This window comes from Zosterops lateralis, assembly GCF_965231275.1.
Source record: "Zosterops lateralis genome assembly, chromosome: 13".
NCBI lineage: Eukaryota > Metazoa > Chordata > Aves > Passeriformes > Zosteropidae > Zosterops > Zosterops lateralis.
Window position 1 is genome coordinate 1,458,221 of NC_139773.1, and position 71,113 is coordinate 1,529,333.

Here is a 71,113-nt window from a genome sequence, read left to right on the forward strand (position 1 = left end):
GCCAATCTGGGCTTATCTGCCTCAGAGGTGTCACTGTGGCTGGGTGGGCCAGAGGGGTCACTGTGATGCCACCCTCTTGGTGGCAACTGGGAAGATTGGAAGCACCTGCTGCTTCAGTAAGTATTATAAAACCTTTAGTGCCTATATTGACACCATTTGCAAGGATGTTTTGTGCTTCCAGCCCTGGAAGCCCAGTGGCCAATTTAACCCTCATTGCTCCCCTTTTCTTGTGGAAATGAGATGGTCCTTAAGGTCTCTTTCAACCCAACCCAAGCCATTCCATGATTCTGTGAGGCAACACAGACCTTCCGGACCTGATCCAAGTCCCAGAGCTGAGCAAAAGCAGATGTTGCTGTAACCAGGCCCCATGGTGATGGGTACACAGGTGCTAGGCAAGGGCAGACAGTGTGTCACAGCCTGTGCCTGCTCTCTGCCTCAGTCTATGCCTGTGTTTATAGACCTATGGAATTCCATTTTCAGACAAGGTCTCCTGTGAGCCTGGAAGCTGAATTCCCTTGTATGTGCCTGAGGGTGCTTGAGAGTCTGGCTGCCAGTGATCAGGTCCTGAATGACAGGCAGGTGGAGAGCAGTGCTGGAGCTGCTCCAGGCACCAGTTGCTAGAGGCACCCAAGTGGGTGCTGCCAGTGGATGTGTCACATCCCTGCCCATGAGGACAGCTGGGCAGAGCACAGGAGCCAGCTTGTCCCCTATAGGAGAGGAGACACTGGTACTGCTGCAAAGGCTGGCAAAAGATCTTTTCCCCATGTAAGAAGCAGTAGGCAAAGCCTCTGGCCCCACTGACTCCCAGTGTGGAGGCCACGGGCAGGGCCAACCTTGCAATGGGGCAGGAAAGCACAGCCCTTTCTGCTCCATACTGCTTATAGACATCAGTGTCACAGCCCTGCTCCACAGGCTTTGGGGATGGGCAGGGGAACTGACTATAAAACCAGGAAAAATGGTGAGACTCCTCTTAGTGCAAAGCAAGGCACTGCAGGAGGTGTCTTTGGTGTCAGTAGGAGACTCGCCCTGGGCTGGGACTGCAGCTGCTTTTGGCAAGGCATCTGGGAGGTGCCTCTGAGGCAAGAAAACCAGCACTTGCCAGGTACAGAACTGGACAGATCAAGAAGTCAAGATTTTGCATTCCAACTATCTATAGGAAATAGGGTTTTTTTATTATTTCAAGTTTTCATAAAAAACCATAATTATTGAAATCAAAGTTATAGAAGAAAGTTTGTAACTTTTTTATTGATTTTATTTCTTTTTTCTTTCTTCCCCCCCCCCCCCCCCCCCCATTGTTTTTACCCTCTCAGAGTTATATCTGACACCAGAGTCCATCAGACAAAGTCCTTACAAACACAAGAGTCCTGAAGACATCGGCTGAATGTTTTCCTGGTATAAAGAAGAAGAGGAGGAGGAGGTGGTGACAGTGCAGGCGCAGTGGGTTTGGACAGGGGCAGAGGGCACGGTGGAAGGAGAGAGGTCGGTATGTTTGTAGCAATGTTTGTTAATTATTTTTTATTTGTTCATTTGTTCTTTTCTTTAAAAAAAAACAAAACAACACCATTATTATTTGCAAATTGTTGCCTGGTTAAATCATTTTCATATTGAACTTGCGTGGCGCGTCGGCAGAGCTGATGCCCGCGTCGGACTTCCGTGGCACGTACTCAATTTCAATATTGTGCTTGGTGTTGCCTTTCCCACGGCTCCAGAGGAAGAGGAGCACCAGACAGAAGAGCACAACGCCCAGGAAGGAGATGAAGCCCATGGTGGTGGCGATGATGAGAGTCTTGATGTCAAAGGGGAAAGGCACGGTGGCGCGCGTGCTGTTGGCATCGCTCTCGTTGGGCTGGTTGGAGATGAACGCGAAGGTCTTGTTGGGCTGGTGGGGCCAGTCTGGGGAGTAGCTGCGCACGTGCAGGTGGGCCAGCATGGTGTCGTTGCCACCCGCATTGCTGGCGATGCATAGGTAGGTGCCGTTGTCCTGGATCTGGGCATAGCGCACCTCCAGCGTGCCGTCAGGGAAGACAGTGAGCCGCCCATTGGTTTTGGTAGAGATGAGGTGCTTCCGGGGAGACAGCCACATGATGGTGGGTGGCGGGTCCCCATCTGCCCGGCAGACAAAATGCACCGTGTGGCCTTCGTCCACAAAGATCTGCTGAGGTTTGCGGTCCCGTATCCGTGCTCGGCGGCAGGTGAAGTAGTTGGGCAGGAGGACGTCAGGGAAGTCCTTGAACTCCTTACCCTGGACGAACTCGGGGGTGGAGCAGGTGGGCTGCTGCTTGTTGAAGTTCAACCTCCATCGTCGCCGGAAAACCCAGAGCAGCCGACAGTCGCAGGCTAAGGGGTTGTTGTCGAGGATGAGCGTCTCCAGGTTGCCCACCGAGTGGAAAGCTGACTCCTCCAGGGTGGTCAGCAGGTTCCCTGACACGTTCAGGATGCGCAGGTAATTGAGGCCACGGAAGGCAAAGGGCTCGACCGTGGTGAGCTGCCCTCCCACCAGCTGGATCTCCTGGAGCCTGAGCAGGTCATGGAGCATTGAGCCCTCGATGGTGACGATGGGGTTGTAGGACAGGTTCAGGAACCGGAGGTAAACCAAGTGCCTCACTGACACATACGGGATGGACGTCAGGTTGCAGTGGGTGATGGACAAGGAGGTCAGATTCAACCCATAGAGGCAGTTGGATGTCATAGTATCCAGGTAGGGCCAGTGGGAGATCTCGAGGACCTTGAGCCTGTACAGCCTCTTGAAAGAGTAATCCCGGATGGTGTTGATGTTCAGATGGCGCAGCCGCAGCACGATCAAGCCGTGAAGGTGAGACAGGGCCTCCGTGGGGATGGAGGTTAGGTTGCATTTCTCCAGGGTCAGCTGCTCCAGGCTGTTGAGGCCACTGAAAGCCCGGTGGGAGATGTAGACAAGGTCGTTGTCCCCCACCTCCAAAGACTTCAGGTTGTACAAGTCCTGGAACATGTAGTCTAGGAGGATCACAATTTTGTTCTCACTAATGTCTAGCTTGGTAAGGTTGCTGAGTCCAGTAAACACCCCCAAAGGGATCAGCTTGAGTCTGTTACTCCTGAGCCCCAGCGTCCTGAGGTTGAAGAGGTTGTTGAAAGCCCCAGGTTCAATGGCACTGATAATGTTCTCGTTTAGCTCCAGCTCCTCCAGGTGAGGATAGTTGGCAAATTCATCCTGGTTGAGTGTCTTGATGCGGTTCTTGCCCAAGTCCAGCAGCTTGGTCTCGGTGGGGATCCCCTCTGGCACGACCATGAATCGCTTGCGGTGGCACAGGACGGCGCGCTCCTGGGCAGAGCACTCGCAGCGTGGCGGGCAGCCTGTGGCGGAGCCGGACAGGATGGATCCCAGCATCAGGAGGAGAATCGGCTGCCAGCAGGCCAGGATTGGGCTGCGCATACTCGCCTCCCCAGCTACCATCCTATCTCTCACCTGCAGGTGACAGCGGGAGAGAAAGAGCAAGGGGCACGTGAGCAAAGAATGGGCACAGCCAGGACAAAAGCTGTGGTGTCCTGGCAGAGTTGACAGTAAGGCAAAAGGCACCACCTATGCACAGCAGAGGGGTAATTTTCCATCTGAAATCCAGCCCTTTGGCTTCAAGACCCTCTTTCCTCCCCATTCCCTGATTTTCCACTTGACTGAACGTGCACAGAATTTTGAGTGGAAGGCCTTGAGGAATCTGTGTCAGACAGCTTTCTCTGCTTCTTAAAAAAATAATTTAATATGAAACACATCTATCTACATCCTATTTTAAGCTCTTGAAATTATTCCATTCCCTGTAGATGGAGCCTGAATATAAAGGCTGCTTTGCAAACAGAGGAGCTGAGCACAGGATGAAGCATCTGAGGGAACCCCACTTGGGGTGAAGAACACTGACAGCTCAGTGGGAGCCAGCTCCCTCCCTGTGTGCTCCCCCGTGCCCCAGCTGCTCTCAGTGTTTCTCCAGGGCCAGTTCCTTGCCTCCCACCATGCCAGCCTGCAAGGGCAGACCCAAACCATTCCCCCTCAGAAACAGCAACTGGGCAGACACTGCCTACAGAGCAAGCTGCAGCCTCAGGTCAGGTCCAGGGCGTCTCTGGGATAATGAGCCTGGTGTCAACTGGGAAAGACCCAGCCTCCTGCTGATGTCTCTGGGGAGGGCTAGGAGACCTCCCTGGCAGCTCAGGGCTGGCTTGTGCCCCAGCCCAGAGCCATCCCAGCCCAGCAGAAGCAGATGCTCCCTGTCACACTGCCTTTGTTGCATTTATTTCCTTGTTCAGGCTGTTACGAGGAATCAAATCATATCAATATTGCAAATTAGATCTCCAGCTACTCCAGCCCGTGTTTATATCTATTGTTATGTTACTCTCTGCACTGCTCCCACTAATGCTATTTATGGCTATCACCGAACACACCCAATCCATTACTTCCATTGGCTCCGTTTGTATCCATCACTGTGTATCCTGTCCATTACTTTCCCTGCTCTAGCACTATTTATGGGGTTGGTATGCATTCTGCACATTCCTGCCATTATGTCTGCTCATATTCATCATTTCATACAGATATATGACCCAAGGATCACTTTTGTTCCCAAAAAATTATTCAAAAAATTTTTGTAAGATACAAGGATGGGAGATGATGGACTGGCTATAAAAATGTCCACCAGCACCATCTTGGAAACCACCAGCCTCGGCACAGTTGGTGATGGGCTGTGAGTGTCCCCACGGGAACCCTCTGTGGTTTCCTCCGATTTCACTGTCCTCTTCCGCCTCCCCCTTTCCCTGCACTCCCTGCCATGGGGCTGCTCAATGGGGATCAAACTGAACACATCACTCCAAAGTGAAGGGGTGCAGGGATGGACCTCTCCTGCCAGTGATTGATGCTGAGCTCCCTCACGTCCAGCCATCACGTCCTAGTCCAATGGAAACATTTCCAGTGAGAGTGCCTGGGCCCTGGCCAGGCTGCAAAGAGCCATTTGCTGGGTATTTACAATCCATCATCTCCCATATCATCACCTCCCTGGTGCTGGGCAGCAGTACAGATACCACCACTGCCATGCTGCTGGGGTGGGGTTGGGACTGGGGCTGGTGCCCTGGAGCCAGGCTGGCCCCTGGTTGGCATGGCTCAGGTTGCATATGGATTTGTTCCATCGTGCCCATGCCACCCCTCCCCATGGCCAGGAACCTCTTGGGCACTGCTCTCCCACCACATGCTTGTTACTAAGCACTGGCTTGCCTGCAGCCTTTTTTCTCAGAAACCAATTCCTGCTCCTCACAGCCGTGCTGAGAAAGCCATCAAAGACAGAAAAACACGGCATGCAAAACAAAATACAGTCTGAGGGGCTTAATTATAGCAGGACTGAAAACACTCAGCTCATTAAGAGTGCCAGGCACCAGCCTTTATTGTGTGCTGGGCTGAAAGCTCCACTGTGCCTGCATGTGCTGCCCTGTTCTGGTCCCTGCTGGGCATAGGGAGGGGGCAGAGCAACTTCCCCCAAGTTCAATCCTGCCTCTTGACCAGCAGGAATGAGACTGCACCTCCAGCACCTCTGGTCCAGTGCTGTCATCCCCACTGCAGCTTTGGCAGAGCCAGAGCTGTGCAGTATCGATGAGTAAAATATGGGCAAAGAAGCAATAGGTGAATGGAGCAGAATCTGTGTGGCGTTACCGATGAGCACAGCCCAGAATTAAAGTCTAGATACACCTCACACGTTATTAATTCTCAGCTAAATTTAAATCCATGATAAATACAATCCCTGACAAAAACATCCGTAATCTTAATAGCCAGAGTCACAGAGGAGCTTTGGAAGAAAGACAATAAATAAGCTGGAAAATTCTGAGCTAGGATGAGCTTTAAATCACTTCTGGCTCCCATTTACCTCTGTCTGATTCAGAGAGAAATAGTTGTGCCTCAAGGTGATGTGGATATTAAGAGATGCCCTTCTAAAAATTACTCGAACTGTGATTTTTGTGTGAGCTGTGGGCCAGCAATGCATGCATGGCTTTACAGCCCCTGTGCAACTGCTACCTGCAGGAAGAGCTTTCCACAAAGCCCTCCTGGATCTACCCTGAGGAAGACCCTGAAACCTGCCTGAGCCTCCCTCCAGGGTGCTGGCCATGGTCCGGCAGGAGCTGCCTGGCAGGAGCAGAGGATGGGGCCGTGGCCATGATGCACGGCCCAGCCCAGGAGAGCTGCAGCCCTTGGCATGAGCATGGTTCTCCTTTGTCAATCACAAAAAAAAAAAAAAAAAAAAAAAAAAAAAAAAAAAAAAAAAAAAAAAGAGACCAAAAAAAGCAGCAGCTTTTTTTGCCGCACCAGCCACCAGACTCGCTGCATTTAGGCAATGAGCAAACCCAGTGCAAGCCAAAGCAAAACTCCTGCTCAGAGCCATGGCAGCCACTGACCCCTGTCCTCACCACCTGCTGCCCAGGGCTGAGGCTCTGAAGCACAGTCCCTTCCTGTGGGAAGGTGTCGGCCTCGGCCCAAGAGGCGCAGATGGACGCACCGGAGCACTGCCTTGGTGCTAAATGCAGCAGGACCTGCCCAGTGCCTCTGCCTGTGCTCAGTGCTGGGAGGGGAGAGGCCATTCTGGGCCTGTGCCTGGAAGTGCAGCTTGGGGCCAGACTGAAGCACTCATGTAGGTGGGGTTTGCTCCAGTGTGACAGGCACAGGCTGCCCTGTGGGAGGTGTGGGAGGAACAAACCCAGGAAAGCCAAACTTGGGTGTTGACCCAAAAGGGAGCCCAGGCTCTGCCCCTGCGTGTGCTCCTGAGGATGCCCAAAGGGGTAGGCAGCAGCCGGCCATGCCCACCACTGTCACTGCTGTCCCTGGGCTGTCCCCTGCTCCCCACCCCATCGAGCAGAGAGTGATCTGCTGTGCTGACAGCGAGCGAGCAGGAGGCAAAAATCCCTGAGTCAGCTCTAAGCCCACCTGGCAGCCATAAATTACAGGGCGGGAGATGTTCACCCTTGAACCAGATGCTTCTGAGAGCATCAAGCGACAACAGGCAATTTAGGACAAAGCAAGCCATATCCCAGAAGGGAGAGGAGCCCACAGTGCTCTGGGGTCTCAGCGTCCCCACCCTGTCCCTGCAGGAGCCAACCTGGTGCTGTTGGCTGAGCACAGGCATGAGCTGGACTCAGCAGTGCTGGACATCCTCAGTGTGGGGGTGAGTTCAGCCATAGGCTCATGCCATCTCTGCCCTGATGGCTTTGTATGAAGCCAAAAAGACACAGTTCCCTAAGTCCATGCTTTTGTCTCCTCCAAACCGCTCCAGCTAAATCAAATTTTATTGAACTTGACTATGTTTTAGAGACAAAGACTCCAGGTTTGCAAATAAATATTTAACAACCTTTCCTGCTGCTAGAGGAGTTCCTTATCCAGACCCTGGGCTCTGCACTGTTCCTGTAGCAATCTGCAAAGCAGCAGAACAAAGCAAGCCACTTTAATTTGCCAAACACGTTTGTGCCCATTTCCTCCTCTCATTATTTTCCCTTGTGTCCAGCGTACCTTTGTGGGCCTTTTTGCTTTGTCTCTCCCTCCTCTCCACCCTGTCTCCTCCCTCCTCCTCCTCTTTTCCCACTCAGTCCTAGAGTGCAGGCATTGGCAGTAACTGCCCATCTCCCCCCTGCTCAAGGATGGGCTGCAATGGGTGGGAGCATCAGGCAGAGGAGGTGGTTTCCCTTCTGGAATCACTGTGCTTCACATGGAGAAGAAGAAATCAAAGAGGGAGAGCATAAAGTGATCCCTGAGTGCTTCCAGGGCTGGCTGGTGGGCACAGCACTGGTCTGGGCAATGGAGACCTGCCACCACATTCCTCTCGGCCTTCACTAATGGCTGGGCTGCTAACAAAGGGTTAGAGGGCTGTCCTGTGTCCTGGCCTGGCCCCAAATCATCCAGGAGCAGCACAGGAGGGTGAAAGAAGGGAGGAGAAACAGGCAGAAGATGAGAAGGAGCTCTCAGTGTGGTGGGGACACAGGAGCAAGCTGTGCAAGGCAGTGAGCCAAGGCAGGTCAGGCAGAGGAGTGCCCACCCCCAGCCCTACCAGCCAACAGCTGCTGAGGTCACTGCTCCTTCCCACAGGAAGGCACAGCTCTCCAGCTGGGAGCTCTTGCTCAGCCTCCTGGAGTATCTGCTTTCAGCAGCTCTGAGGTGGGAGCCTGGAATAGGTGTGAGGCAACCTGATCTGCTCTGGCAGCTGCTCTGAAGCTGTAAAAGAGCATGAAGAAGTATTGAAGATGCAAATTCCCTTCCGGCACTGACACCGCCCGGCTGGCACCACATTTCGGCCATGGCTGGCCCATGGGAGCACCCTGCAAAGGCACCCCAAGGAAACAGGCTCTGCCACCCAAAATGTGGTGTCCCCAGCACCACAGGCAGTCAGGAAAGCACCAAGCCAGAGGGAAAAAAGAGCAGAAAAAACAGGGAGATGCCCAGGGAGGAGAAGAGCTCTAACATGGGCTGAGGGGCTGGAATGCTAGTAAAGGGAGACTTTGGCCCAGCTGTCTCCTGGTTTAAATCTGGGCTGTGGATCTACCTGACCCCACACAGGGACAGCTATGTACAGTGGAGCAACAATCAGCAGTGGCCCAGAGCCAACCTGGAGAGTTGTTTTCAGGTGGGTTATTGGAGCAAGATGATGGGAAGGAGATCCTGGTTGTCTGTGCAGGATGCTGAAGCTCAGAGCAGTTTTTGCTGAGGCTGTTTCTTGCTGTGATCATATCTGTGCAAGATCTCCTCACCCTCCTCATACCTTTGCTCTCTTTGGCTGCACATGCCTCAGTGCCCCATCAGCAGAGAAAACATCCTGACAAGGGATCAATAAGTAGTTGCAAAGGCAGCTGTGGATATTGAGGGTGTAAAGCCCTGAGCCAGCACAGGATAAACTAGGAGGGTGAGGGTTGCAGTGCAGAGTGGAGCTGGATTTTAGGGCCAGCCATGCTCCCCTGCTCATGGGCTGAGGTGGCCAGGACATGGACTCGTCACTGCTGCCACAGCAGTGGTTCAGTGCTTCACCCAGGTCAGGTGAGCCTAGAGAAGGGTCATTTTTTATTACCTGTGAGAGCCAAAGAGCAGGGGAGTTGTGTTTGCCAAGGGAATAGCTCTCAAGGGTTGGCTGGAGACTTCTAGGGCTGGGTCAGGAAGAGATGGCTGGTGGGCACTGGGAAGGACGTGCACTATTTGAATGGTGATTCTCCTTCTTCTTCCCTTATTTTGGCAAATTTCCTCGGGATTGCTGTCTCTGTGGATATGGGCTGGGTCACCAGGACGTTTTAAGTGCGCACTGAAGGTACCCAGCTCAATTTGCACTTTAATCAGTGAGCACTGGGTACAGGAGGCTCCAGTGTACCATGAGGGTCTGCCGAGATGGTTCTTCTCCCCTGTCTATAGCTGGGAAAGACTGATGGAAAAATGCCCCAGGCTCTTCTCAGGGCAATGGAAACACTTGCCCTGAATAGCTGAAAGAAAGTCCAAGGAGTGTGTCTGCTGGGAGAGCCGCCAGGGTCACAGTGACATTGCAAAGGCATCCCCCTGCAACGTGCCCATGGCCCAAATGCCTTCTGTGCTCCCTTGAACCTCTCCCAGGGCCCTGCACAGGGCGGCAGTGCCGGTGCTGGAGGCTGGGCACAGCCCAGGCAGGCAGCAGTCCTTCCCAGCAGCTCCCAGTGCTGCTGAATCAGCCAGAGCCCAGCTGCACGGAGCCTGAGCTGGACCCTGCGTGCAGGGCAGCACAGCTCCTGACATGGCACAAAAGCAGCTGGAACAAAGTCACCCCACTGCCAGAGTGCCTCTCCTCCCGGCCAGGAGCAGATGGCATCGCTGGGTGGGCTTGCCTTGTGGGCTGGGCTGGTGACAGGGGCTTCCTGCTCGCCCAGACCCAGGCTCCAGCCTGTGCTGTGGCCAGTGTCCCAGCAGGGAGAGGACACAGCTCTGCCAGGCTGAGACAAACCACACCTGGGAGCACCGGGAAAGACCAGTAGCTCCCTCCTATTGCTCCCTGCCTGGGAACATCCAATGCCCTCCAGCTACCAGAAGACATCCCATGGCTCTAGAGCTGCACAGAGCTCTGCTCAGTGCCCAGAGAATGGCTGGAGCACCAGCAGCTCCAGCAGCAGAAACCCAGGGCTGACAGACAAAGCTGGGGGAGCCCCACCAGTGCCTCCTGCCCTCATTTACCCAGAGCTGCCTCAGCAGGAAAACAAATGCCAAACCAGCCCAACACCCTGGTCCCAAGGGCCATCAGAGAACAGTGCCGAGGCTCTGGGATGTGACCCTCCTCTAAATGCCACCACTCCAAACCACTGTATCCCTACTGCATCCCTGCCACTGCTCAAAGGTTGAAACCCCAGATCAAAGTCCCAAAGGCTGGGGAACAGCAGGGCCAGGGACCAGTCACATTCCTTATATTTAATTTAAGCTAAGACTGTACTTACAGCATCACTTCTGTTCCCAGGCCACATCTCTTAAATCCCCTACGACCAGCACAAGATACCAAGAAAAGTACAAGGGCTGCTCCAGAGCACTACGTTTCCCCTGGAAACCTTTGGGATAGTGGCAAGAGAACTTCAAAGGACATAGGACATAAAGCCGTCAGCTTTGCTGACCTCAGGGAAACCTGCTGATTTACCCCCTTTAGGACCAGCCCTGGTATTTTTATACTGCTGCCTAAAATAAGTGGCTTGGGAAGCCTTTGGGAGAAGCCAAGTGCAGCCCAGCCCGACAGAGCCAGCTCTGGGATCACCCACCAGTGGGACAAGTGGCAAGTGTGGAGGGACAGTGCGTGCTGTGCTGCCAGGGCTCCCAGGAGCATTGGTGGCATCAGCAGAGCTGTCCTTGCTCCACAGCCCGCAGGGACATGGGGCAGAGCAGGATGCCAGGGGCACAGCTCTGTTCAAAGCACTGAGAGAGATGGAAGCCCCAGTTCGCTCCATGCACCTCATTTCCCAACTCCTTCCTGCAAGCCACATCTCTCTCTCTCCCCCTGCTCCCAGTTATTATTAAGTTTTGTTCACATAATCACAAATTTGGTGCCGCAGGAATTTCCAGGGAGTGAAACGGAGAAAAAAGGGAGGAAAAGAAAGCATGAGCAATAGCAAGTGCAGAGGGAAGATTCCTCTTCCCAGGCTCGTTTTCTCTGGGCTGGTTTTACATGTATAATTCCTTTTTCTTTCCCCCTTTCTCACTTGTTTGATTTTTGCATTATTTATGGCTTGTCTTCAGGGCCTGTATTTGCTGTTATTGTTTCATTCAACAATAAAATGGATTAGATAAAAACAAACTGTGCCGAGCTGTGGCTGAGCCCGCCCTTCCTGCATCCAGCTGAACCCACACAGCCGGGCAGAGCAGGCAAGGGGCTACCAGCCCTTCCCAGCCCAAATCCTGCAGGAAGGGAGGTGCTGCGGGATGTGGCCTGGACAGGGTTTGGGCTGATAGAAATCCTTGGCAGGTACAGGGCTGTGCAAGGCACAGTCATTTTAATGCCCATGCCAAGGGGTGTCAGTGTCAGCACAGTGGCAGACTCAGCCTGGTGCAGGAGGAATACTGAGGACAGGAAGGACAGGACTGAAGGAACAGGACATGCTGAGCCCGTGGGCATGGAAAAAAAAGAGGGACCCACCATGGGGATGGAGTGGCTCCCCACTGCCCTCCAAAGAAGGCAGACATGGGGTGGGTTTGCTGTGTTTTGCTTCAGCTGAATGCAATGCTTTCTGCCCTTTCCTCCTCTCCCAGCGCTGAGGATAATGACATGGAGCCTGCGCTCTGGGCTGTACGTGAGAACAAAAGTGATCACGGGGAAATCCAGTGCATGGGAATGCAATCGGAAATGCGAGGCCGGGGTTTGCACTGCGCTGCCGCTTCGGTGCCGTTTCCCATTGAAAAGGATAAACAGGCTGAGCACAAATCAGTTTAATGGCAGCACCTAATGGCAGTGCAATCCTGCGGCTCCCAGAGCAAACCGTAGCTCGGGCGCAGAGTGGCAGGGAGAGGCCGGCTCTGTGCGACGGGCACTGGGGCACTGCCTGCCCTGGACAGCAGCACTGAGATAGCCCTGTCCACCATGGCACAAGGAGACTGGTCCCTCTCCAGCCCTGGGGATGTCCAGGGACTGTTGTCTGCCAATTCCCAGCAGGAAACAGGGGTCCTTGTGGGTGTCCCTCACATTCCTGAAGTCCTGGGACCCACAGGGAGCCTGTGGAGTGCCATGCATTGCTCTGTGCGGCAGCGCACAAAGCACTGGACAGCAGAACCAGCTACAGGCCATTTCTTACTGTGGTGCCTCCCCGGCTCCTCAGGCTCACATTCTGGGTAGACCAGATGGGTATGGCTCTCTGTGACTATTCCCAATCTAAAGGAGGGGTGGAGAAAGGCTGGGTTTGGGCACGGGAGGGAGAGGTTTGGCTGCTGGAGGATGAGAAGTGCCTCTGGAATGCTCAGGCTTTGCTCACCACCCCCAGGTTGCCTCTGAGGTCTAAATCAGTTGTTTCCCATTTCACACTCGACATCTCAAATCCAAACAAAGAGCTGAAAGAATACATCACGTCAAAATATTTCTGCTTCTCCCTCCTACAAGAATTCCCCATCAGAGACCAATCCAATTAAGGTGCAGGTTATGAAATTAACCATAATTACCAGAGTGATATTTAATGTTTTACATTCTGATGAAGAAACAGAATGGAAATGACAAAAAAATTAGTGATTGTGGTTCCTACTGATATAAGTAAGAGCAATATTAGGGTAGGGAGGGGAAGGGCTGCCAGGGAAGTGAGGGCTGTGTGGGGTGGCCGGGGCTGGGCTGCATCAGGAACCTTACAGCCCCCAGAGCAGGGCTGGGTCAGGGGCACATCCCCAGGGAGCCATGGCCAGCCTGTTCCCAAGAGCAGAGGGTGGCCCAGTCTGATGGCATCCACAGGCATTTTGCCGTTTGAGCATCCCTTAGACAATGCTGGAGCACAGGAATCATGTCCTGGAAAGCACAGCCCAGTCCTGCACCACCTCACTCTGTCCCTGCTCCCTCCTCCAGCTCACCCAAGGACCGTCCCCACCTTAGGACAATGACCCCAGCCCTGAGACAAAGGACACAAGTGCTTCAAAGCCTTTGGCCTCTGCCAGGACATTCCTGTGGAGCCCAGGAGAGGAATGCTCATTGTACACACATCCATTGCAGGATGCCAAGGCACTGATCAGCTTGCAGAGACAGGTAAATAAAATGATGGAAAAAAACCCATGCAGGATGGTTAAACAGAACCATTTCTGAGCTTAACCATGAGAATAAGCAAAACAAAGCCAAGCTGCCCAGCCCCTGTGACAGGGACACTGACCTGGTGCCCTGCCTGATCCTTGCTCAGGTAGGAGATGCTGTCTGGATGTGGCAAAGGCCTGGGAGAGGCAAGAGATAGTGGCCAAGATGTTGCTGAGGCCAGAGGGAGGACTGAGCCACTGGTGGGCTCATGGCAGGGCTCCCCCAACACAGCCGTGCTGCACCAATATAGTCCATGCATCCCGTGCAGGCCCAGGGAGGTCCACTGGCTATTCCTAATTGCTGCTCCTGAAGGGTGGGAATCACCCAGGATTCACCCCAGCACAATGGTTGGGGTCTCTGCTCAAGGCTGGCCCCCTTCTCAAGTCTGACTGGTGTGACCTCCTGCCCCCAGGGATGGAGAGAGCCACACTCTCCCTGCCTGGGCTGAAGGGGAGATGATGATGTCACTCTAGGTGACATTTATCAGCATTTATTCAATTGCTGGGGTCAAACTGACAATTAACGCTGCTCAGACACAGCCACCTCTGTGTGGCACAGCTTTCTCCTGGTGACAAGGGGACAGAGGCCACACCATACTGCTGACAGTGCCTGGGGGCTGGAGAAGCACTGGGAGGAGGGACTCTGACTGGTGTTTGTCCCCATTCCCATTCTCCCTCTGTATCACATGTGCCCTGGCACTGCCCAACAGGCAGCAGGTTCAAACAGCCACCAGCACTGGCTGTGAGCAAGGCACATCCCCAGGCATGGTCACAAGGTGCTGGGACACACAGCAGAGGCACAGAGATCTCTCTCCCTGCAGCCATTCCCTGCCAAAAGCTCTCATTTTTACTCTCCTGGATGGAAAGAAAGTGGAAAAAATTGACTAAGAAGAAAATTGAAGTCATGACCTTCCATTTCTTTCTCCCTCTGTTTTTCTTGGGTTGTTTGACTTGACTTAAGCATTTGGAGCCCTTTTCTCTCTCATCCCAGCCTTCCCTACTACCTGAAAAGCTCTTCTGGCTCTTTTCCCACCAAAAGCCATTTCTGTTCATGGTAGGATGAACCCTGCTCGAGGTTCAGCAGAGAACAGAGGAGAGCTGCTGACTCAGTGCACTGGGTGTGTTGGAGACACCAAACACCCACCCTGGCCAAGCTGGGAGTTGTATTTTCCATCTGAATGTTCACAGAGATGTGCCCATTGCCAACTCAGCCTCCAAGGATAGGGTCCCACCAAATAGCAGCACCCAGTGGTCATCCAACATACCTCATCAAGCCATTATCTGGGTTGTGATAACTCAGCAACTGAAATTACACTATAATTGTGATGTTATTATAAAGGGATTTATCAACCCTTGAATTAAAGCCCCAAGTTAGAGGATTTTATACTTGTCACTTACATGGAGCAGCACCAACTTCAGCAGTGCTACTGTGGCTATGTGAAGCAGGACACTGAAGAAACCAGAAGTCCTTCAGTGATGCTGTTAACCTTCCAGGAAACAGTGGTAATTAGAGGTATCACACAGTAATTACATTACAGGTGTAGAGTAACTGCAGCACAGTACGGAGTTACAGTGCTACAGCCATTTGTTTAGTAATTAATCCATCCACAAGAAGGCCTGGAAAACCTGATGCTTCCCCCGGAGCTGTAAAAGCAGCTCCACTGTCTCCTCCAGTCACCTCCTGCCTGTCCCACGAGACCCAGCGAGAGCCTGAGCACTGGAGCAGGCAGGTGCTATGGAGAAAATTCTCTGTGGGAAGATGTGGAGGCTTTAGCCCAGGGTCACATTTCTCTCTTGGCCTTGCTTATCATCTGAGAGCTCCAGAGGCCTCCTCTCCTCTCCTCCGTGACATTCAGCACACCAACAGGTGGAAGGAGCAAGGAGCAGCAGGTGAGAAGGGACAGCCAACCCAGACACAGTCCTCCTTCCTACCGTGCCCCAGCCCACTCTGCTGGATGGGCAGAGGGCTGAGTGAGGCTTTGGCACCATCACGGGGGAGCTGAGCTGCCCCCTGCTCCTGGCACCTGGGACAGGCACAGCTGTTGTGGCCATCTGCCTCTGCAAGAGGCCCGGGGTGCAAAGGGTGCTCTTGGAACCAGGGAACAGACAGAGAAGAAAGGTTTGGGCAGTGATGCTGGCTGGGATAGCTGGTGTTGGGGTGGGGAAGGGCTGGGATAGGTGCTGTGGGGTGGGGAAGGGCTGGGATAGCAGCTGGAAGGTAGGAATGGGCTAGGACAGCTGTCATAGGGTGGGGATGGGCTGGAATAGCTGCTGTGAGGTAGGGATGGGCTTGGATCGCTGCCTTTGGGTGGGAATGGGCTGGGATAGGGTCTAGAATAGCTCCTATGAGGTAGGGATGGGCTTGGATCGCTGCCTTTGGGTGGGGATGGGCTGGGATCGCTGCCTTTGGGTGGGGATGGACTGGGCAGTCCTGTACGGTCCGTGCAGCCCTGTGCTGGAGGAGATGGCCACAGGCACGGCCACACCGCTGCTCCACAGTTCCAGCGTGTGTGAAGGTCAGGTCGGGGCTACTGCAAGGTTCAGGAGAAGGGAGGAGAGGGTTAAGGCTGGCAGGAGGGCTGGGACAGGGCTGTGGAACGGGTATCATTGCAGAGCCACAGCCGGGCTCTGGGAACGGTGCAGAGAAAGGGGAGATGCAAGGAGATCCATGGAGTGGGGCTCTTCCAGGGAATGCCTGAACTTCCCCCCGCCAGTAAAGCCCCCGGAGAGCAGCAGGGCTGTCACACCGATCCCCTGCTGCCGGCCAGCGGCGACAGTCGCTGCTGGAAAGGGCGTTTGCTGGGAAGGACCGCGGACGGCAATTGCTGGGGCGGCAGTTGGGGCAGGGACAGGCAGGGAGAGGCAGCACAGCCTCGGCGACGCCAACCAGCCCGAGCAGACCCGACCCCACCGGTGCCCACGCTCACCCGCCGTCCCTCCCTCCTCGTGCAAATCACTTTCGCGGCACCAACACTTCCAGTCCTTCTCGGAGGTGGCATTTCCAGCACCTGGATCGAGTCGTGCCTTTACCTGTCACTCGGGCTATTTATACATCCAAGTGCAAGGTGAAAAATCCAATAACCTACACACAGTAACGGAGACAACAAGCACCGGCACCGCCCGGGAGGGCTCCCAGAGCCCTTCTGCCAAGAAGGCTCCTGGGCGTCCTCGCAATCCCCTGCCTTGTGGAGCTCCTTTAACATCAATCACTTCTTTTTCCTGCCAGACACAAACCGAGGGCAGAGCCCGCGCCGGCAGCCTGACCTGGCCCAGCATCTCCAGTTCTCCGGGTTGGCTCCTGGCTCCGGGGTGTGGGGGACCCTTCAGAGCCCCCAGAGCCTGAGGAATCACCCCACTCGGCATTAACTCCCCACGGCCCCGACTCACCTATCTCCAGGCTGGGGGGATTGGTGACAGACAGGTGAACCCCTGCTCTGAAAAATACCCCTTCCCCATGACTCCTGCCTCCTATCTGGTCGCTCAGGCTGGAGCTCTCCCTGCCCGTCTTTAACCCTTAATGCCGCTGCTTTGGGGATGGGCAGAGGAACAATTCCTCCTCCTGAGTTAACCCTTGCTGGGCTGGAGATGGGCACAGCCAGCTTGAGGCTGATCCCGGCTCCCCTGCCGGTCCCGGAGGGTAGCGCTGTCCAGACTACCCGTTCCCTACCTGAACAAGGCATCTGCTCCAGGCCGGCCAATTCACCCGGGAACTACCGGGAGAAGAGGAGGATAATGCCCATCAGGAGACAGCCTCAATCCCGCCGAGCCTCAGCCCTCTGGCTGGGACCCTGGGCCCCGAAGCCCGGCCCCGCCTGGTTCGTAGCTCCCGCAGGAGCTGCGCCGAGGCTGCGGGAAGGGTGCGGGGGTGCGGGGAGGAGATGGGCAGAGGAGAGCGCCCGGGCAGAGCGGGGCGGGGAGGCGGCAGCATCCGCACCGGCGGGGCTGGAGGGCGGCAGCTCCTGAAGCGCACGGCTCTCCCGCACCCCGGGGCACGCACCAAGTTCCCAGCCCAGCGCCCTCCGCACCGGCGCGGGTCCGGCCCCGGGGCAGCGCCGTGCCGGGGCAGCGCCGTGCCGGGGCCGCGGAGCCCCCACCCCGCTCCCCGCCCCGCCAGCCCCGCTCCGGTCCCCCGTCCCGCTTACCCGCATCTCATCCTCGCCGGCGATCTCCTTCGGTCAGAAATGGCATCTCCCCCGGCCCCCCCGCCAAACCTCCACCTGCAGTAGCGCAGCTCCCCCTCTCCGCAGCGACAGCACGAGCGGCGGCGGCGGCGCTCCCGGGGCCGGGCCGTCCCCCAGTCCCGCGCCCGGGGGAGGGAGGGCCGGGCCGGGCCGGGCCGGGCACGGGACCCCGCCGGGGCCGCCCTAGGGCCGCGGGGCCGGCGGCTCCCTGCCCTCACCGCCCGGGCGGCCGGCGGCGCTTCGGGGCGGCGGCATCGTCCCCGCGGGCGGGCGGGCGGCTGGCTCGGCCTGGGCTCCGCACGCCCGCTCCGCCGGCCGGGTCTGCCGCGGCGGGGCCGGGCTGGGTGCTGCCGGCCCCCGCCTCCCCTCCGGGAGGAGCCGGCGGCGGGCGCGGGGCGGTGCGCGGAGCGGCGGGCACGGCAGCGGCGGCTGCGGCCGGTCCCTCCTCCCGCCGCCGCCCCCGCTCCGCGCGGGGGGTGCGGGTCCCCGGGGCGTGGGGAGCGGGGACGGATCCTGCGCGAACCGGGGCCGCTCGATGAATGGGGGCCCTGGAGCTCCCGCCCCGCCGCCGTCGGTGCAGCCCCGCCGCCCGCAGAGACGGACCAACGGAGCTCTGCCCGTCACCGCCGCGACGGTGCCCAGCCCTGCCCGCGTCCGCCGAGAGACGATGCCGGGCTGCCCTGGGGATTCCGGAGGGTCCGTCCTACCGCAGCTACCTCAGCACAGCGTTTTGCTCCTCTTTACACTGTCCCACCCCGGCACATAAGAGGGAAAGGGCTGCAGTGACGGGACGCCTCCGAGAACAGGTCTGGGACCTGGTGATCCCAAAGACCCCCTGGGAGGGTCCGGCGCATGCTGAGCGGGTGGCCGCACATTCAGGACTGTGTGCACGACTTCCCGAGCACTGCCCACCGCTTCCCCTTTTCCAGAATGGACACTCTTTATCGAGCAGCATTAGATTTGCCGAGCGCTGGGTCTCGCAGCTGAGGCCGATTTCTCCAGACACAAACTTTGCTTGTAATGTGCACTTTCCCCTCCTGCTTCCCCCTCAGCTGGGCTCTCCTGGGGTGCTTCCTGCTCCGTCCTGCTTTACCCAGCTGTCCCTGGCTGCTGGCCAAGGCGGACCCAAGGCAGGGACACCAGGGCCCTCTGCAGCAGCACGGGCTGGGGCCACGAGTCTCTTCACTGGCTCCCGTGAGCCTTCCCTTGAACAGCTCTTTCAGCAACTGGGAGCTTTTGAGCTGGCCCCCCAGGCCTCTGCTGGGTGATGGCCTCCCCCTAGCCTGCCATGGGAGCACAGGAGAAGCCATCCCAAGCTCACGTCTCGGCAGTGGGCTACGAGCAAGCCCCGGGAAGCTGGAGCCCCTCCTGGCACTCAGGTAGAGGCCGCTGCCTCCCCGGAGCCCCATTATCCTCCTGCTTGGCACAGGCGAGCTCTGAGCAGAGGAGGAACAAACAAAGGGTGGGCACGGTGAACTCGCCAGCTGAGGGCTGAATCACTCCACTCTCTGCTCCCACTCCTGACCACTCTTCGGCTCCCACGGGCACAGACCCCGGCCGGGCTGGCAGAGTGGGCACTCAGCAGGTGTGGATCCCTGCGGGGGCTTGGGCACGGCATCCTCGTGGCAAGAAACGCGGTGGGGTGACAACCTGCCTCCTCCTGCCATCAAGGAAACTCAGCCTGGCCCCTCTCAGTGGTCCTCAGACCTTTACTCAGCGCGGATCGATGCCTCTTATTGTTATGGCTATGGCAGCAATGCCATCGATGTTAATAGCACTTCACAAACACAGACAAAGCCAGCAATCTGAATGCGGCCACGAAAAAAAAAAACAAACAGAGGACAAAAGACAGGCTAAGAGCGCTGAATGCCGTTTCCAATGCTTCCGCCCTCCTTCTCCCTCCGTTAAAGCCCCGCTAAAGTGCAGGGCTCCGCGTATTCCATAGTAACACTCGGGAATAATTCCTACAATTGTTGGTTTGTGAGGGGAGAAATTTCACCTCAGCCCTTCCACAAAGACACGGCAAGTACGCCATGCAAGCAGCACTAGTGATGTGTGAGAGTGATGCTATGCACTGCCTGGAAGCAGGGGGCCTTCCAAGACCGTCTTTCCCACCTCTGCTCCGACGGCCATCCCCACCCTGGGAGCGAGCCGAGTGGCGCAGGATGGGGGACTGGGCGTGCAGCAGCAGGGATGAGCTTTTGGGCTACGATGGCATGTGTGCACTCATCTGCTACAGAACAGTGCAAACCCTGCCTTCTGTGTACCCTCAGCGTGTGATTCCTTCCCCTGGAAGTGCCCAAAGCCAGCTTAGATGGGGTCCTGAGCAAGCTGGTCTAAGTGGAAGGTGTCCCTGCTCATGGCAGGAGTTTGGATCTTTGAGACCTCTTCCAATGCAAACCATTCTATGGCTCCATTATTTTGGAGCAGGGTGGAGGGACCAGGGGCAGCAGGAGAGGGGAAGGCAGCATGAGTGCCCCAGGAAAGGCAGTGAGGCACAGCCCTGGTTTGCTCTGACAGCTACACTCTGCATTTTGGCCAGCAGTGGGGAGAGGCTATGGGAAGGATGGAGAGTGCAGGGAGAAAAAAAAACATCACCTAAGAGCTGCTCTCGAAGCTGGAGCCCCTTGCTCCCAGTGCCAGAGTGTAAGAGGAGCCAGTACAACCAACTTGCCCAAGGAGCAGCACTGTCATTTGGGGGTTTTTCTTGCTTTAACTCTCAGCCCACCTCATGGGCAACACTTCCTCACCCTGACAGCCTCAAGGACACTTTGAACAAAGGCAGATGAGCAATGAAGCAAAAACAGCAATGAACCCTGCTGATCTCTGCTGGAGGAATTGCACTGGCCCTGCTCAGAAGCCCCAAAGGCTCCCGTGTTTCTGCATTTACTGACCCATCATGACTGGTGACCTTACTGTTCATGTCCCTGAGGTGCTGTAGCATGGTGACAGTGTGCTGGGGACAGCCAGCAGCACACAACCAAGCCTCACTGGAAGTACCATCCCCTCCTGTCCCCACTAACAGCCTATAGCTATGTGCAGCTGACAGCTTTGCAGCTAACGCCTTTTTTCCCTCTCCCATCACCTTTACTGGCCTCCCCCATGTTGTAGAGACCAACTCCAGCTGTTGTGGGTCAACCCCTCGACTGGTTCAACCTCCTTTTTGCAGCCTGGAGTGACCCAAAGTGCCTCAGCCTTCCAGGTGCCACTATCCTGTGCTGACCTGTGTGCAGCCCCTGGATGCTGCAGAGTAGCTTGGCTCAAACGCCCTCATTGAACATGTTCCTCTTTAAAACCTGCAGGGAACAGCAAGAACATTTGGGTGTCCATCTGCAGGGGCTCATCCCTCAGACAGATGCTCCAGCACTTTGCCACTGCCATCCTCAGATGATCACGGGCTGTGGCAGATGGTTCCTTTCTGTTGGCAGGAGGCAGGAGTTTATCCCTTCTCTCAGCTCCCTCCCAGAGAGGCAGCACCTGCACACTGCATGAGGGACCTGGGCAGTGGGGACAGACCTGCCCCTCAGGGCACAGACCTGGGACACGCTCGTCTCCCTTGGTCCCAGTGCACGTGTCCAGGAATGCTGCAATAGGTCTAGAAAGGGCCGAGCAGGCAGGATGGAGGTGGATTTTAATTACTCTCATTATTATTATCATTCCTTTTCTTTCAGATTTTCACACTTTTGTCGTAACAAGCTGAGCTGAGAAAATACATGCAAATGCCAGGCAGAGATAAGATGTACCACACCTTGAAGTTCTGCCAGCGCTGGCTCTGGGAACGCCAGATCACCAGATCGGCTGTCTGCCCCTCCAGCCCCCTCCCTCTGGCAGCAGGAACGGGGGAGGCTCTGTCCCTGCTCTGCCCCTGCACATCCTGAGAAGAGGGTGCCTCACATGTCCCCTGGGCTCCACCAGCAGCCAGCTCCATGATCCTGCCCAGTTCTAACCAGTCCCGGGAGAAGGCACCATGAACTCATGGCTGCTTGGGACAGGGAGGAAAGATTCACCCTGATGTCTCGTGCATGCCTTGCACAACACACGGGCACAGACCTCCCGTGCCCTCCTGAGCACTGCTGGCAGCAGGACCTGTTCCTGAGGACCCCTTGTTCCTGAGGAGCCCTTGTTCCTGAGGAAGGCTGTTCCACCAAGCCCCTGTGGATGCAGTCAGGGAGAAACGTGCTCCCAAATCACGTTCTCCCTTGGAGGTGGTGACATTTCAGGGTGTGTGGGGGGAGTGGGACGAAGAGGCAAGGCAGGATATTCCTGCTCCCCCATCCCCACGGCCATCTGGATGTGTGCTGGTGCCTCCTCACAGCAGGCTGAGTCAGTCCAGTGGCTTCTCATTATCAGCTGGAGGGAATCCAAATTCCACATTGTACGGCTGCTCCTCAGCAAAACTGAGGATCCTTATCAAGTATTATCATAATGCTTTCTCTCTGTACTGTCTTGTACTGCTCCCTGCTCTGGTCAGCTTATTGATTTGGAGCAGAATGATCAAAAAATGCTTTGACCACCAGCCATTCAGTTGGGATAGCAGTGGTAGGAGCCACAGAATGTCCCCCTGGACATGGGCTGGGGCTGTGAGGCTGTGGAGGGGATCTCTCCAGTGTCCCCACCACAGCCCTGCTTGTTGGACCCATCTCCAGCTCTCTGTCCAACTGAAAGCGAAGTGAGAGGTAGGAGATGCCGTGCTCATGCCTTGCACATCTCAAATCATGATGACCTCCATGAAGCTCTGGAGAACAGGGATAAAGAGGAGAAAAAAAAGTGTAGACCCCCCTCAAGCACATGCTACTGAAGATTGGGGTAAGCTGCTGATACACAGGCTCTGCCCCAGCTCAGCTCATTCCTGTCTCTGCTAGGGCACTATCATCACCCTGACCCATTTGAATTCTGGGTGTGGAAATTAGGCCTTTTTATGCAATGTTCTGGAATGGAGAGAGGCCACATGTCCTCATGTCAGCCTGAGTCGAGCACTGATAGCTTGACTGCTCTGTCAAGCAGCCCAAACACGCAGCGTGAAGGGCTGAGGGAAAAGGCTCCATTAAGTTCTTAAGCCCATTGACACATATATAGAAGGTATTAATAATATCAAGCACCTCAGTGCCTATTGTAGCCCACGTTCAGGAGATGAAAGATAATTTCTGGGACAAGGGATTTATGACAGTGACAGCTTTTTAACAGCTTGGTGTAAGAATAGGAGCTGCACAACAGGACAAAGAGCAATGATTAAAGAATTTGGCACAAAGGAGAGAGGGCTTGGAGCAAGCTGTGAGTATGGAGGGCAGGAGAGTCCTGTCAATTGCCCACACTGAAAAAGCAAAGGCTGTGCTGGGCATGGAGGATGGGGAGGTGATGTGGGAGCCATCCTGCTGGGTCTGACTCACAAATGCTTGGCCACTAAGAGAAAGGAGTCAAGGTGCCTGGAGGGGATGAAATGGGCTCCTCACCTTAATGTTTATGAGAAGTTTGGCCTCTGCCTGGTGTGGCAGGCCAAGAGGGGCTCAGCTGGGGCTGCAGCCATGCCGACAGGCAGCGTGGGGAGAGGCGGTGCTGGGGAGCAGGGGCAGAGCTGAACTGCTCTGCTGGGCACAGACCAGGGAACAAACACATCAGTCAGGGAAGGGGTGTCTGGCATGGGGCAGGGTAAGAAGGGAGCTCTGCTCCCTGAAGGCCAGAGCTGGAGAAGCAGACCCAGCACCAGGACACTCTCAGGGTGCAATTATTACTAACACCCTCAGTGTTCCTTTGCACACATACCATGTACACTGCACATGTAAACAGCCTCCTAGTGACATTTGCATGCCCAATTACATCTGCATATAATTGATTTGCATGCACAGTTGGAGGGCGTTTAAAACACTGGAGCCTGCTTTGCACTTTCCCACAGCCACGTCCCCGAACCCACGGGAAGGAAAAGCACTTCCTGCTGGGGTCAAACCCCATCCCAGCCCTGCAGGGCTGTCACCGTTTGGTGTCCCCACCCTGCGGGGGTGTGCCATGTGCCGAGCGGGATAGGCTCACAGCCATGTCCTTTTCTACATCTCCATCATCGGCAGCGACCCCAAACCCAACCCCAAACCCAGCCACAGCATTTGCTGTTTGCTCAGCTCCTGTTATAAGTGACTGGCACCATTCCAAAAAGGATTAAAAGCAGGGAGTGAGAAACATAAAAGCTCATGTAATTACGTGCAAAAAAAGCCCCTTAATAATTTATAGAGGGAGAGGGTAAATATCTTCGTGTGTTATTAAAGTGTAGCTCATTGTCCCGTCTGGCTAATACCCAGCGTACACGCATCACAGGCTTTATCCGGGAGGTTGCTTTGCCTTTAATACCTTTCATAAATTATTGAATTTATAAAGAGGAAAGCAGGTGTCATGTCACTCCTATAAACAGCTCGTTAGTTAAAGCTAACAAAGTTGGGGAGCAACAGTTTCCTCCTGGCTTGTCTACCTCCCACCTCGCTGTCTGTGCTGTCACCTGTGATGCCTCACAGACCCTGAGCTGGGGCAGGGGAGTGATATTTGCCTAAAAAAATCTGGCAGCAGAAAGATGGCCTGTGGCACCCCTACCCTCTGGCTTTCTGAGCCCTTCTTGTGCCCTTGTGGAGGTGTGAGGATGCAGGTATGGAGAGGATCCTTTTTTCCATTCCCAGCCTGCCTGCTGCAGCATCACCACTTCTATGTCACTTGTGGCCATCTGGGTGCAGCAATGGACCATCAGCTCTTGGGGGTACCTGAGGATGCCCTGGGCACTGCTCCTGGTAGGAGGCTACTCGAGGGAGAGCTTTGAGGGCAGGACAGGGCAGGAGGCAGAGATCTCTATGGCAGCAGGGCTGAGCACAGAGCTGTCTCACTACAAAACCCACGCCTGTCCCATTTCCAGCAGCCGAGGGCTAGGATGAGCAGCCCAAGAGCTGCTCCTGAGCGCAGGGGATGTGTTTTCGGGCTGGCTGGGGGAAGCACAGCATCTCCCTGGTTTCTGCTGAACGCGGCAGAGTGTTAGAAGGCCGCCTCTAAAAACAGCAGAGGTGTGACTGAGTCAGCAGCACGTGTCTGCGCGAGGGAGTCAGTCTAAGCCCAGGAAAACCGGCGTGCGAGCGCGGCCACGCAGCCCCCGCCGGGCAGCCGGGCCCCCCCGGGCTGTGCCCCCCACCCCTGCACTGCGGGACAGAACTGCTCAGGGAGCAGCTGCTTCGGAGGCTCTGCTTCAGCTTTCACACCCAGGAGAGAGTCACCGAGCCCCCACACGCAGCCTCTCCAAATAGAATACATATGCATTAAAGAACAGCCACGGGAAGGGGAGCCATCAGAAGTATTTCAGACAGTTTGGAGCGAGTGCCAAACCCGGGTGAATAAGCTGAAGGCAAAGGACCCACGCGGAAAACGCTGCGGCAGCGCCGGCATCACGACCGTCACAGTGCAGGGACGGGGACGCACGGAGCAACCTGAGCTGTGGCTGCCAGCAGTGAGGTGTGTCCCGGCCTCCTGATGAATGCTGGCCCCCGAAGAACACCCAGCAGGGCCTTGTGGGCATGAGGAGAGGGAACTCAAACTATTGATAATCAATTAACTCCTTCAATTACAGCAGTCTAATGAGGTAGCGCCGAGTCAGCTCTAATGAACATCAGTTTAATAGAGGCAGTTCCTCAGGCGCTGGTTTTTGACTCAATCTTTACAAGGTAGGGAACACTGCAAAAGTATCAAGCAATTAATGTCGCTAAACGAACATCCCCTCCCGGCTCTCCGCAGAGCCCACAGCTCGTGGGGGGCTGTTGTAGGACACAGGGGGTGTCCCTGACCCGTGGGGAGGTCCTGCCTGTGCCCAGCTGTCCCCAGCAGGGGCACGGGCTGGGAGGCCGCTCTGCCGGCAGCACGGAGCTCGTTTATCCCGGCGCAGAGCGCGCAGTTCCCGGGGATGCTGCCGGATGCGTTAGTTGCTGTGAGATGAAGCGAATGTCACCGGGCCCAGCTCTCCCCTAGAGGCAGCTATTTTTTAGGGTTTCTTGGTGACGACAGCGTAAGTGACAAAACAAATGTCACTGCCCGCTGGCCCCAGTGCCTCTCTGGAAACCTGCCGGGTCCCATGCAGAGCAGGGAGAGAAGGGGGGAGTGGAGGAGGGATGCAAAGCACCAGCCCTAACACGTGCCTGTCACGGGAGATGTGCCAGCACCCCGCTGCACCAGGGCGTGCAAGCAGGGCCCGGGGAAGCCCCTGGGCAGCAGGACAGTGCTGTGCAGGAGCTGGGGTGGGGATGCCCAGGAAAGCCGGGATCTCAGAGGTGCCATCCCTTTGGAAGCACCGTGCTGCACAGACCGTGTTGGGGAGGGATTTACATACTAAGGAGCCTTCGGCGGAGTAAAGACAACCTGACATCTATTTTGGGTCTCAAAGCCAAAGGCTTTGTATTTCAACTCCACTAATCAGGTGAGAATACAGCAAACCCGTGGAGAGCAGAGCTGGGAAGGAGGGGGAGCCTCTGGCTCCTGGCAGCATTCCCCACTCCACAGCAAGAGTCCCATGGCAATGGTCCTCAGCACCCCATCAGCACCCACCAAACTGGGCTTCCAGGGAAAAGGATCCCTCGTTCTCGTGGGGGCTGAACCCCCAACTCCTGCTGCACTGGGTCCATACAGAGGGGCCCTTTCAGCACCTAAACCTCCATGGGCAGAGACTGCCAGGACCCTGCCTTCACCCAAGGCTCTCCAGAGCTGAACTGAGGTGCTGGAGGGGCACTGGTGGCACAGCCCCACTCCCCACAGACAGAGCAGATGGAGGGCACAGGCTGGAACCCCGAGGCCAGGTGTGTGGTGCAGGGGCTGCCTGTGCCTCCGGATGCCGTGGCAGATGGAGGTGGATGTGAACTGCCTGTGCTGCCTGCTGGGACCACACAGGGGCTTGGCCACAGCCTCCCTTCCCTGCTGATGGGCTTGGGAGCAGGCTGGGGGCACAGTGGATGGCTGGAAGGGCTCAAATGACAGCGGAGGCACAGGTCAGTTAATTCACCTCACCTGGATGTGTTTGTGAAAGCTTCTGAGTCTGAGCACCGTTCCCAGGGGTGCAATGTTTGGGTAGATGACCTTTGGTCCAGCTTGGGGAGGGTAAAGGAAGAAGAAGACATTCCTCCTCTCACTGCCATTCCTGGGCAGAGCTGGACCATGCTTGCATGGGAAGAAGGACCCAGGAGACCCAGGATCACTGATGCTGGCCAGGATAAGCCAGAAGGGAAGTGCAAGGCAGAGGACTGGAGGGAGAAGGAGAGACATGAGTAGAGATACTCAGGGAAGGTAACAGCCCTGCATGCCTGGTAGACCCACACAAAAAATTGAATCTCCAGCCTCTCCAGCTCCCATGAGCAACTTATCTGAGACCAGTGTAACCAGCAACAGCCCCCAGCTCTTACCAGTCCAACAACACTTACTGCAGATGCCAATCTTGGGGGTAATGGACCCTGTGCCCACAAGGATCTGCACAGATCACTCTGGCCCTGCCCAGGCTCAGGATGAGCAGGGGGTGCTTGTCCCTCCCAGTGCCCATTCACCCACCCTGCAGTGTGGAGGGGACACAGGGCATCTGGCTGTGGCTGGTCTCCCCCAGACCACTTTGTCACTGTTCATAAGGGCCAGAAAAGCTGCTGAGAGTGTCTGGGGAGTGTGAAACACCAGGGGTGATGGGTGCAGGCTCTGCACTGGGGATGCTCAGAGAACTGCTTTAATGAAACAGCCACGCAGCTCCAGGCACTGGAGATTATTCTCATCTCTTTTCTTGTTTGGTTGATTTATTCAAAGACTATTAGTGGATTAACTAAAATTCTTATGATGCTGGAGCAGCATCTTCACAGGGGTTTACAGAAGTGGAAGGGGCAGTTTTCAGAGGCAGCTTTCATGTTACCCCAGAGCAAGTCTGCAGCTGGGCAGGCTCGCCAGGGGAACAGGAGAAGGCTCAGAGTCCTGGCAGCAGCCGCTCTCCTCTCCAAGCTGGCAGTGCTGTAGAGGAATTGTCTGGAGGGCAGCAGTGGCTGGCAAGCCCTGTGGTCCCTCCTGCTCTCTCATGTTTGCCTTGCAGCTTCTAGGCTCCATTTCACAGGGAAGGCTCAGGGACACAGGGGACTGAACCCAGGGATGAAAAAGTCTCTCCACACCTTCTGTTGCTACATCCTCCTTCCCACAGGTATCTCCCCCACTAGGGCTGTTGCTCTTACAAGCTCTGCTTCCTTGTCCAGAAGGTCCCAGGGCAGTGCCCTGGTATCCCCACATCCCACAGACAAACAATCTCACAGCATCTCTTGTTTTCCCAGGCTGTATGGGCAAGTGTGGCAGAGTCTTCCCCCTTCCCATCCCCTCCTCATCAACTGGCAAAGCCCCAGTGGTTTCCCCCAGAGAGCGCACGGTGAGACACAGCATGAAACAACTGCACATAATTAGAGGATTGAATGGGGTATGGGAGCAGAGCAGGGAGCTTGCAACATCCATAAATAGCTTTTCTTGCCGAGCTGCTTAACTCCTTGCTTGTTCTTGCCAAAGTGCAGACCCCAAAGGGATGGTGTCTGTGCATGAATAGGGGTGGAAAGTTCAGAAGTGTATTTTTAAACCATTCAAGCTGTACTTGAGCTGAGTGATACGTTATTGTCTCTGTGTGTCACTTGAAATGTCTTATGAATGCAAGAAATAAAAAAAAGAAGCCACCATTTTGCCTCTCTACACTCCCACCCCTCTGCTTCTACCCAAATAATGTCAGGCTAGAGCTGACAGGCAAAAGGAAAGCACCACAGGCTAAGGTTGCTTAAAAGCAGCACGAAAAGCTCTTCTCTGGAAGGAAGAGCCCCGGCTTGTGGGGCTGGAGGGCAATGGAACTGGGAGCAGACACAGGCACCCGCAGACAGCAGTGTGCCAGAGCTGCAAGGAAAATACTGGGGTCCCCAAAGAGTCCCCAGCAAGGGCAGCAGGGCTGTGTGCCCAGCAGCAGGGGTTAGGTTCCACATCAGGATAAAGTTCTTCACCCAGAGGGTGGCTGGGCACTGGCACAGGCACCCCAGGGAAGTGGTCACAACACCAAGCCTGACAGTTCAGGAAGTGTTTGGACAATGTTCTTGGGCATCTGGTGTGACTCTTGGAGATGGTCCTGTGCAGGGCCAGGAGCTGGACTCGATTATTCTTGTGGGTCCCTCCCAACTCAGAATATTTTGTGATTCTGTGACGCTGGGTCACCTAGTCTTGACTGTTGTCCCATAATAACAAGGGACTTACCCCTGCTACCACACCTGGCCTCAGTGTAGGATGGCATCACCTCAGTTCTGCCCCTCCTGAGCTCTGGGACCTCTCTGGGTGGCTGGCACTTAGTGACAGTGACAGTCGTCAGTTCCTGGGGCTGGCAGCCAGCCTCAAGCTGTGGTTGGAGACAGAGATCCCAAAGAGCCTGATAAACAGCTGGAGCCATGGTGAGATACAGCGGGACAGAGGGGAAACAAACTAGAAACTCACTGGGAAACCATTTTTCTCCTAAATGGGGCAGATATAATTAAGCAGCACGGGCTTTATGAATGATACCAGCTCTGCCTTGAAACACATCATTACCTCTCTCTGTTAGAGCAGTGCTTTTAAATACATATTTCCTCTTCCAGTGCTGGAGGAGAAGGCTCTGTGGCTGGGATACTGGGATATTTTGCTAATCACCTCTTATTTCACCTAGTGGCAGGGAAGTGCCAAGCTCTGGCTTTCCTGTGCAGACACCTTTGCTCCAAATCACTGCTGGCCACTCTCCTCCATTTCCTCTCTTCTCTGCCACCATGGATACCAGAGGGGAGGATGGTGCTGAACCTGCATCCTCCAGCCCCAGAGGGTTTGAACCTTCCTGTGCCAGGGATCCCAGTGCCAGAGGTGCCTCCAAAGCCCTCTACCCAAGCTGTGTGAGCCCATCACCATATTGTGTTCCTTGTTTTACAGAACCTGGGGCTCAAGGGGATGAGATATTTCACTGACTGTTGACCCAGGCTGGTTTTCCCCATTTGTCACCCTCTGTGCCCAGCAGGGTCTGGGTGTTCCTCTCAGCTTGGTGCAATTTGGGCCTTTCTGTTCCCAGATGAGTCCCCCAGCCTATACCATGTCTCCTGTAAGTGCTCACTGCAATGGATTAGAGAGACCCGAGCAAGAACGAAGGGCTTTTGTACTAGAAATTGAAAGTTGATGGAGTGTGTCATAGGAAAATGACAACAACCTACTGTACCTCGAAAGACAATTATTTTTCCCTCATTGGAAGTGATTGAATTTCTCCATCAGTGACACTACCAACATTGTTGACACCAACAGCTCTCTTATGGAAAGGCTCTTTCCCTGCTGCACACCTGAATTTCCTTACACCTGCCCTCTCCTCCCTTCCCCTGCTCTGCTTCCTGTGCTTTGGCAGGACATGTTCAGGTCACAGCCTGTACAGAGACCACCCTCACTCAGATGGAAGTGCTCTCCCTCCCTATCCCTGCACTCCTGCAGTACCCTTGCTTCCCTCAGCTCTGCTCCTCTGGACAAATTCTGAATATTCTGTGATTCTGTAAATCTGCCAGGCCTGGAAATCAAACAATTAAACCATGTTGCTTCACTGTGACCAGCCATGGCAGCAGAACCTGCATCACAGTACTGGGGCTGTGCTTGGTGTCTGATGTAGCTACTCACACTGGCAAAAAGAAAGAGCTGGGAGACATGGTGACCTTTCTAGAGCAGGGGGAAAGGGTCAGGCAGCACCTCCAGCTGCTGTGGGATTGGAGTGTTGGATAGCACCCTGGAGAGGCTGCTCTCCCTACAGACCTGGAGCACCCTGTCCTGGACACTTGTGCTGCTGGACGCCAGCCTGGGGACACCCTGCAGCCACATCTCACCCCAGGGTGAAAGGTACAGCCAAAAGCCCCTTCTCTGAGTGATTTTGGCCCAGAATCTGGAGTAGCACAAGCCCCAAGGGCTTTGGGATAGGTTCCTGTGTGTGCCTGGGGCAAAGCTGTGCTTTCCATGGGCTCCTTCCTATTCCCAAGGTGCTTCCACTGCAACCCAGCCTGAGTTACTCCCTGCTGGCAGAGGGCCAACCTGGTTTATTAAGACACATGAACTAATGAACGAGGCACAGTGAAGCACCAGGAGCCTGCTATATCCACTGCATCCACTTGCACTGGGAGCTCCTCCAAGCCTCGTCCTCCCAGCTCAGACCAGACCCCGAAAGCCTGGGGAGCACAGGAGGGTGCTACCACCCCACACACATGTTCTGGGGGGACCGTGGTGACAGCAGAACCACATCCACAGTGTGCAGGGTGAAAATCTCAGCGGGAAGGATGGGGAGGGCAGTGGCAGGTCGGGATGGGTGGTGGGGTTGGCACAGGCAGGACGTCACCCCGCCCGCTCCGGGGGTGCCACGCGAGCCGGGCCCGGGGAACGCGTGGAGCCCCATATGTTGTGTGGGCTGAGAGCACATATGTTAGAGACACACACATCTACGTGTGCCTGCATATATATATACACAGACATACATGAGAGAGACTATTATAGATACAGATTTACATATACAGTCAACACCAGCAATTACTGCGGGATTTTGAAGGCAGCAGAATCAGCCCCAGATATCAGAAAATGCCTATCTTTATCCTTGCCCTCTGAGCCTGTGCCTTTGGTGGGGCTGCTGAATGCCACGTGCCAGAGCCCCATGGGGGGAAGCAGGGCTGTCCATCTCCCGCACTCTGCACAGTGCCCCAGGAGGGAGCAAAGCATTTTCCCTGGCCATGCACACATCCCGCAGCCCGGTAGGGATCCAGGGGGATACATCTGCCCAAACACAGCCTGCATCCATGGACAAGCTGGATGAACTGCTGTATTGCTAACGGAGAAAAAAAGGCCTCTCAGGGGCAGGATTAATCTCGTTCTAAGGTGACTGCCTGAGAAAGGTCAGATGAATTTTGCCTGGACGTGCCTTTTTTCTCCCTGCTGACTATAAATGTCATCCAGCCAGTGGGCTCCAAGGCAGGTACCTACAGAGAGGCCACATGCAGACAGGTAACAGGGATTCAAGTCCATAGTTGCTGTCCTGGATGAACCCTGGTGCTGCACACATCCACAGGCAGGACAGAGAGACAAACCCAGCTTGGAATTTGAGACCCTGAGGTTTCTTCCAGACACACGGCTCAGCTGGTAAAAAGTTCATCTTGGTAAGTGAAACTTTTCCATTCATCGTCTGCCGTAGCCCCAAGCAGCATCACCCAGCTGTAAAGTACTTCAGAGTTGACTCAATGTCACATTTAAGTGCTGGATGCATCAGAATTCAGGATGCTTCAGAAAGGTTATGTAAACCATTACATCAAATCCTGGGAGAGTTATTAAGGTGAGCGGCAGAGCATGGGAGAATGGGTGATTATCTCACAGCAGTGCAGCCACACCACACCAGCAATGGCCAACAGAAGGATGTAACTCACTCTCTTTACAAGCCCAGTTTTGTTTCCCCCTAATGTGTCTTAAAAAAAAAAAAAAAATCTGTCCACCAAAAAATTCTCTTCTCTGGAATATAATTATTTGAGAGAGTCTCCAGTTAAGCAGCTAAGGCACTGGGGAGATAAGGTATGAAAGAGGGAAAGTTTCTAACTATTGGACAAGTCTTCTATTCCCCCTCCCCCTTTTAGAAATGTTGTATTTCAAATTCAGTGTGGTCTATTAACTCCAAATTTATTTTATTCATCTGAACTTGTGTCTTTGAGGACTTGGGGGAGGCCTGCATGGTTAATTCTGGAGTTATTTGCTATGGACTCTTGAACCTCTCAGAAGTGTGTGGGCTCCCCAGGGAGGTTCTCCAGTCAGTAGAACTTGTCCTCAAGGACATGAAAGCATCTGCAGGGGCCTGCAATTTTTCAGAGTTTGGAATAGACACAGCCAGATTGAAAGACATTTAGAAATCTTCAGGATCAGCAAATGTATTTTGTAAAGCACAGAGCTGACCTGTTTGGGTTAAATAATGGTAAGAATCTGGCGGGGGGGGAGGGCAACACAACTGGGAATTGCAGGCTCAGAGCAGCCAGCTGAAGGACTAACATTAAGTCAGGAGTCATCATGCTGAAAACCTTTGGTACTGGTGGGGTAGAGCGGCCAAGAAATGCTAATTATAACAATATCCCTGATGGACATCCTGCAGCATCCTGCCCAAAGTGCTCTCATATGGCAATGCTGCCTCCTCCTCAGAAAAGCCACAGAAACCACAGGGAGACAGCCAGAACTGTCTTGTAGAACTCCTAATCCCACACGATTTATCCCACAGGATTTACACATCTCATCTCCATGCCAGCAGCCTGCATCCACCTCCGGGTGAGCCACTGGGATGTTGCTGATTTGTGCCCTGTCACCAGGGAGCAGATCCTGTGGCAGACTGATCCATCCCTAGCACACAGCCTCAGTCCAGAAGCTCTCAGACTGAAGTCTGGGAATGCAGGGAAGTCCATACTGGAGTCTGCACATAGGAATGGGGATGGGGTGTGTGTTGGCAGTCATGGCAGTCCTGGCAGCACCTCCTGCACAGGACACATGGGCTCTGCCTTCCCAGCCCCTCAGGCAGAGGGAAATGAGGCATCTCTGGGTAACTGGGTGAATTCCTGGGCCAAGCAGGCAGCAGGAGGAGCACAGGGGTGCTGTAATAAGGGTCAGCCCTAGGGCTGTGCTGCTGTCACCCCCTCTGGTGGGTTACAGCTGCAGCACATCCCACTGGCTTCCCTGCTCAGTGTGCTCAGCCGTGCGTGGCTGGTGTCAAACACGGGGGCACTGACTCACAGTGGCTCTGGCAGTGTCAGGGCTGAGCTGTGTGACAGTCCTGGAGAGCTGTGCCTTTCAATGCCACCGTGCTACTCCTCAAATCCTGAACACGCTGCTACTGAATGACCCCTGGGCATGAGCTCAGCCCAGCCATGCCCATGGTGAGCTCTTCGGAGGGCTCTGGGGGTCCCAGTCACGCTGTGAGCTGTTATAAGTAGTTCACCCAAACCCTTGAAGAGGGACACCTTGTCCCCAGAGGTGGCAGGGGATCTGTGCCCATGGGACACATGAAGGAGCATCTAGGCTGGCATCAGCCTCAACTTGCTCTATGTAGAAAAGGAGCCCTGACTCTTGGGCTACCAGTTGGCACCTTTCACTAATGCTAACATTCATTTAAGAAAAATTACAAATACCCCCAACATGGGCTAATTAGATAATGACATTATTTTGACCTGATGTGCCATATAATTAAACAGCTAATAAACGGCAAGAGTCCTATGTTGCTGAGGGTCCTGAGTCAATACCATGCTATTACCACAGTGTAATTGAGTTTACTGAGAACCTCAGCACAGATATCCCAGAGCCTATGCAGGAATGGTATTGAAACAGCCACCAGAGACCCACCTGCTGGATAAAGGAGAAAGACAAATCTTTTAATCTACAATACAGCCTGGAGTCACACACAGAGAAGACAAGTTTGTGCTTCACACTGTGGTAAATGCATTTGCTAGAGGAGGCTCCCAAGAGGGGCTACCTGTGCAAGAGCTGCTCTGGCAGCACAAGAGCCTTCCAGAGCTCCAGGGAGGGTGGGATGAAATGTGGCTTGTCCTTACTTCCACAGAAGTGAGGACTTCCAGAAGCCTACTTCTATTTCCATTTCTCCATCAAGAAGGTGCATTTTGGATGCATTTCTGATGACAGGACCAAATCAGAGGTGGCTCAAAGCTTCCTCCTGCAGCCCTAACCTTTATAAAGCAAGTGCCCCAACCTAATACTCTGCTGGCAGGCTGCAAATGGGCCAGGAGCTGGATTTAGGGCTGCAAAACCCTCTTTGGGTTTTTTTAGCACTAGTAGGAAAGAAGGAGGGGAGTAGGTTGGCAACCAAGCTCTCATTTGAGTCATGAAGCATCTACAGATGTCTTAGTATTATTGGCTGTCCCTGGGGTGGGGAGGGTGATTCTGAGGTGCTCAGAGGTGATTTTGCTATATGGACATGTTGTCAGGCAAAGAACACTCTGACCTTTTGTGCGCACACACACACCCCGGAGTCCGGGCTCCTCTCCCCCACGCTCCCCTCCCCGCAGCCCTGCTGTCGAGCTCGTGTCCCCAGATACTCCCGTGCTCCTCTTTCTCCTCACCTCCCTTCCCTGGCAATACCAGGCAAGAGCTCCTCCCGCTCCCGACCCCTCTGAGGCAGAGCCTGGAAGCTCTGCCGGGGCACGGCAGCGTCTGTCATGCGAAGGCAGAGGCACAAGGCTCTCGGCCGTGCCGCTGTCAGGTCCCTGCACGGCAGCAGCGGGCAGAGCCGAGCGCTGCTGGCAGGCTGAGGGCTCGCTGGCCCCGCGGTGCGACCTCCTGGTGACAGTGCAGCTGCAGGACAGGGCACTGCAAGGGATGGGTGTGGGGCTGCATAGCCAGGAGCCACGGCAGGGCTGGGGACCTGCACTCTTCACACGGGGTGGGACAGTGGCTGCAGCTCAGTAGGTCCAGCTCACGTCCAGCATCTGCATCCCACACTGGATCAATTAAATGTAGCCCATAGGAGCAGGACCTGGGCAGGCAGCCCCATCCCAGGGGTTGCAGCCACAGTCACTGCAGCCTCAGCGCTCCTGGAGAGTTTCTGGGAGTGTGAGCAGGAATGACAGGCTGCAGCTGATGGGCTGGGTGGGCAGCACTGCTCAGAGCAGGGCCCTGGCTCTGCTGCCACCTGCAGCCCACCATGGACCTACTCCAGTAGCTCATCCACATCCCACGGAGCTCCTCAAGAAAAGAAGGCTGGAGACAGAGAGACAGAGAGATGAGGGCCCAGAGGGACCACTCTCAGCCTATATTCCCAGCTCTTGCTTAGCACAAACTGCACCATCCCCAAGGAGCTCTGCAGCAAATCCAGAAGGGTTCCTCACTTCACCCGCTGTTGGTATTTAAAGAAGAAGACTTCAGGAGTGAGGTTGGAAGCAGACTAAGCCTTGATCCTGGTGCATGAGGAGCTCCCCAGGACAGTGGGAGAGGGATGATGGTGAGCAACAGGGCTACATCAAAAGAGTGGCAAAATGTGAGCTTGCAGGAGGGCAGGGACCGGGTGCCTGGCAGCGCCGTGGCTGCAGGCAGCCATGTGAGAGGTGCCAGGAGCAGGGCCTGCTGGAGCTGCCGGAAACTCTGGGGAAGAGGTGGGTGTGCAAAGGCTCAGCAGTGGCAGAGCTGCTGCTGACAGTGAGAGGCAGCTCCTGTCATGAGCGTGAGCCAGGCTGTGCCAACACAAACACCCAGATTGCTGAAAACAAGATGTGCGGCCGCGCGCCTTGGCTGTCAATCAGCAGCACGCAGGGAGCGTGCTCCGGCTGCAACAGGGGAGGGCTCGTGCTCTCCCTGAAATGCCTCCACGGTGGTCGTGGGCAGCCCCACCAGGCTCTGGCCAGGAGATGATGACTATGCCCGGGTGGCAGGAATGGTCTCCATCCTCAGCACTGGCTGTGGAAATCCTCCCAGCTCCCTGCCTGCAGCTCGGCCGCTTTTCCTCCCAAGCCCACAGCTCGAGGAGGGACAGAGGAGGAACACTGAACACCTGCTGCTGCTTTGGAGAGGTGCTGTGGAGAGTGGTTCCTGCAATCAAGAATTATTTACAGAGCACTCTAAAGCCACGCCAAGGACAGGCACACACAGACATGACCTCACCACCGTGGGGCCACTGCCTGCCACTCCCAATGGCTGCAGCCACAGGACAGCCTTGTCCTGGCACAGCAAAGAGGCTCAGAGCAGCCAGGGCTGCTTCCTCACATGCTAGAGCAACACCAGGTGAATGGAGAGCTCCCCCAGTGCTGGGGTGGACACCTGATGTGACCCCAGGGACCCACCTGTGCCAAACACCAGGAGTTCAGCTCATGACAGGAGAAGACACCCAGACTCCAACCCACTGGGATGGATTCTGGGGTAAAGAGGTGGAGAAGACCAGGTGATTTGCACACCAGTGCTGGCTGGAAGTCACCACTGGAAGTGCACCCATCACAGGGCAGCATCCAGACCCCTGAGGCACCACCAACCCCCCCAAAATGGCCTACCCATGGCTGAGCTCCAGTTCCTTCCCTCTGAGCCACACTGCTCTGCTTTGCAGTGAATGCAAAGTTTAAGCAGCCCCTGTGTCTTCCCTCTTATCTTTCATTTCTATGCTGACATTTTGAAGGAAATTTGCTCTCCTCCTTCAAGTACGGAAATCCGTGTCCAAGAGTGCTCGGGCCCAAAAAGCTGGGAAGATAAACATACTTGGACGTGTGATTTCACAGTGGCTACGTTGATAGCTTTCAGAGGTCGGGTCCTGTCCATCAATTACCCACAATGTGCATCCGGACGTGATATGGGAGAACAAAAACCAACTCATTAGAGGGGAAGAGAGGTGAGTGAACACCAAGACTGGTTAAACAGAGTGGCTCATATTTCAAGGAGTAAAGGGAGAGACTTTTCTCCTGCTCTTTTCCCCCACTCCAATAGAAGGCTACAACATCTGAGAGACACAGCACAGCCTGCACGTGCCCACCACTGCCCCACAGAGCATTGCCATGTGGCATCAGCGTGACACAAAAGGCACCGGCAGAACTGACTTTTGGGCATGAGATGTGGCATGGAACAGAATTTGCACAAGAGACTTTGAAGTGGAAACATTTAGAATGGGATTTTTAAAGATATTCAAGCCCCTCTCTCTCTTCCCTCTGGCCTGCAGGTACTTAGGAATGCTTTGCACATAAAGAATTATTTGTCTAATGTATCACGTTAGAATGCGAGATGACATATCCAGGACAGACTTTTGTACAAAGCAGAGTTTTAAAAGCAGAATTTTAGCAGTCCCAGGTGGGACCAGGGCATATAAAGCATGCAATGAGCATGCTTTATATGAGAGTAATGATTTCTCTTTAGCCCAGGCAAGGATTTTTGTTTGCATCTCTGTCCCTAGGAAAGACAACGATCACTGGCGCCTCTGAGCCCAGTGCAGCCCCAGAGGGAGGTTGCAGAGAGCTGTGGTCGGTGATGGGGGGCGGGGGGGGGGGTCCCAGGGGGTCACAGCAAGGTGGGGGGTACTGGATGTTGATTTTGAAACTTTACAGATGGGAGCAACAGGCAGGGAGTGATGGAAGTTGGCTCTGGTCCTCCAAGCCACTTGTCTCCCCTTTGGCTTCCAAGATTCAAGCACTAATTTGACATTGGGATTAAACAAAAAGAATATTCTCAGCCTCATCACTTTTCCCTGGGGATGTGGCAGGTGATGCAGGACAGACCACTCTGTGCAAAAGGCCCCCACAGAGCATGGCTGGGGCTGCCTGGCTTGGGGACTTCCCAGGCAGGGGATGAACTCTAACCCCATCCCCCCTCTGCCACAGGGGGAACCTTCCCTTCCCCTCTGTGCTTCGGCATCATCCCATCTGTGCCTTGGCACCCAAACCTGGGGCCAACGTGGCCTCAGTAGACCCCCTTTGCAGGTCTCTCCTCTTTCTCCTCTCCCACAAGTGTTTCTCAGGGTGTTATTTCCTCTCTAGTATGCTAATCCCTCTCCCGAGCACAAACTGCTGCTGTCTTTAGAGGGACAGGGAAATATTTCTGTTCTGCATAATCCACAGATCCTCCTCTGCATGGAAACGGACACTATCATTATTGGGATTTCTCTTTTTAACATCACAGCTGAGTAAACTCTTTCTCCTATTGAGCCTTTGCTGAGCAGAAATGAGGGAGAAGAGGTGTAAATCAGCCAGGCTCCTGCAGCAAATCTCTTTCCTGCCACTCCATAGGGAATCTCCACTGCTCTCAAGGTGGAATTCCATACCAGAGGTGGCATGTGACAAGCCCAAAGGCCCCGTGAGAATGGGCAGTGTGGACAGAGGGACACGAACATGCCCACGACACTGTGGCAGGGTAGGGGGGCTCAGCTCCAGGTGCTGGTGGTCTTCAGGGCCCTGCCATGCTCCCAGCTCCTCAGGGAGAGCTGGAGGCTGGGATCTTGCTTGGGGACCCTCAGTGCAATGGGGTCCTGACTGAATGGCACCTGCTAAGGCCAGTCCTGGTGGAGATGATGCTCCATGAGGGGACACAGCACTACCCTTCCTGGAAAATGGGAAGACAATCCAGACATCCTGTGCATGTGTGTATATATATATATATGTAGAACTGAGCACTCAGACCAAAACAAGCCCACAGGAGCCCCCCCCCTCCCACCAGCAGCCCCCTAGACCTGCAGAGCGGGGGCAAAGGCTGTCCTGCTTTAACAACCATAGCACCAACCTAGATTAAAATTAATTCATCAGCAAATGGATTAATTGGTTGAGGATGAATTTAAATGAAGCGATCACACACATCCAGGCTCAAGTGCCCCAGGGTTAGGCAGGGCTGATTGGTTTTGCCTATTCTGGACCTGCATGGATTACCCTGGCCAGTGAGGGCATGGATTTACTGGAAGAACACCCAGACCCCCACCTGGCAGGGAGCATTTTGCAGGGATGGCAGTGCCTGCAGATAGGCAGGTGGCTGGTTTGAAGTTTTGAGCTTCTCAGGTAGAGGATCATATTACTCTGGAAATGGAGGATCAAATTATTCCATTATTCCCCAGGGAGGGGATTAAATTACCCTGGAATTAGAGGATTAAATTACTCACCAAGGGAGAGGATTGAATTACTTTGTGAGTTGTGGGATTAAAACACTCTGCAGGTGGCAAGCTCAAAATAGACCTTCACACAGAAGGCAGGATTAAATTATTCTATGGCTGGTCAGGGAAAAAAACCCCTAACCACCATACTCTGGAGGAAGCCATATTAAATTATTTCTGGAGATTAAATTGCTCCACAGGCTTGCTGGATCCCAGTGCTGTGGAGCAGACCATCTGCTTGGGAAGGTGTGTGGATACCCAAGCATGAAGAGCCATATGATGGGGGTCCCGCTGGTGGTACCCAAGTGCCTCCTGGCACCGCAGCACCCGGCGCCTGACAGTTTTGACTATATTTATTTGCACGTAAAGGTTGGGAGCCTGGCAGGGCTGGGCTCTGCTCCCCCGCACCATCCGGGAAATCCGGGGGGATCCTAGGTCACCTGGGAGCACGAGGCAGACCTGAGGAATTGAGCCAAATCTTCATTTGGTTTCTTAAAGGAGGCTTTCCATTATTTTCCTTTCTGTGTTGATGACTGTCTCGAGCAATGGCACTGCTGTGTAGGTAGGGCAGCAGATCAAAGCTCTCCTGGCTACCAACCAGGACCAGCTCTCCTCCCCTAATTCCTCCTTTCCACCCATCACCTCCTCTCCCCTCTCAGCCATGGGCTCAGCTCTCCACCTGGCATCTCCCACGGGAGTTGGTCAGCAGTGGCTGGAGCATGCCGGCGCTGTCAGCCCTGACTCACTCTGCTGTGTCTCCTTCCCTGGTGCCTGTCACTGCCTGTTCCAGTGATGGTGACAAATTGGCATTTGAAACTTGTATTGGTATTTTTTTATGCTGATTTCTTTCTGAGGCTCCACTGCTGAGATTTTGAGAGAGAGAAAGAGAATGAGCATTTTAGGATAATCTTAAAAGCAGAAAAATTATTACATGTCAAACACCGATTGGGGAGTTTAAAAGGCTCCCAGGTGGGCTGCAGAATTAAATGTTTGGAGGCTTTTTTCCCCCCAGTGAGGTAAGAAATGGCAATGTCACCATAGCAACTGCAGGGCACATTCTGGGCAGCAGCTCAGGCATTGTCAGGAGCTGGGGCTGCCCCAGCCCCTCTGCACAGCCTGTGGGATGCAAGGGGTTTGGATGGCTCCAACCCTCACACATCTGAGCCCTGCAGCCAAGGTGTCTTGGGAGCCTGCAGGTTGACTGGCATGAGATACACCATGGCCAAAGGCTCCCAGAGACCCATGGGATGGGGTCTGTGTTCCTGGAGAAGGACCTTCCTGATCACCTCAACCCCTTCTGGTTTCTCCATCCCACCTGCTCTGCTCCCTTGCACCAGGGCTGGATGCTCCCTGCATTCATCTGGCTGGGTTCTTCCAGGGATGAAGAGGTGGCTGGGACCTGACACTCCTGACTCAAAGAACAGCTCCAAGGTGCCCCAAACCACCAGGGAAAAGCAGCTGAAGAGCTCAGTTGTGTGGCCTGGCTTTGTGGCTCCTGAACCACACAGGGAAGTTGTCACCTCCCCAGCTGCACAAGAGGCTCATCTGCTTCTGCATGCCACTGATTCCTTGTTGACTGTCTGAGGCAGCTGTGCACAGGGGAAATCATCACGAGCAATCAGGGGTTAATTGAGTGTTAGTTAACTCCTGGTGCTCTCACCGGCCTAACAGGGTTGTGGTAATTAGCACAACCTGAGCTGGCTCATTAATGAGCTTTGCAGGAGAGTCACAGGTAGCAGGGGGGTTAAATCGGCTTGATTACTTCTCTCCTCCATTAGTACCTGCCACTGGGAAAGGATTTGTGGGAGGGAAACTGGTTTCTCTCCGGATGAAGCAGGATATACCCTGGGAACAGGGCTGATTCCAGGGGAAGGGACAGGGACAGCAAAGCTTTACCCACAGCAGGTGAGGAGCGCTCAAAACCAGCTCAACTGCAGACTGAAAATGGCTGTGATCCCTGACAGAGCTGCAGTTTAGCTGCAAATGATGATGATGAAGGGAAACATACAGCAGTTACAAAGGACTGTCATTTTCCAGGGGCTCAAATTCAATTTGTGATCTATACCAGGAGCTTGCACGGCAACAGCAGCCTCGATGGCTCTGACCACATCAGACAGAGGAGCCACAGCTAGAGACCATCCTGACATCCAGCTGGTGGCCATCATGTGAGGAGGGTGGCCCAGTGCTCCACAGCTGGTGGCCTCCATCCCCACCTTCCTTCTTCCCCCATAACACATGGCTGCACAGGCTCCCTGGGAGCTGGATTCAACTCCTCCCATGCCTGCCTTGGAGCCAGATTTCCCATCTGCTAGGAGATTATGCTGAATACTGAGTCCTGTGGGGCACTCAAAGCCATGCTGGATATCCCAAGCTCACTAGACCCAGCAGTTGCTCCAAGATCCCATGTCAGTTCCTCTACTCTCCTGGCCTGCTGCTGCAGACCCTGGCAGGGGTTCACTGACCCAGGAGGAACCTCAGCAAGCAGCACAGAGGGTTGTGGCAGAGCTGGGAGCCAACAAGGCCAGCTGCAAACCCAAATGCTGCCCAGCAAAGGCAGGGAGTGATTAAAGCTCCCCTTCCCTCGTGGGTGGCTGGGCTGGCCAAGCTGTGCAGGATGGATGCTGCTGTCAACAGGCAGCAGGGTAGGCTCCCCTCAGCACCAGATTTATAGTGAGGCTGGAGATCAATTATCAGCAGCCTCTGACCTTGAAAGCAGAAGCACAGAGGGCTGTAGAGCATCTCTCTCCTTTTTCTGGGCAGGAAGTGCCCATTTGCAGGGTGATAATCCATGGGAGGATGGCCAACAGGGGCCCCACAATTCCTGGAGGGGATGCACACACAGAAGAGCTTTCCTCACATGCTACACTTCTCCCTCTGGCAGCCCTGTACCTTTGTTTTCCTGCTCCCTCGTGCACTCAAATACACAGATTGGCCCCACATCACAGGCAGGGGCAGGAATCCAGCTCCTGAGCCTGGTGCAAAGCAACTGACTGAATGATGTGGCACACAAGGATATGAGGGAGTAACCACAGAGAACCCAGCTTGGCTCTACCTTCCCTGAACTTGCTGTAGATGCCAATGAATGGATTTTTGGAAGGGAGTAGAGTTCCAGGAAGTCCAGGGATATCCCTGATGAAAAGGGGACAAACTGATTTTGCAGAAACTCATCCTAGGATGAAACAGTATAATTTGTTTCAGAAAGCAAGCACTAGCATTGGTGCCAGCAATGGGCAGCTCCTGCTCCCAAGAGTATGGTGGAAGCATGGAGGTGGGCATCTTCTTGTACAGATGGTGGGAATGCCATGCCTTCTCCCAGCTGAAGGAGGGGATGTGGCACCCAGCTCTTCCCCCCTTCCACCTTCTCAAACGTTGGGGCCTCAGCTCAGAGGGCTTGCTTCTTTTTTTTTTTTTTTTCCCCTCATGGGCAAACAAAGTGGAAAATGAATTCCTTTAGATAGCAAATGAGTTTAATAGAAATGGTGATGGAGTTACGCTGTGCCAGGAATGTTAATCCCACACCCGATGTGGCCGGACTCTCAAGCAAGGCAGTGCAGGAGGAGGAAAGTTGCAATTAAGAGCAGAAATATGAGATCTGTGTCCAGAGACTATCCCCAGCTGCTGGCCACACCTTGGCAGGTCCTTGGGGACACCAAGCAGGATGGGACCCAGCTCTCCAGCCACTCTTCCTCCACCAAGGCCCAATACACTGAAACAAGGGGGCACAGCTTGTTGGGCCTTGCCTGTTATCAGTGACTCTTGTATGGAAGGGTCCAGAAGAGAAGTGAACCCCAGTGCAGCAAGAGGCACATGGGGCAGGCTGGAAAGTGGTCCTGGCAGAGCCTTTGCTTCCAAAGCCTCGGGCTCCTGGGTCACCAAGGAGAGGACTTGTGTGCTAAGTGGGAAAACCCACTGCGTGGAGCACGGCAGCTCTGCCAGCACACAGATAGCTCTGGAGACCATCCAGATGCACCCCAGGGCAGCTGAGATTTCAACTGAGGTCTTCATAAACAGAATTACACAAAAACAAGATGTGAATGTCCCTTCTTCTATGCTCACTGAGAGGTGACCCGAGGCCAAGGCTGAGCACAGCCCCAGGGCTGTGGAGCTGGTCAGATCCCCTGGATTCCCCTTTGGGAGCAGCAGGTTAAACAGAGCATGGGACACACAAGCTGCTGGGGACACTTGCTGGACCTGCAGATGCCCTTCCCTCTTAGGCAGACACTGCAAACCTTCATCTGAGAGCAGCCTCCAGCCTCACCTCTGTGCTGGCATTGACAGATTCCATCAACCCTCTGTTCCTCCTGCACAGCCCTGTCCTGCTCCAGTCCCAGCCTAGGAGTAGGGACACAAAGGAGGACACCAGGAAGTGCTTCCCTTTCCCCTGCAGCTTCTGCTGCCGAGGTGATATGTGTCTGAGTTCAATAAAGCCTTTCAAAGGTGGGCTGGCATTTCTCTGCACATGGTTTTTTTGCTCATCCTTTTCATCTGGGTAATTTATTCCCCCTTTCCCCAACACAGCTTTAATTGAGTTCACAGCAGGATCTCTGCTCTGGAGCAAAGAACCAAACATCACCAGCTTCCCCAGGCAGGGACCCCACAGAGAGCTGCTGGCCAAGTGCTGTGCCTGGCCATGTCCTGGCTCCTCCTGTCCCACTGGGTATCCCCTGCCTCTCTTGGTAGCATCCCAGGCAGGGCAGGAGCCACTCCAGCTGCCAGGGCAGCACAGTTTGGCACAAGCTGGGGCTGGTGACACAGAGACCTGGTGAGCCCCAGTTCCCCCCCAGCTCCTGCCACACTGCTTGGGATGAGGCCAAGCACAGCCACACACATCACCCCTTTTCCAAGCAGCCCCCCAGGGAGCAGGAGCTGCTGCTGCTTTCCTCTCCACTCAGAGTCACCAGGAAAAGCCCATGCTTCTGCTGCCAGAGCATATTTGATTCTTCTGCTAACCTGACCTTATTTAGTTCATTATAAGCCCCCAGGACATCACAACTGTAACTTAAAAAGAAAAAGAAAAAAAATAGCCTAACAAAAACACAAACCTTTTCTCTGATCAATAGTGCAGGCAACTGGAAAAGGTATAATTCAATTTGTCAGCACACAGTTATTAGTTACTGTGATGGAGCCCTTCCTCTCAGCCTCGCTTCCCTTGATGCTCCCGACGTCGCTGTCCCCGGGGCAGGGGAACAGCCCATGATGTGACATGGAACCTGGGGAGGGCTGAGACACAGCACAGCCACACAGGAGCTAATGGAGCTGTGACCTGTGAGTTGAGGCTTCACTGTGCCTAGGAAAAGGCAAGGAGACAGAGGCAGTGTGTTCAAGGCAGTGCTGACTGTCCCTCCTTTTTCCGTCAGCTTTGCAAACTCCCCTCCTTGAGTACAACACAGAGTTTAGGGGTTCCCACACATCCATCCTATCCTTTACATGCCACTGCTCTTCCTAAGCATGTCAGTCCTCCCTTGCTTCACCCCTTTGTGATGATAATAAAGCCACATCATCCTCAGCAAGAACCAGGCAGGAGACTGGTCCTGTGCAAGTGCTCTAAAGCTCCCCCCACCTTCCTTTTTCCAAAGGGTGGGTAGGGGCAGGAGCCAAAAGAAGGGAGAGAGCCAGTTCCCCACACAGCTCTGCTGTGGACCAGCTTGTGGCCAGTGAGAGGCCAGCAGGAAGGGAAACATACCAGGGCATGCACGGCCTCAGAGGAAATCAATTACCACATGAAACCAGGGGCCAGAGGCCTTGGGGAGCCTTATCACACACCTTCCACAGCTCTCCATCAGCAGCCTAGCCTGAAATTACCTCCCCTTGCTCCCCAGAGCAGGGAAAGTGGAGGGCAAAGACAAGAGTCATGGGTAGCTGTGAATACCAATGGCTTCTGTGTGTGCTGATCCTCCCTGTCCATCCCTTGGCACGGTACCTCCTGAAACACCAGCCCAAGAGCCCACCATGGAGCTGAGTGTGGCCATGGGCCTCACTGAACCCCTGAGAAAGAGGCACTTCAGCAACACTCAGCTCAGCTCCCTCCCTGCTCTCCTCCCCCAACTCCTTCACCAGGGAAACCTCCAGATATGCATCCAGAGATGTCTCTTTCTATTTGTTGATGTCGACAGGCATATCACACACACATTCATTATTTAATCTACCTTTGAATTGGGCTAAATAGTTCTAACGATAATTACAGAGCATTTGTATTTATAGAAAACCGTTGTGCACGATCTGCATCCACACGGATAACGCCGCTGTGATCTATAAATACAGAAGGGATGGTGTGGGAAGGCAGACGACTCTTCCAGTCACCATGAAATGCAAAATGCACGGATGGCCCCGCTACACAGGGAGCTATTACAGTTCCTTTCCTTCGGATCACACTGCAAACAGAGCTAAGGAGCAGCTGAGCAGCCACACAAAGGGACGAGGAAGGGGGCAGCAGTACACTGCCATGGGGCACAGCGAGGCCAGAGCAGCAGCAGCAGACCAGCCACAGGGATGCAGGACTGGGAGGGGATCAAAGGGAGCAGAGGCAGAGGGAAATAGGATGCACTCAGTGCTGCCTGGCACAAAGGCTCAGAGCCCTGGAGCGTGAGCAGAGTCAGAGCTGGGGAGCAGCATGGAAGGAGAGAAGGGAGAGAGGGAGGATTTGCTGTTCCTCTTCCCATAGCAATAAAAGTTTTACAGCAGTGTAGCCAGCACTTATGATTTTATTGCCAGCATTATAGAGGTAGAGCTTCTCCAAGCCCCAGCCCCGGGAGTCAAGTTAAGACACAGGAAGCTTGGCTCTTATAAGAAACCAACAGAAGAGGAGAGAGGCCAGCGCTCCCACCTACGCAGAAACACCGGGGAACGTGCAAACACCCAGCTCCAACTCTAAGGCAGCAAATAAAAGGAAGCCACTATTTTTAAATTTACTTTTTTAAAAAAGTAATTCTATGCCTATGAAGTGAAGGCATGCAGGGAGCTGGACAGTTCCTGTGATTTGGGAGGACTTCCAAGAGGCAGCATTAGCACTATCTTGGTGAGAGTCTATGCACATCCTTGTGATCCCTGTCCACCCTCCCCTCAAAATCTTTGGGCATTTCTCAGGCTTTAATTCCCCACTGGCACAGAGCCTCAGCTCAAGTGTGATGCAGAGACACCCCAAATGAGCCATGAAGCCATTTCACAGGTGAACTCCAGAAGGGCAGGACCATATGGAATGCTGCTCAGCACCAGATCAGGTACACTGCCTGTGCCCACACAGGCACACACACAAATTACGAGTGCTTCTATTGCATTAGTGTCTGGAAATTTCATTCCAGTCATATCCCATTCAGTGAGATACTGCACAGATACAAGACCAAGCAGCATTTTGTTTTACCTAGAGAGAAAAGCTGTTTTTCTCTGCATATTGGTTTAAAGCAAACACAGCCAGAGGCTGCACATGCCTGAGTAATGGCCCGTGACTGTGCCAGTGTGGAGGGGAGAGCTGACAGTGCGGTGCCTGGGCTCACTGGCTTTGAGACCTCCTTGTGCTGCCCCCACAATGGACCCACCCAACCCTGCTCTGCAGAGACCATCCTGCATGGGAGGAAGAATCCAATCCAGGCCCTGAGTTTCTTCAATTTAGGGCTTTGCATCGCCTGTTTCCCGTTGCTAATTTCTAAGCAAATATTTGGCCATCTGGCAGCCCCGTCCCGCAGGCAGCAGAGCGAACCTTGGCTCAGCTTGGCTTTGCTGTGGAAAGGGCGAAGCTGACATTAAACTTCTTCCCCCGAATGCCGGGCACCCCCTTCCGACATGGCTTCCACCATTTGGCAAACTGCTCCTCCGCCATCTGCCTGGAGAGCTCTCCAAAGGGCAGGGAGCCTACTAAATATAGCCCAGGAGTTTAGCAAACATTTGCAGCCAGTCTGAGAAGACTTCTCTCAAAGTTACATCTCCCCCGGCCCATCTCCCTTGCCTGTGACGTCTCAGATATCCTTAAACCACCTCTGCATTTTTTAGTCCCATTTCCTCTTTGGAGCCTTTCCCTTCCCCGTTCCCTTCTCACTACCACTCTTCACCTCTACTTTTACACAGTTGATTTCTCCTAACACTTCCCTTCACACTCAGAGGAGGGCTCTAGATGATGCCAATGCTCCTTTCCCAGCCCACGGATCCTCAGATGCAGTGGGAGATTGCAGAGCCCGTGGGCTGACTCTGTGTTCGCTTTTCCAGGACCAACTTCTGCACACAACACCCCAACTTCCCCTGACAGCCCCACACCACTGACATAGGGAGCACACCATGGGCACCCCTATCTCTGGTGGGGTGGCCTGATTTTACCCTTTCCCACCAAGAACAGGGACCAGAGCAGTATATCCCTCATGGCACCGCTGACCTGCTAAGAATGAGGAAACCTATTGTAGTGTTGGGCTGAACTGCACTAAGAGACTTCAGGCAGCTTGATCCCATCATATCTATTCCCTGGAAAAGGAAGAGCCGTCTGCTTGTGTTTTCTTATGGCAAACAAACTAAGCACAGAGAAAAAAACAAGCACCCATCATCCTGGGCATGGACAAACTCGGCATGAAGACAGCCCTTGCTGTTGTAAGGGGCTGTTAACAGTGCAACACCTGGAGTTTCCTCCTTGGGGAAGTATAGAAAGGGAAAAAAACCCACAAGAAAACAAACCCCATTTAACAATGAACTCTCGTGTTCAGTCATGTGTGAAAGACATGGAGAAGGGGGGCAGGAGAGAGAGCAAAAGGAAGGAGGAGAGACAACAGAAGACAGAGTACTATTTCTTCTTCAAATATTTATTTTCAGGTCTGCCTTGGAGTGCTCCTTATAGAGATACAGAGCCTTGCTGTGCTGCAGCTTGTAAGCTCCTGCTGCACATGTTCATGGCACTGCTTTAACTGGAGCCAGAACCACCGGGAATTCCCATCACCCAGTGCCAGAGCCCACATAGGGCAGCTCTCCTTTGGGTCCCACTCACCCCCAGGCATCCAACCATGCTGTCCAGCTCTCCATTCTGAGCTCAGCACCACACATCTTCACCTCTTCTAGCACTATGCTTGGCTCTACCTGAGACCTCAGAACACACAATCCAGCTCCAACCCTCACTTTCTCGCACAAGGCTTGGAGCTGGGGCCTTGAACTGGCACTCCTCAATCTTTTGAACTTCAATACTCACCACTGCCCTCAGGGGCAGCAGAGGCGGCCTGCATGGAGATGAGAGACTCTCCAGCCAGTTATTCAGGTGAGCTGAAAATAGTGACCAAAGCAAGGTGGAACTGAGCACCAGCCTGCTGGAAGTGACAGATCTTGGAGGAAAGCCCAAGCTGACATCCTGATCACAGGCAGCAATTAAGAAATTAAGCTATCAGAGAGGCTTTTTGGGAGGGGTAAGTGTCTGTGGTTTGGTCAGATGCCAGAGCAGGTCAATAACATTTGTCCTTCCCACTGCAGATGGAGATCCTCCTCCATCCCTGATCCCGACACGGTAGCACAGCTCCCTCCTCCCACCACACACAATGGAGGAGCAGAGGGAGAACACCAGAACTCTGCACAGCAGTGACTGAGGGGAGAGAGGTTAGACAGAAACCACCGGGAGAACAGAGACCTGGCAAAACCAGCTTCACCTGCCCCTGAACTACAACCCTAGCTGTAGATCCCTTCTGCAGGGAAGGATGAGATTCTTCAGCAATGCTCCCAGAGCAGACACTAGGGGCCATTCCCCACACAGCCAATGTTCTCTGGACAAGAAAAACACCATGGACAAAGACAGCCATGCCCAGGATACGCTACCATAGACCATACAGTGCTTCATACAGTGCATCCAGATCAGTCCTTTGAGGTGGACAGCAAAAGTACCCCATCCATTCACTATCCCAACCAGTTCCATCCTCCAAATGATGGGGCCTGTGGGCCACTGGGAAAGTCCCTCACCCTGCTAGAATCCCTGATTACTCCCATCTCCTGCACAGTTCAGCTCCACATACCAGGTACCAGAAACAAGGACATGCAGAGTGCACCTGCTCTGCAATAAGCTCACAGCCTCTCACTGGCCACTAAATTACACGTCTTGAAATGGGAAAAACTGTGTTTCCTTCTCTAAAAGACTGTGCTGGGAACCCCATGGAGGGAACTCCAGCTGTGTCACACACCTGAGTAGGATGGACTCACCCCCACACCTCTCCTGGAGCAGCACACACAAGCACTGGCACTGCAAACACCGTGTCCTTCTCCCCATCCCAGCCTCATGTGTGTGCACATCTGTACATCACGCCTGCAGCCACACACAGACAGTTTCCTCTCTGTGCCAGGCATGAGGAATATTGATTTCTTTCCCCCTGCAATATTTCGCTTGGCTGAGCAGATTTAGAATTGAAGAGTCAGACTCTGCCTAGAGACCAGAACCATATTTAATTCTACGGTTTAAGAAGCCCCGGAGCAGGTTATTCTTATTTTAAACTACTAGTGCATTTAAAAGCAAGTGACATTTTGCGGGGGGATGGGGTGGGAGATGGCTGGTGGCCTCTGCCTCAGTCCAGCCAGTGCTGGGAAGAGTTTTGCAGCTCTGCTGCATCCCCACAGCCCCATCAGCTGCTCTGCCTGTGCCAGGGAGAGGTGAGGGGTGGTGTTGAGCTACCTAGCAAAGGCCAGGAGATCTGTTCCATATCTTCCTACCTGAGCAGAAATGAGGGGAAAAAGAGAGCAGAGAAAGGCAAGGTGTGAAAATCTCCAGTGAAAATTGCTCGGTGCATTGAGGTTTCAGGATTCATATTGCCTGTTCCTGTACCAGGCTCTGTTCATGGAGCCCTCAAGTAAGGAGAAATTTGCAGCTGGAGAGCAAAGACATGGTGCCTTGGCCAGGGCCTGATCATGGAGCTGGAGGGCAGAGCCATCCCCATCCACCTCCTAGACAAGGACACCCTCCCAGCTGCTGCAAAGTCAGTCCAGACCTCCAGAGGAGATGCAAGGGACTTCTAAGGGAGAAGGGGGAGAATACAATAGCAAAGACTTGCCCAAAGCATCTGTGAGCCTCTGCCAAGTCCAGGCAGATGGGCACATTCATTATTCCCTCCAAGCCACACAGACACATGTCAGTGTCTGGTACCCAACACAGTGGCAGAAAAAAGCCCAGTGTCCAGGATGGGTCCAGCTCAACAGGAAGGGGTCCAGGTGAGATAAGGCCTGCTGAGGAATGGGTGAAAGTATACTGGAGAAGAGGAAGGGAAGCACACACTGCTCGCTTCACTACGTCACATCTCCAAGGACTCATAGCACGGGTTCAGCTACACAGCCCTGGCTAAGGTGGTCTGAGCACACAAGCATCCACTGTCCCCTCTGCCTAAGGCACCATATCCTGCTCCCTGCCAGTTCCAACCAGCCAGTCATTCCCCAGTGGCCCCACAATGTGCCCATGGAGCGACAGGCAGATTGAGATGCTCTTCACAGCCTCTAAATAATGGAGATGAGGACACCGGGTGCCAGACACCTCGAGGATGCTCTGGTCCGTGTGTGTCCATGTGCACACACATGTCACTGAGCAGAAAGAGATCCCTGACGTGACAGTGCTGCTCCCAGGGCCCCTGCAGCAGGCTCAGCTGTGAGCTCCCGGGGCGGCTCCTGCTCCCGCTGGAAGAGCAGAGCACCGGAGAGCCGTTCCCCCAGCCGGGAGTGGAGCCCGGCAGGGCTGTGCTCGGCAGCCCGGGAGCTCCAGCTCCGCGGGAACAATGATTCACAGCAGGGCGAGCTGCGGGCTCCGGGGGCTGCGGCGGGGCCGGGCCAGCTGCGGCCGGGGAGATGGAGCAGTGCATTAGCTCGCTGCGGTCGGCCCTGACACCGCACCCTCTGAGCTGTGGCATTGTATTTTGACTGAAGCAGACAAGCAGGGGAATGAAAATGGATCCTTTTATATAAGCTCCCCGCACACATTGTAACAGCTCTTGACATCTTTGCCCAGCTGCATTCCTTGCTGGTGCTCACGGCCGGGCCGAGCTGGGATTGCACAGGGATTGCTTCCAGCACTGAAACATCCATTTGGCACTGGGCTGACACCCCACAGGGACACAGCCAGAGCAGGCCTTGCTCAGGAACGGGACACAAAGCCTGGCTTGGACCTGGTGCTCAGCTTTTGGCCAGTGCCAAAGGCTGCAGGTACTGATGCCACGGGGCTCCCAGCTCAAAGGTGTGTCCTATGGCACCCCCCAGGAAGCAGGTCCAGCTTCAACTCAAGTTCATCTGCCTGGGTAATACACAGCAGCCCCAGCAAGACTTGGTGAGTTCAGTACATAACAGGCCCAGGGCTTCTGAAAGTTTGGCTGCAAGGAGGTCACACATGGAGGGCTGTGTAGGGACCCACAGTGCCTGGGGAAAGGTCTGAGTGAGGAGGAGACAGGAGGAATGGATAAACACAATTAGCTGTGATAAAAGCCAAGTCTGTGAAAGTCCATTACCATTAGTGTAATTATAATAAATTATTATCTTTTCATATTTTTGACAATTCACTGAGAATTAGCTTAACAGAAGAAAACATTTTCTGTTAAGTGCTGGAGAATCTAAGACAGAGAAGTAAAATGACATTTCACTTTACATCTGGACATTTTTAGGGATTTACCCAGTTCTCTAAAATGAAAGTCAAGGAACTTCCCAACCAAAGTTTTCTTACTAAAGGAAAGTAGCAATTAATTCACAGAGAAAACAGCACAATGAAACCCTGGGACATTATCCTTTTTCTGCTCCAAACAAACAATTCAGCAAAACAGAGGCAGGTCTCTGGGGACACGGTTTGGCAGTGGTGAGTTAGTGGTTGAATTCAATGATCTTAGGAGGTATTTTCCAGCCTAAACAATTCTGTGATATCTTGTCCTGATCTGTTGAGACAGGCTGGAGTCACCAGAGCTACTGACAGCTTTGGCTCATGGGTACGACTAGGGCACCCCTCCTCCTTCCCCCATCCACCCAGAGAACCAGCACAGGCAATAAACACCCATAATGAAATGGCATGAATGAACAAAGTGTATATAAGGACAAAGCTGGAATGAATGAAAAAGAAGTATATTAAAAAAAAAAAAAAAGGCACTGCAATTAGCTAAACTGTTAAATGAATAAAAAGGTATTAAATAAAATTTCCTGAATGTCAAGTTGACACAGTTTTTTACATTCAGGCGAGGAAATGAGTCCCTTGAGCAAATCTCCCTGCTCCAGGGCTGGGCATTAAAGGCTTTCTGGTGGATGTGGCTGGCTGAGGTGCCTTTGATCTGGGCTGCTGGATGCAGCTCACATCTCGCAGCCAGTGTAGCCCTGAACACAAGCCCTCCTCCCACATCCACCCTGAGGACAGCACTGCAGGGCTGGCCAAAGCCAGGGCTCCATGGGAACAGGGAAGCTGAGCCTCTCCAGTGCCATCCAAATGCCCCCAGCAGGTCTTTTCATCAGGATGCCTTAACAGCCTGGTTTGCCATCTCTCCTCCAAGTAGGACAGCACAGCAGCACTGCTCTGTCACACCTCCACTTTCACCTCTCCCGCAGGCACCAGCGGCAATTTTCCCTCTCTGCTTTCTTTGGCAGCGTGTTACCTGTCAAAGGCTCTTCCCTCAATGCCTCCTGAAGCAAGTGAAACCTTTCTTTTGGGGAACGAGGGGAATGCTCCCTCCTGTGGCAAATACAGCACCAGCCCTGCCCCCTGGTGTGAGGAGCCCCAAAAGAGGCCTGGCTCCCTCACTCCCTGGACCTACAGCACAAACACCCAGCTGCTCAGAAGCACCACGCAGGCTGTGACATTATTTCCTGCCTGCAAGGTCATTCATGAGAGATAACTATGGATCCAGAGATGTGTATACATATGTATGTATTTCTGTAACTCTCCTGTGCTTCGTATATAATAATAAATATATAACCCAGGAACTTAACCAGTGAGGTACCAACAAAGCCATCAAATGAAGCAATTTGTCTCAGACAATTGCCTGAGCTGCCTCCGATGTCGCTGTCTCGCCACTGACAATAAGAGGCTCTTAAGTGTCCTGAAATTGTACTGTGAGCTCCCCAATGCTCTCACCGCTGCCTTCCTTCCTCTCCCTCGAGCTCCTTCCGTGTTTCTCCAGCAAAACACTTTCTTACGCAAATAAACATGCAGGGAGGCACAAAAGGCATTTTGTCTAGGATTTCAACACAACCACGTATTTCTCATTCAAATATTCAGCTGTATCCTTCAGAGATCAAAAGCACAGCACTGAAACGAGGCAAAGCACGAACATCCCAAGCCAATAGCTCAAGCTTCCCTTTCATTCCTGTTCTGGCTGAGGAAGTGGATGAGAATTCCATTGCTGTGGTGGCTCCCAGGTGTCACAGGCCCAGGACTCCTGCTCACACAGGTACAGCTCTCTCACAGCACTCACCTCTGCACAGTGGGTTATAGTGATTATATTAATGGCCATTTAAAGCTTTTATGAGCACTGCCTGTACAGCCAGCAGGTGACCTGTGGGTGTGCTGTGAGGCCTCCAGGGAGATGCAAGCTGGGTCTGGCCCAGCCTGGACCAGCTGGAGAAAGCTCACTGCTCCCAGATACCTGGAGTGGGGTCTGGCCCAGGGAAGGGTCACCCTGTGCTGCACCAGCGCCCAGGGAAGCCACAACTCACTGCACAGCATCCTCCAGCACAGCCAGCACTGAGGCATTCCTGCCACCTTCACACAGGGCAGCTATAAAGGGAGGAATAGATAAAGTGGTGTAGCCCTTACCCAAAACATGCCCACAAGCCCCTCCTGCACCCCTGCCTTTCAGCCAGAGACCACACCTGTACTGCACCCCAGGCTCAGGTTATTAACAGGGACAAGCTTCCCTGCACAACCACCTCCATGACTGCAGCCCATCTCCCATCCCAAACAGCCTTTCCGCATGTTCCCATGTTGGGGGAACAGGGCTGAGCCCCAGCAGCTGCCTGCTGCTCTCCCCACCTTGGTGAGGACAGTGCTCAGCAGGAGCCATGGGCTTGGGCATGTTTATTGTATAATATATGAACTCATACCAGATTTATAAGCCCCTCCTAGCTCAAATCACATTGTAATTCTGAACAGTCTTAAACTCATTTAAATCCTAATAAAAACACCGCCCTGCATTTGCATTCGCTGCTTGCAAGTCCCTGCGGCTGCTGTGGCAGCAGATCTTGTGGAATTGGTAATGCCTGGAGGCTGCACACCGGAAGACATCCCTCACAGGAGGGGTCAGGATGCACACTTAACAGGACAATTAAAAACACAGGTGCAAGAAAGGGACCTCCAGACCGACCTAGGATGATTGACAGAGCAGTTGTGTGTCAAAGCTTCCACAGTAACACAGAAGAGCAACAGCATCAGCATGAAAACCTCAGTGTCCCACCTCCTCTAGAATCCCAGAGGAGATCCAGGCCAGCTATGTGGACACACACGCACACGGCACCTGCAGACAGCACCATAAGGGGGTTTAAAAGAGAACAGAGAATGACTAATGAAGCACCAGCAAACAAACAAGACTGCAGCTGCCATGGAAAGTGTGTGCAGAAACCACGCTGGTGCCCTGGGGCAGGTGGGGACATTCCCAGCAGGAATCTGCCCTTGTTCCCCACATATCCCAGTGTGCTGGAGACATGGGGGGGGGGGGGGGGGGGGGTCCTGCCATAGTTTGAGGGCACGTCACACCCTGGGGAGGGCACTGGGGTTGCATCTCAGCAGATCCTCCACCCCAGCACCACTGGCACAAAGTGCCCTTCCCTCCCAAATAAAGACCAGTTGTGCTCCAGCTGTGCCAGAGGGTGCAGTGAGGGGCTGGCTGGTGGTAGCCCCACGAAGCCCAGCTCCCCTCACCAAGCCCACAGAGCTCTCCCACCCCAGCACAGGCCCAGCAGTGCTGACTCAGGACCTGCCCACTGTGTCCTTCCCCAGTGCTGCTGCCCCACTGTTCCCTGCTCCACAGCCTCTCCCCCAGGTTCAGCCCTGCTCCATTCCCATCCCTCCATCCCACCCGCCCTCCTCGGCACTTGTCCAGCGCTTTATGCCTGCCTGGTTTTGGCAGTGACATTAATAGGCTCCCCTGAAACAGTGAGATTATGAGCTATATCCATCCAGCTACAGAAATACTAATTATTAGTAACTGTATGAGATAAATGGAAATATCAATGATGAAAGTCAATATTATTGCCTTCTTTGTTCCTGTTTGTTTTATTTGTAGATGAAAGGACCACTCAGGCCATCTCCCCAGGATGTGGCCAGGAGCTGGAACAGCTCCTCTTGGCAAGCTCATCCAGAGCTGTGCTCCGATAAGAAATCGTACTGCACACATGCTTGCAAAGGGCTCTCTAAATCAGCAGCCCTCAAAAGCAGGCATTGTCTTTGATTGATTCATAAAACTGGAGCTGCTTCCATTCCCTGCTCCAGAACCACGCAAGGGAGGATTTAAGGAAGGGAGGTGGTGTAGTGTGGGTGGAAGTGATTAATTGTGGAACATGGCATGGCACTGGGAACGCTCCATGATTTGGCTGGGTTTGATTGCTCACGCCTTCATCCTGCTCCCATGGTGGTTTAGGCACCAAGATGGGAACCAAGGACCCCTCCCAGGCTCCAACAGAGATTCTCAGGCAAGTTCCAGGGCTCTGCTGTGGCCGGGTGAGCACTTACAACATCAACATTGCCTTAATCAGCAAGTCTGCTCCCTCTGCACGTTCTGAGTCAGAGCTGCTGATTTTGGTGACAAGAGACTTTTTTTTTTTTTAAGCCCTATTAGCCTTGCAGAGCTCACACAGCTAAGAGCAAGTGAATGGGATACTAATTTTGGATCACACCTCACAGCACTTCCTAGAGCAGCCTGTCTCCACAGGCAAGCCACATGCTCCCCACAGCCATGGGAGCAGGACACAGCCAGGAGGGAGCCATGGGTGCACCAGGGACATTATTCTTGTTCCTGGTACACCCTAATATGTCACTGAACTGCCTCCATTCCCTTCCAAGCCCTCAGTCCATCAGCAGCAAATATTCCCAGGAACAAACCAGCCCTCTGACTCCCAACTCGCTCCTCTCCAAGGGTCCGTGCAGTGATCACCTCCCTGCAGTGAATACAAACCATCCCAGCCCCTCAGTGCTAACCAGGACAAACACTCCTGCTGTCTCTCTCCATGCGCAATGAGATCGGGAGAAGTGGAAGCCTTGCAGGAGTAATTAGAACAGTGTTTAAAAAGCAGTCAGCCTATCCTAAATATTTCATGGAAGATTTTTTTTTTTTAAAGCTGCTTTAAAACCCCTCCTTGCCCCTTGGTGCATATCAAGGTGCAATTAAGCAGAAAGTATCAAGACACAAACCCAAAGAAATAAACTGCCACGCACACCCACCTCCACTCTCACTTCTTCCCCGTGGTTAACATTGATGTGACATTCCAAAGCTGTGTGTGCACATGATATAATCTCCCGCTCCAAGACAAGGGAGAACTGGGTCAACTGCTAGAAAACCTCAGAAGCCTCCCAGTCTCACAAACACAGTGCCCAGATTCCTGCCACAGAGTCCCTGATGGTCCCCACCAAAGTGCAAGAGTACTGGAAATCCCTGAGCCTCAGGTCCTCTGCAGAAGATCCCACCAGTGGGTTCTGCAGGACTGCTGGACCCTGATGGTGGCACCCAGCAAATGCACTCATGGTGCCACCCTTGCGTGGGGCAGCCTGGCTTCCCCCGCCTGGCTTGCTAGATTTTTGTAAAATTAATAATTATTTTTAACAACAGAAAAACCTCTTGATAGCTTTGTCAGCCCTCAGAGGGAAATGTTTGAGAATAAATCTGTTTTAATCCAGAGTCTCAGGTGGGAACCAGGTAAGGCACAGAACAGAAATTCAGGGCTTCCCTTGGCCCCACTGGGGTGAAGAAGCCAACCTTCCAAAAGAGACCACAGACACCTCTCCCTGTGTGACATTCCTTCCTCCAGCCCTGTCCTCTCCCTCAGCTCTCCCAGTCACACTGTTTGATCACAGCATTTGGGCCAGCTGAAGACAGGAGTGGCCCTGGTGTCCCCAGTGTCCCTGAGGACAGCTCCAGTTCTGCTGTCACTCCTACACCCCTACTCCCACCCCCCTTGTGGGGACACCAGGCTATTGATGTAACCTTGGTGCCAAGAGCTTGCTTTTCAATAGTGAAAATCCAAGACAATCCACAGGGGCTTAGTGGAAACACTGCTGCAAATCTGTGGTAACATCACCAGAGCTGGCAACACCAGAGAGGACATGGGGGATTTTTTGGGAACATTTATGGCACATGCAGTCAGAGAGGAAGAGAAACATCCCTTGGAAACCACAGCAGTTCAAAGATCTACTCAGTTTAAACACTAAAATTTCATGCATTAAAAATGCACTCAGGCTCAGAACTAAAAGCCTCTGACCACATCATCCAGCCCAAGGTTTGCAGGCTCCTTGGGAAGAGGGCTTATGTGCCTACAGGATGCTCAGACTGAGATTCCTGCTCCCAGCACCACATCCTGCTCCCCTCCAAGCTCTTGGGCAGGGCAAGAGACTGTGGGGTGTTTGGGATCACAGTTGTGCCTGGCTGCCCTCTTCTTGCACCACTTAGTGGACAGAGCAGCCTGAGGAACTGACCGCATCCCCCCTCTATTATCCCAAATTCCCTAGGAAATAACTTTTCTCATTTTCTCAAAGGAAAAAGCAAAAGGAAAACCAAAATCACCTAGTTTTTTAAATACTGTTCTTAGGAAAAACCTTCAGTTTTTGCAAAGAGCACTCTGAAAGAAAATACCCAAATCCAAACACAGAGCAGATGGTTCTTGGTGCTTACATCTTCAGGAGGACTTTAACCAGCAGGATCATTTCCCAGCAGAATCTTGTTTTAAGAGACAATCACTAAAAATAAACGCACTTCAGAGCTTGCTGTTGAAAAGGTATTTTCACAGAAAACTGCTATTTCCATGGTCCCTGTACTTGCTCTGTCAGCCCTGACACAGTGGGAGCTCCTCCTCGGAGCGTCCTTCACACACAGCTTCTCCCAGGGCCCAATCCACACACAGCATTTGTGGGAGCAGAGCGGGATGTCTGGGCTCTTTCCTGATTACCATAAAACAGGAAACAGCAACAAGAAGCTACAAATACCTCTCTGCAAAGCTGGAAATGCCTCTCCACAGGCTCCTCTCACGCAGGAATGTGAGGCAAGGTAAGGACAGGGCCCTTTTTTGCATGCACCAAGATGAGCCTATGCAGCCTGCTCTTTGCTTTGAGCAAAGAACAACACAAGGGAGAAATTACATATCAGAGTGTAAAAGAGTTCTGCCTCACTGTTTTGATTGTCTTTTCCCTGAAGCAGGCATGGAACACTGCTCCTGGGCAATCCCAGGTGAGCCCTGTGCTCTGCCCCAGGTGAAAGTGCCCCTCACAGTGCCACCACTCCTGAACAGAGATCCCAGCACACTCCTCCATCGCCTACTACCTTGGACAACATCCAGTTTCAACAAACCCTCCCCCAGCTGTGGCAGATGAAAGATGCTTGAATCATCCTAAATTTTTTTTCTTTTTCATTAGGAAGCCAAACTCTGCTCTTCACTGAGAGATCCTTTTTATTCTCTCTCGAGGACTGACATCCTGGGAAATTGCCTCAGCCCAGTCAGCTCTGATGTTTGCTGTCTCACGCATCTCCCGCATCAGGCTGACAGCTCACAGATTTCAGCTGAGGATGGGGATATGCAGAACAAGCCAAAACCTGCTCCTGTCTCTTTTAACTGTCCCGGCAAGAGCGCGGGGAGGAGGCTGAGCCGGGGAGAGCGTGGGGAGCCGTGCAGTGAGGACAGAGACATCTCGAAAACCATCGCTTTTTTGAGGACCCTCTCGCCCGCCCTCTCCTGGAAGATAAAACCACTCCTGCCCAGCATCGCCGAGCTACGGCTCTGGCTGTCCCCGCTGAACCACTCACTCCACGTGGGCAGCGTTTGTCCCTCCCTGATGTAACATGAGCTGGAGCAAACCCTCCTAATCAGAGCTACTCAATCCCATCGCGAAGCCTTTTCTCAAAAGTACCACCATCCAAATCTTCGTCTTGGAGGCCTCTCCCCCTGGTAAAATACTCCCCCATGCAGGCACAATGGACTGACTGAACGCTTCCTACCTGCCCCACCAGGAGGGCTGGGAAGCCACCCCAGATCGAGGGGGAAGGAAAAGGCATTTTTACCACACTTTTGGCAATGGAAACCAGTTCCAGCCCTGGACTCAGCATCACAAATGCATGTGAGCATCACATACACCAATGCCCCGAGCTCGGATGCACCTACCTGGGTCAGATGAAGGCAGGATGCTGGGGAATCAGATGCCAGGTGTGCACTGGGCTTTGGCCTCTCCTCTGCTTTCCACTCATGCACTGTGAGCAAAAGGAAACCAAAATTAGGGCTGTAAACTTGGCATTTGAGAGGCGAGCAGGAGAGAAATTAAAAAGCTGTGAATGTTTTTCCCTCTCTCCCTCCCAAAACTGAGCTCAGGCAAGCTCAATCTTCATCCAAGCTGATATTTGAAAGTTATAAATCAGGCTGTAACAGACAGAAAAACACAACTACCAAAATTTAGTGGCCCTGCTGCTGGAAGGCCCAAAATGAACTGCTTAAGAGAGCCATTTTCCCATGGAAATAGAGCAGGTCTGTACTTAGCAGAGCATTGATCTGCTGACAGCTACCAGGACAGATTTGGGCCAGAGCACTTGGGAATCATTTGCAGTGATCTCTGAAGAAGCACATGCATGCAAAACCCCTTGGAAAAACACTGTTGTAAGGCATTGCTGCAGCTGATTACAAGTCTAGATGTCACTCACTGGTCACCACAGGCTTACACTTCCTTCCATAAGGCTCCCCAGGCAGCTCAAGCCCCTGGCTGCATCCCTGAATCCCAGCCAAATGCTTCACAGAGGACAGGAATTGCAAAACATCACCAGAGCACTGAGCTGCAAAAGGCTCTGGCAGCTCAGGACCCCAGCAATGAGGCACAAGGCTCAAACTGGGGACACTGACTGCATCCCAGGGACCCAAGGGGCTTGAGGGCTCTCACCCAGATGTCCTGGGATCTGGAGATGTTGTGTTACAGCCAGGGCCAGCCCAGAACACTGCCACAAGTCCTGGGGACAATAAGCTGGGCCCTGAGAGATGCCAGGAGCTCGGTCCAACTGAGGGTGCACAGCACTGGGGTGCCCCAACTGACCCAGCCTGGTGCTCCCCTCCCACTGCCACCACAGCCAAAGCATGTGCTGGAGATAGAAGAGCACAGCTGCAACCCTCCTGCAGGTGTGGAAATAGTGCCCCACATGCACCATTTCCCATCACAATTTTTGCTGTTCCAGGAGATGATGTCAAAGCAGGGAGATGTTTTCTTCCTTTCTTGCCATAAAAAGCGATTTCTGCGAATCATGAGCCACCCCACAAACAGGGGGCACAGAGGAGCCTCAAGGAGGTATGAACACTGCTGGAGGGGCTCCAGTCCCACACTGGACTCTGTCTGTCTTCCCAGCACAGGAACACAGTGCTGGGCTGGCCAGAAGCCTCTCACTGCCCACCAGCTTTCCTGAAGCAGTTATCACCCAAGATAACCCAAGAAAAGCTAAAGCATCTGATTTTCAAAAGTGTTGAGTGCTCTTGGCTCTCACTGGCTTCAAACCCAGTTGTTGCTGCCCCAGCCCTTGGCTAATTCCCACCATCCCAGAGCCCCTTCAGCAGCAGATGAGGTGGCAGACAGGTGGGCAGGGAGGGCACAGGTGAGGGGGATGCAGGGCTTGCTCACCTGCCCACCCCCCTTATGCACACAGCTCCTGCACAGAGAGGAGCTGTAACACCCATTAATGGTTCCTTGGCTTTTTGGGGGTTATTCCTGTTACAGTCTACTCCTCCTTAAGAACTCATTACATGAGCAGATCTTACAATTCCCAAAGCTACCAAAAAAAGCCCTTCTGTGTCAAAAGTAGGAGCACAAATGCCTCTACTTTAGGGCAACAGAACCTGCCTAATCATGCTTCAAAGGACATCTGAAGTCCTAACATTGCTCAAGATCCTGCAGAAGGCATTAGAAAAATGGGAAATTACTTATTTGGCTTATTTTTTGCTTTCACGCATCACTTATTTTAAAAGACTAAAAACATGTTTATGAGTTTAACATATTTAAATGGATCAAAATCTGTTCAGCAAGGATGGAAAACAACTCTCCCACCCCAAACTTCTTGTGGGCTGGACCTGCTTTTCAATCTTCCACCCACCAGCAAATATTTCAAATCCATTTTTAAACTGAAAGGCTGGGGACAGATTGGGCAGAGGACCTGTGTGGGGCACTGTGCCACTGCTCTCCTCATCATCACCCCAAGCACCTCTCACCTAGAGTCACTCAGGGACACCTGGGCAAGGAATCTGCTGGGAACAGGGGACATTACAGGCATTTGGGTGTGGGGAGAGCATCCAGAGAAGATAAAATGAGGAGCTTTCCTTCCTCCTCCTCCTCCATCAGCAGCTTTCCACAAGGAGGATCAATGCAGCCCACTGTAACTGCACCGTTGTTCCATTTTTAATTAATGAAAGAAAAAACTAATCATTGAATTAAACTTCTCATTACTCCAGCTGAATACCCTCTAAGTAAATTTAATTACTGTACGAATTGGGTCTCTCCCTGCCTGTTTCATTAGCTACTGATAAAGATGGAGGGAGGGGGGAAAAGAGGGAGAAAATGAAAATAGAGAAAGAGAGAGGAAGGTGGGAACAGTAAATGCAAACCCAGAGGCAAATGATTCAGGAGGTTTCAAGGGCTTCCAGTAAAGGCCTGGGGAAAGTCTCTCCCAAAGCAGGCTGGAGGGATTCCCTGTGGGGTAAACCCACAGGGACAAGGTCCTACCTCCCTCTCCAGCATTACCACTCCCACCCTGGGGTCATGGCCACCTGTAAAACAGCCAACAGAGGTTTGGGCACAACCAGCTCCTCCCTAAACAAGGGCAGACACTGATTTCAGACCTGCACCAACCCTGATCTCTTCTGATCTCACACACCTCTGAACAGACACTTTTTTTTTTCCTCTGCAACAACAGCAGCAGCCCTACAACACTTCAGCAGGGAGCCAGTGCTGACAGAAGCATGGGAGCACATGTGAACAGATCTGGAACACCTGCTGTCCCACCACGCTCCCAGACACCTGCCTGCAGTGCTGTGTTTGAAGCCTTCCTGCTGGAGTGGGAGTCCTGCACGCCCAGGCTGTGGGGAGCCAGGATGTGCCAGCAGCTCCCAGGAAATCAGCCCAAGATGCCTTTCTGCAGGCCCCCGTGCTGCACAGATTTTGTTTATGGCATGAATTTGGGGCTCTCCTATTCTCCTTCTATGATTCAGCCCTCCATTCCTCCTTCCTGACAAAGGGCATGAGCCAGCACAGCCCCATTCCAAGGAATCCAGCAGCCCCCACCAAGCACAGCCCCCTTCCAACTCTTGCCTCCACATCCAGCAGTTCTGTTTGACTGGATAGGGTCACATTTGGGATAGACTGGGGTGGGGAGGGTGTGGTAAATGAAAAGCACAGCTGTTTTCTCCAACTGGGCAGTTTTAGCTGGGTGGTGGAAGAGCTACCCAGGTGCTGATCGTGATGGGATCTGGGACATATGTGTCAGATCACCTCCTCCTTGCCATCAGGGGGCCAAGAGGAGCCCATGCAGCTTCTGCAGCCCCACAGGGAGGGTCTTGTTCTTCCTCCCAGTCCCTTCCTTCTCTCCTCCATCCCCACAGTGGTTTCTCCTCTTTAAAGAGAGCTACAGAATGGTTCTGGGCAGACCAGAAGGTTCCTTCTGCATCACATTTATCTCCTCAAACTGGGCTTTCCCAAACACCAGATGGGGAAAACAGATAACAGGCACAGCTGCTGCTCTGCAGGGAGGGAATGGCACTGGGTGAGACCTTCCCTGTACCTCTGGCACCCAGTACAGCTCTGGACACTGAGGCCGCCCCCACAGCCTGGGAGGATGCTGACTCCAGGTGGGCTCAGCACAGCACGCTCTCCTCTCCAGCACAAGCTTTCTGCCGTAGCTAAAACTGGCTCCCACAGGCTCCTGCCATCACCAAAGTCATTGGTACAGCATGTTCTGCCACCACAGGCTCTTCCCAAACTCCCACTCAAAAATCCCCAACACTGCGTGCTATGGGCCCCAGAGCTCCCACTCCCTCGCACGCTCATCTTTTGTCCTGGTGATTAGATAGAGAAAAGAAAGTAATTCATGATGACCAAAGTGAATTTTTTTTCTTTGCCAAATTTTAAAGCTCCAGTAATAATCTGGGGCTGAATGAAACATTTTGTTTGGGCTGAAGTGAAGCTTCCATTTTGTTTGTAGGTGGCTTCCCCCCCACACTGGGAAAAAAAAAAAAAAACCTCTAGAAAAATTTCAAAATGAAATGTCATCTTGAAACAGATGGCTGAAAGGTTTCATTTTGAAAATGTCAAAATCAAACTTTTCAGTGTTTCACTTTTTTTTTTCCCCAGCCAAAGCCACTTGCTAAATACAACCTGAATTCGTGAGCTGAGTCTGTTGACTGAAACCTGAATTTTTTTGGTGCATAAGCTGCTCCCCCAGAGGATTTTTTTGCAGGCCAGCACACGCACCCCACACCATGACCCCACTGCAGCCGCAGGACACGCATGGAGTGAACAGGAACAGTGACCCTGAGCACGTCCTTCAGCAGGGCAGTGTCCTGGGAAAGGAAAGGGAGAGGCCAGGACTTACCGTGGCAGCAGCTCTCTGCAGCTCCGCTCTGGGGGCAGGCAGGGGGTCCCCAGCAGCAGGGGCAGAGCCGGGTGCTGCGACCCCGGGCACGAGGGACAGAGTGGTCCTGCCTGTCTCATGGGACCCAGCGCCGAGCAGGGGGCACCTGCCTCAGCCCCAGACACACAGCCCTGCAAGACAGGAGGAAGGGGACAGCGTGAGGAGGTGCCGAGGGATGTGCCCTCTCCACAAGGGACTGCTTGCTCTCATTGCTCCCTGCAGGGAGCCCACCCCATGGCAGAATGGGCTTTGCTCACCTTGCTCCAGGAGGGACAATGTCCATCCCAAAACTGGTCAAAACCTGATCCTAGGGCTGAGGTCTGACAATCAGGTTGGTGCTGATCGGATCTTACCAACAGCCTCTCTCCCATGCCCTGGGTGCCAGTCCCCACAACTGCCTCCTGCCAGCACCACTGCCAGGTGACTCCATCCCCCACGCAGATGTCTGGGTGACAATGTGATAATGGAGGGCGACCACACACAAGGCTCCCACTCTCAGCAAGCAGGAAACAGGCTTTGATTGCCAAGTTCAACTGTCCAAGAGTTTTCAAGCACATTGCAGCATCTCTAAATTCTGCCTTGAATTTTGGGCCTCGGCACACAGAAGGGCAATGGAAATATTTTAAATCTGCTTTACATTTGCTATTGATTCCCAAAGACTGACAAGATTCCCAGGGTACACCGGCAGAAGTGCAACAGGCCAGATTCATGAGGGTGCTCTCAAAAAAACCACCCCAAAGCTTTAATCCAACATAAAATCAGTTATAAAAACCTGATATATGCTCCACAAGAAGCTGGATAAGGAAATCACATGCCATAAAACCCTATGAAAGCAGGAGCAGACACCTAAACCCAAAATCCACCAGAGTACAGGTTAGAAACTTGTAGGTTCATTTTCTTTTCCCTTTCACCTCTGGTTCAGCTCAGGAGCAGCAGCAGAGCTGTAGCAGGACCATCACCCTTCCAGCATGATTACAAACCACAAAATGGTGTTGGAAAACTTGTTTGTAGGAGATCACCAGCCTGATAACTCCCTGAAAGAGGATTAGATGGAGCTTAGACTAAGCATCTCAACAGTATCAACCCGTAAGAAGATGCTCAGCCCTTGCCACTGCTAAGGTAACATGGAGATGGATTTATCCACTGAGAGAGAAAATATCACTCCTGAGCGCCTCTCTCATCGGGGAGAGGGGGATTTTCCGGGTCCTTGGCTCTGTGTCGACGGGCAGGGCAGGCAGGAGCCTGCTGGATGGACTCATATGGAACAAGAGGCAGACTGGCTCCAAACTCAAGCCTCCTCCCAAGTTCAGGGGGCGGCAATCGGAAATTAAGCCCATCTGTTCCTGAAACATTGCACCAGTGGAGAGGTAAGGAGGCTGAGAATCTGGGCTCCAAAGAAACTAAAAGCATGGAGAGACAGAGCTGCCTGGGAGGGGATGGATGCTGTCTCAGGCTCACCACTGCAATGAGTTTGGAGATCTCAACTAATTCTCTGGAGCAAGGGAGGGGCTGCCAGCACCTTTTGGGTCCCCTGCACCAGCCCACCTGGTAAAGGGAGAGATGAGGCAGCTGAAGGGCCCCAAACCTCACAGAAAAACTACAAACAAGGGAAGAACAGAACTAGACATATTAGGAAGGAATCCTTCCCTGTGAGGGTGGGGAGACCATGGCACAGAGTGCCCAGAACAGCTGTGGCTGCCCCTGGATCCCTGGAAGTGTCCAAGTCCAGGGTGCACAGGGCTTGGAGTGACCTGGTCTAGTGGAAGGTGTCCCTGCCCATAACAGGGTTTTGGGACAAGGTGTCCTTGAAGGTCCCTTCCAACCCAAAACATTCTGTGATTCTATGAAGGGAAACTGAGGCAGGCACCAGGGGTACAAAGGGGTACAAAGAGCTACCAGAGCCAAACCCACCAGCAATAATTCCTGCCTGGAAAACTGGCTTTGTCACATGGAATGGTTTCACAAAGAGTATCAAGTGATCCACCAGCATCAAAGGAGCCAAGTTTTATGTGTTTGAAAGGAAACATTGCCTTTTTTCCCCTCCCTCTGAGCCCACTTTTCATTTTAAGTCTCCTCATTTCTTTTCCACCCCAGTCTAAACTAACTCTGTTGTCAAGTCCTTGCATTTTTGCCACATTTATCCAAATAATTTCAAACCAAACTTCCACATTTTCCTCTTCTCCCTTGAAATAATGATGCTAAACCAGGAAACACTTTTTTGCCCAGTTCCTGCTAAAAGCCAGGACAGCAGGGTGTTGGCTGGGAGCAGAGGCATGGGAAGGAGCAGCCAGGTGGGATTTGGAAGTGTTGCCTCCAAAGCACCTCTTGGTTCCAGGATATTCAAAAAAGTAATTTTTTTGCAGATCCTTTATCCCTGAGAGATGGAAATAACAAGGGAGCAGAGTTGGATCAGGCATGGGGAGACAGAAGGATATTTAACAACCAATCCTGAGCACTACTCAGGTTATCCAGGGTCAGGGAAGCAAAGGAGGCTGATTCCTCCAGCATCAGAACAGAGCAGGAATACCTGGTCCCTCATGCTTCAAATAGTAAAAACTCAGATTTAGGAAAGAGTATTTATGAGTATTGAGGGGAAAAAAGAAAAAAATCCATGCCACAGGGAATAACAAAGCTTTCTTGTGGCTGGCAGCTTAACAGAATAAATCTATCCACTGGGTATAAATTGTTTAAGCAAAAAATCCCTCTCAAATGGAATATTTTGCAAGAAAAATAGCAACAACAAAAAAGGAAAGAACTCTGAACCCTCATCATTTCTCTCCTCAAGGTCAGAGCTGTTATCCTCTTTTGTGAAGGAGAAAAAACCACCTTTCACCAAGAAGTTTAGCCAAAAGAATTGAAACATTTAGGATGTGAGTGCATTACTGCCTGGAATGACCTGCCTAGTTGGACTCGACTAAATCCCTCTATTTTACAGGGAGTTATCTTTCAAAAGCAAGTGGTGGGGAGGCTGAGGCACCCATGGTGAAGGAGACATCAGCCCCTGGGACTACAGCAATCAAGGAGAGCGCTGTGTGTCAGAGCTCAGGATCTAGAGCCTCTCTGGTTATTATGCAGAGGCTGTGCTAAGGTTGCTGCTTTAGTGCACTGCAGGCACTAAATTAAGGGGACATTTACAACCCACAATGCAGAGAAGCAGCTGCTTAAGGTGGCCATGGTGAGTGACTTCACCTCTGGGTGAAAGACTATTGGAAAGAAATCTCAGCCACAAGGAATGAAGATGGGAAAACAAATCCTTCCATCTACTCACCACCCTGGCCAGCAATTCCAGGACAGCTCTGGGCACCTGCAGCAAGTGGGGACCAGGAGCAGCCTGCCCTGCTCAGTGCCAGCCAGGGCCTGACACTGCCCTGTTTGGAGGGGATGCAAAGCCCCCAAAATACTGAAGCTTGGCCCAATTAGCAGAGTTTTCACGCAACAAACTGTGCCATCACCACCAGATCCAAGGGATCTGCTCCCCAAATCAACTCCCAGCCCAATCCCTGCCCAGGCTTCACATGACACAGACCAAGAAGGCAGCTGCCTACAGCATCAAGCAGTTTCTGTGGCAAAACAAGTCCTGGTGCCTGCTTGGCCTTTTTAGCTGCACTTGATGGCCAAGCAGGCTGGGGCTGCCAAAAAGATGGTGACACATGGTGACGGCTCCTGTGGCTCTTCCTGGGAGCAGTCAGCACTGCTCCTCCCCTCCTCCCACATCCATGCCAAGCCCAGCTCACCAGGGCTTTCCACACAGCACTGCCCCTTCCTCCTCCTCCTCCATGCTCAGCAGGAACAGCCAATATCAGCAGAGGCCAAAGGCACAGATGAGCCAGCCCTGCCCCATCCTTTCCCTCTTCCATGGTCCTGTGGAAGTACCCAGCTTGTTTCCGGATGGAAGTCACCAGGAGCTTTCCCTTGCAGGTCCAGGAATGTACCGTGCTGTGCTCAGCCATGCAGGGAAGGAGATGGCTCTTGGAGGGAGCTGGCACAGACCTATTTCTGCCCAAGACACAGGGCCCAGAGGCAGCCACCTCCTGGAAGTGACCAAGGGAAGAGGAAGCAGAGGAAGAGCAGAGATGATGTGACAGACATGAAAGCAAGATGAGGAGAAACAGATTCACTGGGAGTGGATCTCAACATCACAGCACACACCTTGGCTCCTGATGAGGATTCCATGTGCTGCATTGAGAGCTCAGCTGTAGAGGGGCTGCAACTGGGAGCACTTCTAACCAAGCAGAGGGAGCAGCAGCAAAGGATGGGAGCATCCCCCTGAACACAAGAAGGGCACTTCAGGGTGCTGGGCCCCAGGGAGACTGGCCCACCAGAAAGCACAACTGGCATCATGCTGACAACCCTGCAGCTCACAGATCCTTTTGATAAAGTTAACTGAATTAATTTACACCTAAACCCCTCCAAACACTGGGTGTTTCCTGCCTGTAGGGATTTACAGTCACTATAACCACCTCCTGTTTGCTTGGAGGTAACCATGTGTTGGAAAGATTTGAACTTTTATCCAGTAGGACCAACCCAGGTGTGCCCATGGTCCTTTGTGCAGATGGGCAGTGACACCCCAGGCAGGCCCAGGCACTCTGGGAGCACCTCTTACTCAAGGGATTACTCCAACCACCCCTAGGAGCATATGGGAGCCTCGTGGAGACCTCTGCTGTGTGCCAGCAGAGCCAAGGCCCTGCAGCTCCCGTGTGTTTGGGAACCACATGCCTGAGTGCATCCCGAGTTGCTACACTTGACAAAGGAATCAGCCAGGGGCAAGTTCTGGCTTCTGTTCCAGAGCAGGTCAGAGCAGAGTCATAAATCTAGTCCTCTGGCCTTTAAATGTGCAACAGGTAGAATTCAGAGGTCCTGAACTCCTCTGATAGATGAGCCCTGAGCCTGGAAGGCTGCCCAGAGCAAGCGATTCTGCCATCTCAACCCAAAGCCTCCAGGTGAGCACATCACAGGGTGAGCATCCGATGAGCCACGAGGAAGCCAAAGTCACAGCCAAGGCCAGTTACAGGAATAGAATTGGCTCAGACTGAGGAAATGTAACTTTCCATCTCTTTGCAATCAGCCATCCATCCTGGAGGCCAGCTGGCTGCCATGTCAGAGCACCTCCCATCCATTTCAACTGTCCTGAGAATGCCGATGCTTCACAAGACTAGCTCAAGAAGGCTTGGGAGAGTTATTATCCAAAGCCAGGTGGCTGGACTTGACCCAAATCTTAGGCAAGTGATTAGAATGATTGGCATTTTTTTGGAAAGCAAACTGCTGTGCTGTACCTGCCATCCATCTTCAGAAAACTATTAACTGCACAATCACCAAACCAAGCATACCTGTAAGGCTACAAAAGTACCTGCAGACTGATGAAGCTCATCTCTGGGACAAGCCACTCCCTGCATGCTCCAAAAATGGGGTGCTTTGGCCAAGATGCTCTCCTTGGGCACTGTGGTACCATGCCCAGACAGCTCTTGCTGCAGGATCAGGGATGGTATACTGAGTCATGGGGATGAGTGTTGAATTGCTGGACTGGAATGACTTTCACCCTGTGGGTGATGTGATGAGTCTATTCTGGCTGGGAACAGATTGTCACAAAACTGCCTTTGCTGAAGATCTGGAGTCAGGTCTTATTCAGGCCCCTCTGCTGCAATGGGACACTGCAACACCACCAGCCAGCAAGGCATCCCTCTCCCTCTTTGACTACATATGCCAAAAATAGTCTCTTTTCTTTCAGAGCAAAGGACACTAAAAGCAGCAACATTTCCAGCTGAGCAGAGCACAAGAGCAGCTACTGAATGACACCAACCAGCTCCCAGCCTCTGCCCAGGGCAGCTCCCACATCCCCTGCTAGTGCTGTCCCCACTCCAGGGGAAGGTCAGGAGCACGGAATGCTGCTCCCAGGCACACTGGGATGTCAGCCCAGCTTTCCTGCATTCCAGGACAGGGGGAACTACCCACTCACTTCTGGTTCAACACCAGAACCTCAAACTCAGCTGTTTCAGGTTTGAAACCTGAACCCAACTCCACAATTACAGATTAAGGGAATGAAGAGAACAACAAGCCCTATTCAATGAATCAGAAGAGATGCAGCATCCCATATCTATTTGTTTCAATTTGAAACATATTGCCCAAAGGATGAGCAACCCAGGATTTACAGCCTGGGGACATTGTGTGGACTCAGGATTATTTTGCATGTTCTTGTCCCTGTAGAGTCCATCACCCAGGAACCCCCGAGAAACTAAGGGAGGTTATAGAGTTTTATGTCCTGCATATCACCAACCCTTGCCAAATGCTCAGCTGGGGCACCAGCACAGGAGCTGCCAAACTTGCTGCACCAAGAAGTTGAACTGTGATTTGATGGGGAACCCAAACAGGATAAAATCTGCAGTTAATATCTATTATCCTAACATCCCCCCATCTGTCCACATCCCTCACATGCCTGTAACTGCAGCGTGCCAGGGCTGCCTCATATCAATGGCACTTTAATTTCATCATTCCCAACTTATTTAGAGCAATTAGGAGGCAATGAGCACACGCCAGGGGCCAAGATGCACTTGAATAGCATCCAAGGGTTACCACAGTATCACAGGAGACTTTCAGATGGAATTATCAGCCTGGAAAAAAAAAAAAAAAAACTTAAATAAAAAGGAAGGCAGTCCCCAGAGGGAGGATAAGGCTCTTCTTGGTCCAATAGGTCCCTTTTTAATTTGAAATCAACTGACAATTATAAAGAGGTGATATTCCTCATTTAATTAGTGAAGAGACAGCATCTCAGGTTGGAAGACAGAGATAGATGCTTTGCCTGGGCAACTGGCTGAAGAAAGGATCAGGGGAGCAAGGCAGGGATTCCTGCAAGGGCAATTGCTTAATACCACTTCAGGCAAGCAGGTTTTGCCATTGTCTTTTCTGGGAGAAAAGGTAAAATCCTGAGCCATTTTGGAAACTCTGGTCAGAAAAGCGAGGCAAAAAGTGAGCTGATTCTCCCTAGTGATTTCTGCTGGGTGCTGGGAGCAACACACAAAGCCAAGGCCACCAAGGAAGGTACCAGAAAAAGCCAACCAGCCTGCAGCCTGGCTCCCCAGTGGCCCCATTTCATGGAAGGCAGGTGAGGTGCCAAAGGAGGGGACAGCTCCTCATTTCTGATTTAGCCACATGCCCACACTCCTCCCCCACAGGCTCTTTAAATGCCTGCCTGCGTGAGGAAAGCAATGGCCTATTTTTTTTCTGAGCAGCTCAGTGCAGCCTCCACCTTGGAGCACAGTGCACACAGGTCTTATTTAGGATGCTTCAGACACATCCGGAGGGACTCTGAGAACAGTCTGTGGAATGAGAAGACTGAGTGGGCAACCTGAGTCACTTCATTGCTTAC

General features: G+C 53.2%; 1 protein-coding gene across 2 annotated transcripts; it reads right to left on the minus strand.

The window, feature by feature from the left end:
* Window positions 1-1,298: 1,298 nt before the first annotated feature.
* Window positions 1,299-59,347, minus strand: LINGO1 (leucine rich repeat and Ig domain containing 1). 2 transcript variants are annotated; one of them, XM_083871262.1, is made up of 2 exons: window positions 59,267-59,347; window positions 1,299-3,442 (listed from the first exon to the last, which is right to left on the minus strand). In XM_083871262.1, exon 2 carries the CDS (start codon window positions 3,428-3,430, stop codon window positions 1,589-1,591), a length of 1,842 nt encoding a protein of 613 aa, XP_083727388.1. In that variant the 5' UTR covers window positions 3,431-3,442; window positions 59,267-59,347; the 3' UTR covers window positions 1,299-1,588. The 2 variants fall into 2 exon arrangements, with proteins under 2 accessions (XP_083727388.1, XP_083727387.1); XM_083871261.1 differs by lacking the exon at window positions 59,267-59,347 and adding an exon at window positions 17,371-17,482.
* Between the last annotated feature and the right edge of the window lie 11,766 nt (window positions 59,348-71,113).